General features: G+C 40.5%; 3 protein-coding genes across 5 annotated transcripts in view; all 3 read right to left on the bottom strand.

The window, feature by feature from the left end:
- Positions 1-10,144: 10,144 nt before the first annotated feature.
- On the bottom strand, positions 10,145-24,362 carry slc25a37 (solute carrier family 25 member 37). The gene is made up of 4 exons (XM_028578636.1): positions 23,924-24,362; positions 14,664-14,892; positions 12,949-13,005; positions 10,145-11,473 (listed from the first exon to the last, which is right to left on the bottom strand). Exons 1-4 carry the CDS (start codon positions 24,119-24,121, stop codon positions 10,950-10,952), a joined length of 1,008 nt encoding a protein of 335 aa, XP_028434437.1. The 5' UTR covers positions 24,122-24,362; the 3' UTR covers positions 10,145-10,949.
- A 13,209-nt stretch (positions 24,363-37,571) lies between these two features.
- On the bottom strand, positions 37,572-58,922 carry entpd4 (ectonucleoside triphosphate diphosphohydrolase 4). 2 transcript variants are annotated; one of them, XM_028578677.1, is made up of 13 exons: positions 58,831-58,922; positions 58,308-58,461; positions 55,232-55,429; positions 52,356-52,561; positions 51,152-51,302; positions 50,902-51,005; positions 47,922-47,981; positions 47,681-47,811; positions 44,949-45,115; positions 43,566-43,890; positions 39,789-39,874; positions 39,534-39,695; positions 37,572-38,052 (listed from the first exon to the last, which is right to left on the bottom strand). In XM_028578677.1, exons 2-13 carry the CDS (start codon positions 58,313-58,315, stop codon positions 37,818-37,820), a joined length of 1,833 nt encoding a protein of 610 aa, XP_028434478.1. In that variant the 5' UTR covers positions 58,316-58,461; positions 58,831-58,922; the 3' UTR covers positions 37,572-37,817. The 2 variants fall into 2 exon arrangements, with proteins under 2 accessions (XP_028434478.1, XP_028434477.1); XM_028578676.1 differs by having other exon boundaries at positions 47,657-47,811.
- Positions 58,923-66,361: 7,439 nt separating this feature from the next.
- abhd17b (abhydrolase domain containing 17B, depalmitoylase) overlaps positions 66,362-72,089 on the bottom strand; it is a 34,248-nt gene continuing 28,520 nt past the window's right edge. For both annotated transcript variants that reach the window (XM_028578688.1, XM_028578687.1), the window contains 2 exons: positions 68,538-68,717; positions 66,362-66,581 (listed from right to left, as the gene is read on the bottom strand). In XM_028578688.1, coding sequence (XP_028434489.1) covers positions 66,362-66,581; positions 68,538-68,717 — 400 coding nt within the window. The remainder of the gene's footprint in view (positions 66,582-68,537; positions 68,718-72,089) is intronic.

A 72,089-nucleotide genomic window follows, 5' to 3' on the forward strand; every position in this document is an offset into this window, starting at 1 on the left:
CATGTGGTCACTGTCAGTAGTGATACATTTTGCACATGAGTCACAGGATATCAGAACATTTTACAAAAGAGGATTAGATATAAATGAACACATACAGTGTACAGGCTTTCTCTCTTAACATTTCTTTTTTTAATCCTATACCGACAAAAAAATTGGGCTACCCATGAAACTGTCTCATCCTGGTCCTCCATCATGTTACCACAGATGTGGCAGAGTTCATTGAGGTCATATGACAAAATCAAAGAACCATAACAGCTCACCTTTATGTTATTGTTGTAGGACTTATATAATTGATTTAACTAAAATAAGTTATCCATGCAATACTCCAGCATGTCACCAACATACTGCTGTTTTCCAGTAGATTGGTTGCAATGACTTTTCGTAGTCCCTCAATGTGTTTTGTAGATGTTCCAAAAGAGATGCTCTGCCCTTTTAAAATGCATTCTGCCAACTAAATAAATGGTGTATTTGTGTTTGTATAAAGCATCTATTAAAAAGGTTTAGTAAAATCACACAAGTTTACATAAACAGTGTTTTTTTTTAAATCTCAAGAGACATGAATCAATGACATTAAAGTGTGCAACGATTCTTACACTTGTTCAGATGAACTTTGTAATTTGGTGGTATGCAACCATTTTAATTATAAATCTCTGTACCAAACTTTAATGTGAATACTCCACAATATGTCACATCTTTTTGCAGAGGGTGAGGGAGAGAGGTGCATGACCATGTTGAGATATTGAGGCCCCTTTGTCTCATGAATGCTCTTAATAAAACAGAAATAAAGAACATCAATATATGTAAAGGATAAATTACAGCATGGTTTAACTGTGTGTTTGTGTGTGTGTTATACAAGTTACCTTGTCACACCTTGATAATGTTTTATGTCCTGTTCCTTTTCCCCATTAAGGAAGGATCAAGGAACAACAACCTCTTCTCTGATGGAAGCATAACCTATTGTACAAAGGGGAAAAGTACACCTTGCTATTTTTACATTCATTAATAGGTTTTCACCCTTTTCATCCAGATGTTTGCAAAGTTCGTATACATGCTATGCTATAACATGAAAAGGTAATATTGAAACGCAGAAATAAAAGCACAATTTCTAACTATGACACTTTTTAACTCACCATCAACATCCAGTGGTTGTTTTTATTGACAATTCCAATGATTATTTTGAACATCAGTGGATCAGGCTAAAATTAGCTTGACTTTGCCAGCTGTGAAGGTATCGCTACACCAACAATTACGAAGTTCAGTAGTGAATCTATGACAACTTTTATTTATTTACTTATTGATATAGTGCCACCTGCTGTGTCCATTGTTGGAGCTGTTCTCGCCCTATTTCGCATCATCTGCTTTTTAGTGTCCAGGACACAGATGAAGAGGATGGGCGTTTCTCAATACCAAGAATGCAAACTACGGACATGTGTTCTTGGGGAGAAGGTTCTTGCTGGTTGTTCTTGGAAGAATTAACTCGCAAGTTCACAAGCACAGAAAACGCTGTTTTCTCAAAACAGTTTGAGACGATGCGTTCTTCCTGTTATTGCTCAACACCCCCAGCACAGAGGCTACCTGCAAGGCTCCGAAATACCAGCTAGAAATAAAAACCACAACAATATAACCACTTTGTATTAAAACAATCTCCGGACAAGAAAACCTCATAATGCTACAACTATTGCAGTAATGTTGAAAAATTAAGCTAATTGAGCTTTAATTTTATTGTTTATGGTTTAGCTCAAACACCCCTTACTTTATTCAAAAGAGTGGAACGCGATCCCTACTATTATTAGCATATACGTTTAAGTAAGTTTAAATTAAACAAATAAATAGGCATATGCGCTGGTGTGTCCTATGTGTTCCTATTAGTGTTATGTGGAATTATAATTTCTATATTATTGTAGTGCACTGTATATGCCCAGGGAGATGGAAATTAGAAATTCAAATTATAAAGGTTGGTGTCTCCCCTTTAGTCTACATAACATGTCATTGCAGGTTACCACTTTATGTACAACTGTTCATTTATCATAAAGACACACAACAAAAGAAACTCAACTTCTAATAAATCAGAAAACAAATACACCGAAAAGAAATGCGTGTATCTCATAGACTAATAATATGCAGTCTATCTGGTATAGGTAGCTCTCCTGTGTGTGTGTGTGTGTGTGTGTGTGTGTGTGTGTGTGTGTGTGTGTGTGTGTGTGTGTGTGTGTGTGTGTGTGTGTGTGTGTGTGTGTGCTTGTTGAGTTTAACTCCGAAAAGACAGTTAACCACGTGTTGTGATATTTACACAAACGATCCAAAACGGCGAAATAAATTTACGGAACCGGTCTAAAAGACCTCCGGGGTCCTACTGCGGGGTCTCCGATTAACGCAAGACTGCCTATATTCGAAATATAAACCGTTCAATTCTCGCCTAAAATGTTCTCAGAAGTGAATTTAGTGATTAATAAGATGGCGAAAATTGTTAAAATTGTCCCGTTTTTGTGCTGTCTATGTACTGGAAATCCAACCATCACTGAATGCCGAAATGAATGTTGGGATACAGGTGCTGCGAAGTTCATACAAGTTACCAACCGATGTATCCTCGGTAAATGGGCGTGTCAAGAATACATCCGGGAATTTTAACTGTTCTTGGCGAAATGCGAACTTGTGTATTGGGACAGTACTTTGGCAACACGAGATGACGTTTCACAGGGACACAAGTCAATAGAAGAACACAGATTGGGAAACGCCCGATGTCTCCACAGTATGCGTTGTCGAGAGGAACTTCCCTACAGATCTTGCTGGACCTCCAATATTGTTGCCGTGGCCATCACAGGTTCCCCCACAAATGGATAGGATGCTTGTTCTTAATACTTGTTTACACATTTGTTGTTCTCTTTCTTGTTCACACTTATTGTACGTTTGCTTTGTTGTTCTTATTCATGCTTGTTCCCACTTGTTTTTTGTTCCACACGTTACCTGTTATATTTCTACTTATGTCAGGTATCCTTTATTAATATTGTTGTCCTTCCTTTCAGCCCTGATGCACTTTGCAATCCTTAACCTCAGCCTGATATTTGTGGAGGATTTTTTTTTGTTTATAAATCACTTATACTATTCCTCCCTGTTCCTTCACTTTGTTGTTTTTCAAGTAAGATACACAGCACACCTGTTCACACATTTGTTGTTCTTTTTCCACACATGACTAACATTGTTTTATTTATTGATAACCCCCGGCTCTACTTTGTTGCTCTTATTCATACTTGTTCCCAATTGTTTTTTGTTCCACAAAACTCAGCCTGATATATGTGGAGAGGATTTGTTTTTTCAAAACACTCAGCATCTCAAACACTTCCCCAAAAACTCCTGGCTCCAGCTTTACATGCTGCATCCTCCTTTGCAGTGTGCAGATGTTAGGCAGTAGAATCTGCATTTACTGAAGGATTTTATAACCAGTGGTGCCAGCGGTGAATCTTAATTTGTATTGCCTTTTTTTTAAATTGTCTCCTTTCCCCACCGTATTCTCTTTTCCTGTACTTGTTCTCTCACTCATTGTTCAATAAAAAATACATTTCATTCATTTATCCAAGTGTAATGAGTTGTTATTCTTTAATATATTTGATACTTTGCATATGGCTTAGTCTTAAAATGTATAAAAGTAATTGTGTGCACATCCCACCATCTGGCAGGTGCAGGACAAATAAAAGTACTTAAAACGAAAAATGATGTTGCCTGAAGAAGACTCAGTAGGGTCGAAACGTTGCATCTATATTAAATATTGGGAGTTTAAAGCAGTGTTGCGGACATTACATTTTTTTCGTTTTTAGTCTTAAAATGATCATGTGTGTGGTCAACTCCTGTCTCATCAGAAGAAGGCTGAATGGACCGTTGCTACTCTGCTTTCTCAATCGCTCTCTGACCACGGGTAAGTGAATCGGAATTACAAGCAAAATCAAGGAAAATACAATGATGTGCAAAAAAGACCATATTTAATCATCTTTGATTTAAAAACAGATGTAGTAAGGTTAAGGTTAAGCCGCTAAAGACAGTAGCCTAGTGCTACCCATGCTAACAAAGGACGTGAAGCTTTCCCTCCAAAACTTAAAAACGTATCTATACATAGCTTTCAGTTGTCACTCTACCAAATGTAAAACTGACATTTACAAAATATGCAATAATGCAATAACAATCAAAGAAGGACATGGGTATGGGTTTCTATTTACCATTCAATATTGCAATCGCTGCGGTCAGTCCCACAGGAGAACATGACAGCGCTGCGTGTGTTTGGAGCTATACAGGCTTACATGAACCACTGACCCCCCCGCTAGCGAGATCAACGAGTGTCGCAACTTTATATCTCTCTCGAGTATCGATAATTTAATTTGAATGAATGAATAAACGTGGGTACTGTGTGACCACTATGATTGGACACGTTGCTCCCACACATAGTATGACATCCGCAAACCCAGTGACATCACATTTCAGTCTCAACTCTGCCTGTGGTGTGTGTGTGTGTGTGTGTGTGTGTGTGTGTGTGTGTGTGTACCTACTTTTAACAGTCACTGGTGAAGACGAAGACCAACTTTATGATACTATACCGCCCTCTACTGGAAGATACTCACTGTGTGTGTGTGAGAGAGAGAGAGAGAGAGAGAGAGAGAGAGAGAGAGAGAGAGAGAGAGAGTGTGTGTGTGTGTGTGTGTGTACCCGTTTTACTATATTCGTGGGGTCCAAAAACCGGGGACTACAGTATACTTGTGGGGTCTGCACAGCCTCGTGGGGACCAAAATGCTGGTCCCCACGAGTTTAAAGGGCTGTTTGAGGGTTAAGACTTGGTTTTAGGATTAGGGTTAGAATTAGGTTATGGTTAGGGTGAGGGTAAGGGTTAAGGTTAGGCATTTAGTTGTGATGGTTAAGGTTAGGGTAAGGGTTAAGGTTAGGCATTTAGTTGTGATGGTTAAGGTTAGGTTAAGGGTTAAGGTTAGGGTAAGGGTTAAGGTTAGGCATTTAGTTGTGATGGTTAAGGTTAGGGTAAGGGTTAGGCATTTAGTTGTGATGGTTAAGGTTAGGGTAAGGGTTAAGGTTAGGCATTTAGTTGTGATGGTTAAGGTTAGGGTAAGGGGCTAGGGAATGCATTATGTCAATGATGGGTCCCCACAAAGATAGTAATACAGACATGTGTGTGTGTGTACCTACTTTTCACAGTCACTGGTGAAGATGAAGACTAACTTTATGATACTATACCGCCCTCTACTGGAGGATACTCAGTGTGTGTGTGTGTATAAAGACAACCTTTATGATACCACCCTCTACTGGAGAATACTCACTGTGTGTGTGTTTTGATACTACTACTACTTTAAAGCCTAGTTTTGGCTGATTTGACATCTACTCAGGTTGAAGATGTGCCAGAGCTCAGATGGGAATGTATTAGGTCACAAATCTGTTCTATCAATAAGGATGAGAAAAGGTGTCATTTGTTAATTCTCTACTTATAACTATAATTATACACAGTACCGTAAGCAGATGATGATAGGTTGGATATTTCAGCATTCATGTTTTCAAATGTATTTCATATCTTCTATGTGGGGTTCTACACAAGAAGGTTAGTGTGGGGACAACGTTCGCCCACAGCAATAGATGGGAATGTGAGAACCTATTAGGAGCATCGGCCATAAAAGGTGTAGTTTGGAAGTAAACTGATCCACTGAAATAGATAGCTTGGATTGTGTGAGGACAAAAAGTATAAAAGGAGGAGTTAGAGTTAGTTTGTAGAGACACTATGGGTACATGCTCTTAGGAGTGTGCACACATGGTTATCTCCCTCTCTAGGAGAGAAACCTTGGCATATACATTTGGTTCATGTCAACTGTTCTCCCTTTCATGAAAGTTTGTTTTTTGTGTGAATAAAGCTGCATTAGTCTGAACTCATTGTACTCAGCAGTTGTTCAAGTCTTCATCTCATTTCCAGATATTTCCCCATATACCAGATGATAACTCGAGTAGGTTTATAATGAGTTATAGACATTTTTTGAGGACATAGACCGAATACCGAAATGTTAAATACATTGTACTGGAAAAGGTGGTAATTAAAAAATAAAAAGCCCATTAACTCCTGGTGGTTTTACAGTATGTTCAAACTGGAAGAATAAAAACAAACCAACACCTCAGACAGGACATCGAGCAGAGCTGTCAAACTTAACTTCCCTAAGGGCCAGACTAGAAACAGAGAATCACATTAAGGGCCAGTACAGTTGCATTGTACAGTTTATTGATATGCTTTTATTTAAGAGAAAAGTCAAATATCTTTCACTGTATTGTTGCACGTCTCATATTGTCTTCTCACTTCCGGTTTGGTCGACATAAAGCCCTAAAAAAAGTTCCTTAGCCATCATAGGAAAAAAACTGCCAAAAAGGTCACAAAAGCAATAAAAGTGTAGAAAAAGTGCCCCAAAAAAACGGCAAAAAGTGCCCCAAAAAAGTAAAAAAAAAGAAAGTGGCACAAAGGTTGAACAAGTGACAAAAACTAGGTGGGCCAAAATTCATTGAGAACCTAAATTGATGTGGGCCAGATTAAAGTCTGCGAGGGGCCAAATTTGGCCCTCAGGCCTTGAGTTTGACACATGTGACATAAGAGCATCAAAGCAAATCCTGATTTAGTTCAGTTTATACACACACACACACACACACACACACACACACACACACACACACACACACACACACACACACACACACACACACACACACACACACACACACACACACACACACACACACACACACACACACACACACACACACACACACACACACACACACACACACACACACACACATTTCAGCTCCAGTGTTATAAACTGTAGCAGCATTATTACAATCATTTCATATTTGCATCATCATACTTTCAAGCGTTCCCATTATGGATATGACCACCAACTCCCATATGTCGATCACTTGTGCGTAATCTGCATAACACTTTTATTTACATCATATAAACATCAGCTGTTCTGTCTCCTTTAAAATGTGAGAAAGTATTAGAAACATGACACGTTAAAAGTACTTCGACACAGTTTGGGAATTATGATTCGACACCTCGAAGAGATTATAAGGGGGGCAGTGCTGACTGCAGAAATAACACTAATTAATGTACGCTAATTAATGTACAATAATTAATGTCACTTTTATATTCAAGCTGAGAAAACATCTTATTCATGTGAGATCCATATCACATGGGCAGCTATATTAACCCTTGTGTTGTCTTCCCGTTGTCCATTATTTGAATGTTTTGTCACTTTTTCTGATGTTTTTTGTCAATTTCTTCTGCGTTTTTCTTTTTTTTGGGTTGACTTTGTTGTTTTTTTCAATGTTCTTTTATCATTGTTTTTTACAAGTGCTATACAATTGAATAAAACACTCAAATGTAACGGAAGTAGTGGACTGATCATTTATTTTACTTGTGAAGGGAACCATCCACGTTATTTTTTTCTTGACTATTTGGTTGAAAGAAAGCCAGATTTCTGATATAGAAATGTTTTGAAAATGGATCAAATTTGACCCGAGGACAACAGGAGGGTTAAATACAAGTCGCGTATGCGTATATATATATATATATATATATATATATCAGTCAGTCAATCTAAATTAGGTCACCGTGTTATTTTACCAAACATGGTGAATAAAAACTAGGACTGGATACAAAATTGGGCGCAACTCAGGATGGAAACTATGGGGTGGGAGAGTTGGCAGCAGCCAGAAAAATGGCATCATAATTACAGGTGAAAAGAAAGATGCATAGAATACGACGACGCACGTCTTTGGTATGTTAAAAACGATCATACTGTACAAGCACAATTAATCTGTGGCTCAAAGGTCTGTGACACAACTGGAATCTGACGAACTCTTTGAACTTTTAGCAAAGAGACGAAGAAGATCTAAATAAATAAACTCCATAATTAAAAACAAATAAATGTGGCGGATTGCATCAATATATAAAGGAATGTCTTGACTACTGAATGGAAAACAGCCGAGAGGTTGGAGAGAGCAGTAAGCACACAGGAAATGTGAAACTACAACAGGATGAGTGGAAATAAAAAGAAATAGCGTGGACTGTTTACCAGCTGATTCGCTTCGACTGGTCCCACGCTCACAGAGTGCCCTCAGTTTCAAAATAAAAGTCATGGTGCTACATTTTAGATCACAGAAAGTCTGCACTTTAAGTTTCGCTCAATCATATACTCTGAAAATGTTTTTTATGTACGTATGTATGTATAAAAACATTTTGATTAAGGATCATTATGTAGAGAAGGTTGAGAACTTGGCCTCCGTCCCGAGTAAACAGTCTTATTTGAGCCACCTTTTGGACCTGCATAACGTTGTTTCTCAGAAATGGTGACTCATATATATATATATATATATATATATATATATATATATATATATATATATATATATATATATATATATATATATATATATATATATATATATATATATTCACGTTTTTGAATACATATAAACACAAGCTGCCTTTCTTTCTGTGACAGAAAAAAAACCCGATTATTATTATTATTGTGCGTGATTCAGAAGCATCGTTTGCTTTAACAAGGCCGATAACTGAACCGTTACGGTTTAATCACCTTGATACTGAAAGAAGCTCTCGCAATTTGCATGAAAATAGACTTTCTGCAGGCTGGCATAAAAAAATCATATCAATCAATCATCTAAATGCCTTAATTAAAAAAAATAAGGAAAAATCCGACCTTTTAAAGACACCAATTTTTTTCTGAATTAGAATACCCCCACATCCCCACATTCCCTTCACCATACCTAGAGACTGGCATGGTTTTATTTCAGTTAGCCTAATAGATGGTTTGATTTGCATTGATATAGATCTTATTTCAGTTAGCTATTAGGCTAACTGAAATAAAACCATGCCAATCCTGAGATATGGTGAAGAGTATGTGATGATGTGGGGGTATGGTGAAGGGTATGTGATGATGTGGGGGGTATGGTGAAGAGTATGTGATGATGTGGGGGTATGGTGAAGGGTATGTGATGATGTGGGGGTATGGTGAAGGTTATGTGATGATGTGGGGGGTATGGTGAAGGGTATGTGATGATGGGGGGGGTATGGTGAAGAGTATGTGATGATGTGGGGGTATGGTGAAGGGTATGTGATGATGTGGGGGTATGGTGAAGGTTATGTGATGATGTGGGGGGTATGGTGAAGGGTATGTGATGATGTGGGGGTATGGTGAAGGTTATGTGATGATGTGGGGGTATGGTGAAGGTTATGTGATGATGTGGGGGGTATGGTGAAGGGTATGTGATGATGTGGGGGGTATGGTGAAGGGTATGTGATGATGTGGGGGGTATGGTGAAGGGTATGTGATGATGTTGGGGGTATGGTGAAGGGTATGTGATGATGTGGGGGTATGGTGAAGGGTATGTGATGATGTGGGGGGGGTATGGTGAAGGGTATGTGATGATGTGGGGGGTATGGTGAAGGGTATGTGATGATGTGGGGGGTATGGTGAAGGGTATGTGATGATATGGGGGGTATGGTGAAGGGTATGTGATGATGTGGTGAAGGTTATGTGATGATGTGGGGGGGTATGGTGAAGGGTATGTGATGATGTGGGGGGGGTATGGTGAAGGGTATGTGATGATGTGGGGGGGTATGGTGAAGGGTATGTGATGATGTGGGGGGGTATGGTGAAGGGTATGTGATGATGTGGGGGGGTATGGTGAAGGGTATGTGATGATGTGGGGGGGTATGGTGAAGGGTATGTGATGATGTGGGGGTATGGTGAAGGGTATGTGATGATGATGTGGGGGGTATGGTGAAGGGTATGTGATGATGTGGGGGGTATGGTGAAGGGTATGTGATGATGTTGGGGGGTATGGTGAAGGGTATGTGATGATGTGGGGGTATGGTGAAGGGTATGTGATGATGAGGGGGTATGGTGAAGGGTATGTGATGATGAGGGGGGTATGGTGAAGGGTATGTGATGATGTGGGGGGTATGGTGAAGGGTATGTGATGATGAGGGGGTATGGTGAAGGGTATGTGATGATGTGGGGGGTATGGTGAAGGGTATGTGATGATGAGGGGGTATGGTGAAGGGTATGTGATGATGTGGGGGGGGTATGGTGAAGGGTATGTGATGATGTGGGGGTATGGTGAAGGGTATGTGATGATGTGGGGGGACTATTTTAATCCCAAAGGCCAGGGGAACTTTATCAGACATAAACCTCCAAGTATATGTGCGCCTGCTCTACCCACCGATCAACCCGACCACCATTCGAATTACTCTCGAGGAAGGTCCAGAGGGAGGGAAACGTTAGTTTCTTCAATAAATGGTGATGCTGTGGCAAGAGCAGAGTGCTGGATCGTTCTTATTTACACAAACCAGAGGGCTAAAAAAGAGAGGAGAGAAGAAAAACGAAAGCAGCATTAAATATTTACGAGGCACTTGGAAAGCGCAAGTGTTGCGTTCGCCGCGGAGTGATATAAATACACAATGAAATGAAAACAACCAGCATTGTGTTTCTTCCACGTCCGAAAAATACAAGCTAACAAAATAAATAAAAAAAGTTCCAATATTTAGAACGATAAGCGCCGTTCAACACAACTTCATTATACGCTCTCCTTAAATGTAGAAAAGAGAGGAAGGAGATGACAACCCTTCTGCATTTATCGGTCCTTTTAAAATCATCTCTGTTGCATATTCTGGTTGTGCAACATTACTCACCTCGATTACACACACACACACACACACACACACACACGCACGCACGCACACACTTAAGTGAACAATAAGGAGAGGCGTTCCCTGCCACTCCTTTACAAAGAGACAATAACGTTGGTTATTTCCTCAAACAGAAACACAGCGTCAGGTTCAAGCCTTCCTCCGTCAGTTCCAGTCGAGGCGTGGTTTGATTTCCCCAAACACCCTTTTCCTTTTACACCCGTCTCGCCTCCTGTTCCAGCCGCTGCTTCGTCAGGAAGTACTTGAAGAACTCGTACACCGACCAGGCGATGGCGGTGGAGGGCATCTGGTAAATAACGCGGGCTTGGGCCCCTCTGAAGAAAGCCGGCAAACCGCCGAGCCGGTACACGGTCCTGAAGGCGTTGGCCATTCCCGACAAGCGTCCGCTGACGTTCACCGAGTTGAGCGCCACGTTCTCTTGCGTGTTGAGCAGAGTCTTACAGACGTCGAGCGGCGTGGTTATCGCCGCGGAAATGGCTCCCGCTGCCGCCCCCGACACGATGTGGCTGCCGGGGTAGTAAAGTCTGTGCGGGTTCAGCTGTTCCTGCATCAGCTCGTAGGTGATGAAGTGAACGGCCTGGAAGGGGATGTTCATGGTCAGCTGTGTGCTGTAGCTGCGGTAGAAGGCTCCGATTCCCTCGGTGCGCGTTACCGTTTTGAGGCAGTCCCAAAGCCCTCGATACGGCGAGTTGTACATCTGCATCCTCTGCTTCACCACTGAGCCATGGAAGGACACAAGTAGCCGCGTTAGCATGTTTCACCACATACATGTCATATTCGTTTGATACAATTTTATACTTGGCACTTAAAAAAGGACAAATCCAGCGGTAGGGCTAGGCGATATATCAATATTATATCGATATTGTGATATGAGACTAGATATCGTCTTAAATTTTGGATATCGTAATATCGTGATATGACATGAGTGTCTTTTCCTGGTTTTAAAGGCTGCATTACAGTAGAGTGATGTCATTTTCTGAACTTATCAGACACCCACTTAGTCATTATATCCACATTACTGATGATCATTTATCAAAAATCTAAGTGTGAAGATATTTTGTGTATATGTGTATATATATATATATATATATATAACCTGTTTATTATTTATTCATTTGATTTTGCAACTGTTCACTGAAATAGCCGGTTTCTATGAAACTATTTGTGACATGTCATATTTGGCTTTGACTTTGACTGAACTGCTCTCACTTTGCGGGAGAAAATATCGGGATATATATTGTATATCGATATTCAGCCAAAATATATCGGGATATGACTTTTGGTCCATATCGCCCAGCCCTATCCAGCGGTCAGTGTAACGCTTATCAGTTACATTTTCTAAGAAAATATCAAATTTTTCATTTTTTTTTCCCCCACCTTGACAAATAAAACAATTGGATCTTTAACCTGTTCTGTTTTTTATTCAGAGGATCAGAAATTGAGAAAATTACAAAATTGCATCTGAGCTCCAATTATTCAATACTGCCATGGTATTCTCTGTGCAAACCGTTAATTAGCTTATAAAGCTAGTCGTTGGGGCAGAGGATAAAGTAAAAATAAATCACTACACCACTAACAAGGCTCAAAATAGCACCACACTTCCACGGTAGCATAATGAGGGTCCCTACGTGTAAACCGAGAGTTATTAGCCAATTAGCGGTTTGCGCTAAAACTGGTCACATTCGATTAGCATGAAAACATATCCCAGAGAACAGTCGACTCTGTACACGTGTGTTATTTACCCCTAGGTTCATTTTGCACCGGATATCTCCTTTAAGGTCAGGGTTCAAAATTAGCACCATTTTCCAGCCAAATGCTGGTAAAATATGCAAGTGGCTGGTAGATTTGCTTCACTCACCAGCCAAAAAAAACACAATGGTCATCTATTGTCTGGCTGGTAACATTTACATTTACAAGCCACGTGGCTGGTGGACAAAAAAAAGTTAATTTTGAACCCTGCTTAAGGTCAAAAACGAGAAGTGGCTCATTGATGTTTTGTGGGAGAACAATGGAGCTGTACGGCACAGATGAATAAAGTCTACGAAGCATTGGATACACAGAAAATACTTAGCTAGCAGGATTTATTGTTTGTTGTGTTCCTCTCGAGGAATTTGTTGATAATAGTGAAAACATAGAATATAGTGAACTTTATTCTTTAAAAAAAAGGGCACAATGAAATCTCTTTTTCCTACCTTCAGCCGGGTTCATGACTGCATCGTGGAGAACCGTGGCCACGCTACCTGCTAAACCTGTTAAGACGAACAGATGGTGTCAGGTCTGAACTTGTTAAAACAAACTGCCTTTTCAGGTCTGAATAAAAGACGTAAAGTGTTTTATTAAATCAAATTAATTTGTTTCAGATGAGCTTTTATTTTAGTAGAGGTTAGGGTAAATGTTTGGATTTTTCATATTTGGAATATGGTTTCATCTTTTCCATTGTAAACAGGATATGGCAATAAAATGACTTATCCTAACTACACTCCTCTGGGACTTTTATCTTAGCCTAGGGGTAAAAAACAAACAAACAAAAAAGCCGTTAGTATGACGATAATGTGATTTTTGTTGAGACGTGGAAATCCTAGACCGTTAAAAATAATGGACGGAGCTTCCAGGTCTGAAAAGTGATCCAATGCTGAAGCTCCTTAAAGCTGCATTATATTCCATTTCCATTCCTGGAGTCAGCTGGGAACTTAAGGAAAAGTCTGCCGATTGACCACCAGCTCTGCGTAGGCTACTACACATACAGTACGTACGTGCTGACGAACAGCGCCAGAACCCGGAGGTCCGGGTTTACCGCCAGCAAAACTCCACTGGATGACTCGCTTCAGAAGGGTTGAAAATCTGCAACTTTCCCTCTTTAGCGTTTAGCTTAGCTTAGCACTATTGCAACCATAAACAACACTGGCTTAGACGCGTCATCCTCCCCAGCTCCACCCTCTCATAAGGCTTCAAACAACCAAGATGGCGACGGTCAAATTGCCAAACTCAAGGCTTCAAATCGCAGTCCACAATCCAACGGGTGACGTCACGGCTGCTACGTAGGCCTGGAACAATTCAAAATTTTGCTCAGAAATAATTGCGATTAACAATATAATAATAGTATAATTTTTTTTAATTTATTTATTACTTTTTTAAACGAATTAAAGTTTAAATGAATTCCAGGATACATCTTTTGTTATATAAGAAAAATTTTAAAAATACAACATTTATTCCTGTCAATAAAAAACAGAGCATTTATTAATTTCTATGGCTTTAGACGGCTACAGCCAAGGATGTTTGGAGGTGCTATGGCAACAAGTGACAGCTGCCGCTAGCATAGCTTTAGCTTAACAGTCTGACCTATAATCACTTATATAATTACAATTTGGCACATCTAAACAACAGGAACTACGTTAGCATAATGCTAATGAATGACGCCCATTTCCGCTAAAACGTCGTCATTTACGGTAACGTTACTAATTAAACAAAGCACCAGAGTTGATTAAACACCACAGACGGACTAACTACGTTAACTTGAACACACGTAAAAAGGTGCTTCGGACGATTTTTAACATTCAAAAGCCGACTGGACTTGCAACTACGGGCAGGGCGTCCTCTGGAAGGAATCCATAGCATCATAGGCTAGCTAACGTTGGCTAACGTTACTGTTAGGTGCCGCTACGCCGTTATTGTAAACGCGTTTGATGGAGCCAAACAATAGTGTGACCAATCTCATTAAACCTCCACGCAGAGGTCCAGGGTTAGAGTCCGAACTGTGACGATTTCGGACTCTAATGCTTTAATTGCAGTTTTACAAAATAACGGCGATTATGTAAACAAACTGCGGTTAGACAATAATTTATTAACGGTTACAGGCCTACTGCTACAGTACGTCCATTATTTTTTACAGTGTATGGGATTTACGTACCATTGGCTAAATTGCTGTTGCCTCCACTATGCATGACGTCACCCAGTGAGCGTTTGAGCCGTTCGTAGCAGGCGAAGTAGAGCGCGTGTGCGGGTCCCGCTCCCATCATGGTGATGTTGAGGCCCCTCAGGGGTCTGAGGAGCCCCTCCGTCTGCATGATCCTTTTCAGAGCCTGATACACACCCTTGTACTGTGCATTTGGGTCTGGCTGCAGGCTCTGCATCCTGGTCTGGAAAAAAATGAAGACAGATAGTTAAACCATTGTTTATCATTTGCTATCAAGTACTAAAGCTGGGGCTGTGCATGACTGGCACTCAGAGTCAGGTCTGCAACTACTGGAACGGTTATTTTCATTGTTGATTATTTTCTGGATTAATGGATTAGTTGTTTGGTCTCTTAAATGCCAGAAAATGGTGAAAAATGTGGGTCAGTGTTTCCCCAAAAAGCCCAAGATGACATCCTCAAACGTCTTGTTTTGTCCACAACTCAAAGATATTCAGTTTACTGTCACATAGGAGAGAAGAAACTAGAAGATATTCACATTTAAGATGCTGGAATCAGAGAATTTTGTACTTCTTTTTCATAAAAAAAATAACTTAACCGATTAATTTTATCAAAATAGTTGCCAATTATTTAATAGCTGACAGCTAATCGATTCATCTTTGCAACTCTTGTGCAAATAATGTGTCCAACATTCACATCTCGCTTTCACAGACCAACAAGTAATGTTTTTTTTTTAACATAAACACAATATTTCCCAATATAACTGTAACTTCTTTATAGCCGTTTAAGCTTTACGATAACTTAACTTAATATGTTCTTTCTATAAACTTTGAGTATTAGGCATTTGGTTACTGAAGACAAACCTATTTTAGATTGTAAGTGCATGAGATGTTTTATGATCAGGCATTTAGAAAGTTATCACAAAAAAAAAAGAGCACAGTCCAAAGATGCAGATTGAACTGTCTGCGGGTTGCTTTGTACCCAACTTAATTTATCCTTCACATTATCTCTAGAGACAACAATCTGTCCGTTGACCTGAATATAAAGAAAAAACACACTTTTGTCTCTGCCTTCAACAGAACAATGTGATCTGTAGTGCATTAAATGTGATCACACAACACTTAAACTGTGCTACCAAGTTCTGTGTGCCCAAAGATCCCAAATCTGTATCAAGCGGATATGTAATTGATATTTTATTGTTAAGCCGGAGGAAGGAAACCCATGGGAACACGCTGGGGAAGATAGACTCGGCCTGTCTCCTGAGCCAGCGTCACATCTCTTGGCAAATAAAAACATGCTTTGTGGTGTCCTGATAACTTGGCATGGTTGAGTAAAACAAAGAGCTGCCACACAAGAGACGCACATCGCCGCTGCCAAGTACCTACTTACTGTCAGAACAATGTGACGCCCATAGAAATTAAATAGATAGAAAGCCCATTTCCATACAAATCACACCACTGCTGCTGGGTCTAACGTTAGAGGTTCTCTGACCCACTGCTGCTGGGTCTAACGTTAGAGGTTCTCTGACCCACTGCTGCTGGGTCTAACGTTAGAGGTTCTCTGACCCACTGCTGCTGGGTCTAACGTTAGAGGTTCTCTGACCCACTGCTGCTGGGTCTAACGTTAGAGGTTCTCTGACCCACTGCTGCTGGGTCTAATGTTAGAGGTTCTCGGACCCACTGCTGCTGGGTCTAACGTTAGAGGTCCTCTGACCCACTGCTGCTGGGTCTAATGTTAGAGGTTCTCTGACCCACTGCTGCTGGGTCTAATGTTAGAGGTTCTCTGACCCACTGCTGCTGGGTCTAATGTTAGAGGTCTACTGACCCACTGCTGCTGGGTCTAATGTTAGAGGTTCTCTGACCCACTGCTGCTGGGTCTAACGTTAGAGGTTCTCTGACCCACTGCTGCTGGGTCTAACGTTAGAGGTCCTCTGACCCACTGCTGCTGGGTCTAATGTTAGAGGTCCTCTGACCCACTGCTGCTGGGTCTAACGTTAGAGGTTCTCTGACCCACTGCTGCTGGGTCTAACGTTAGAGGTTCTCTGACCCACTGCTGCTGGGTCTAACGTTAGTGGTTCTCTGACCCACTGCTGCTGGGTCTAACGTTAGAGGTTCTCTGACCCACTGCTGCTGGGTCTAACGTTAGAGGTTCTCTGACCCACTGCTGCTGGGTCTAACGTTAGAGGTTCTCTGACCCACTGCTGCTGGGTCTAATGTTAGAGGTTCTCTGACCCACTGCTGCTGGGTCTAACGTTAGCGGTCTGACCCACTGCTGCTGGGTCTAACGTTAGAGGTTCTCTGACCCACTGCTGCTGGGTCTAATGTTAGAGGTCTACTGACCCACTGCTGCTGGGTCTAATGTTAGAGGTTCTCTGACCCACTGCTGCTGGGTCTAACGTTAGTGGTCTGACCCACTGCTGCTGGGTCTAACGTTAGAGGTTCTCTGACCCACTGCTGCTGGGTCTAACGTTAGAGGTTCTCTGACCCACTGCTGCTGGGTCTAATGTTAGTGGTCTGACCCACTGCTGCTGGGTCTAACGTTAGAGGTTCTCTGACCCACTGCTGCTGGGTCTAACGTTAGAGGTTCTCTGACCCACTGCTGCTGGGTCTAACGTTAGTGGTTCTCTGACCCACTGCTGCTGGGTCTAACGTTAGAGGTTCTCTGACCCACTGCTGCTGGGTCTAACGTTAGAGGTCCTCTGAGCTGCGTTGGGCGGCTCTCCTCCCAGCGAGCTGCGACATAGTTTACGGCCACACTGACGCGTATTGTCACTATGACAACTAACAACAATCTGCATTTTGTTGTGAACCAATCAAATGACCACGGGAAACTGTTCAATGGCCTTTCCATCCATTTTACTTATACGGCGACGCCATAACGGGGAACAAATCCATCAAGAGATCATCGTTTGGCCTCCAACAAGTGCTCACTTTAAAGCTGCTCAGAGTAGAGCTGCAAAGATTAATCAAAATGATGATTGATTGCTGCGTAATATGTATTAGAGCAGCAACTAACTTTTTATATTTATTTACCAATTATTGATTTCTCTGCCGATTTTTTTCTCGATTAATCAATTATTTGTTTGGTCTATAAAATGTCAAAATGGTGAAAAATGTCCAAGGTGACGTCTTTAAATGTCTTATTCTGTCCACAACTCAAAAGATAGTGTTTAAAATGTAAATCTACATATTTGAAAGGCTGAAAAATTACTTTAACAATTAATCGATTAATCTACTAACCTTTGCAGCTATGATATCAGGGTTTCTGCAGGTTTCGAAAAGTGAAATTTAAGACTTTTTTTAGACCATTATGAATGAAATTTAAGACCTTTATCACGACATAAAAGTATGAAATGCAGAGTCACAAAATTACTTGCAAAGTAAATAAATGTATTCAAATTGAATAAAAGCGAAACAGAGTAATAATAGTCGGTACATATACAGCAAATTATATTTGGACGAGCGAAAGAAAGAACTACAAGACCACGGAATAAAACCCATTATAAAGCGCTGTGGAAGCACTAGAGGCAGCCTTACATGTAAGACCTGTTTAAAATAATTTAAGACCTAGAACACAATACTTCAGGCCAAAAATTTTGAAATTTTAGACTTTTTTAGACTCCGCGGAAACCCCCGAACGTCCAATGTCTATTTGAACATGTGTTACGATGTGATGGGATACTGTAGCTAGCGTTTTATCCATAATTTATTTGCAAATAAACATTTCAAACATAATGTGAAACCGGTAATAATAGCACCAAATTAAACACGAGCAAAGTCTGCATGAAGACGTCATCAATGTCACCGTCCAACGATGGTTAAAAAACCATTTTAGCATACTAAAAAAAGAAACCCCTCCACCATCTACAGTGCACATCTTCAGCGGTCCCGCCTCTGTGGCGGTTTACTAATCAACCCTTCGGCAAACACACACCCTTTACTGCGCCGGGCGGACTCTAAATGTGCACAACAGCGATAAGATCCCCTCCTTCCATTATCACAGGCTACTCCCCGAGTCCTGCTGCGTCTCCGTCTTTACTGCCAGGTTGAAACATACCGGTTGATTGTTACGACTACCCAAGGGCGTAACTTTGGGTTCAACATTTGGGGGGAGGAGGGGGTTGAGATCTCCAACTATCTAGGGAGGTCCCGGGATATGTCTGCATGTATAAAAAAAAAAAAAAAAAAAAAAAAAAAAAAGACCAAAGAAAATAGAATAAATAGTCGAAAAAAGAACTTGAAAAAGGAGACAAAACCCCCGAAAAAGGCAGCAAATGCCTCGAAAAAAAAACGGTCAAAACACCTTGAAAAAGGCGACAAAAACCCCTCCACCCCCCCCGTAAATTACGTCTATGCGACTACCCACTAAACCAAGTTAAAAACTAGAGTTGTTTCCAATACCATTAACGCAAATGCCTCCGATACCGGCAAACCACGCGAGTCTATGCACCAACCGATACTACGTAATTTAGCCACGAAAACAATTTCTACTGAAGTAGCAGGTTCAGTAAACTGTTTCCACTATTTTCTGGTCAATATTGGCAAGTAACTATTAGTCTATGCAACCATCCGATACTACATAATTTAACCCCAAAAAAAAATCTACTCTAAAGTAGTTTATTTATGTTCCTTTGTTGTTCTGACTGACTGTCAAACTAGATGTCAACTATTAAATTAATCGGCAACTATTTTGATAATCGATTAATCAGTTTGAGTCATTTTTCTAGATATAAAAAAAAAGTTAAATATATAAAGAGTCAAATTGGAAATAAAATTGAATTGATTGAGAAAATCCGTGGCGATACGCAGCAGCCTGATTCTATACCGTTTATTACAAACGTCAGGAATTAAAAAAGGATCAATAGGAAACTGTGCTTAATTCTTACATCAGTTTAGATTCACTGAAATTTCAAAACAGATTCTTTGTAACCTCGAGACATGCACGGACCAAACTGAACGAGCTGGAAGGTTCTTGTGTAAACTTGGGACACCTCAAGAGGAAATGGCAGCAGTGGATTGTGTAATAAAAGAGGGTTCATTTGGAAAGACTATGACTCTGAAACAAAGAGAATATGATGTCTTTTTTTCCCGTGCAGTTTGTTAATTGAGTCTGCCTGTGCCACGTCAGGATTACTGTGAGGGCAGCGTGCCAAATTATCAAAACAAAAAAGTACATTGTTCAGGAAAAACAATAGCTGAGCAGAAGAGGAGGATTGTAGGGGCAAAGTTCACATTTTAAACCAACAGTTTGTGATTTGCTTTTGCAGACGTCGGCCGATTTTTAACAAAGCTCAAAAATAACCAATCATTTAATTCGGTCACTGAACATGAACTTTAACAACAGGCTTCAACTTCAAGATGGCACTCATTAACAAACTAATTAATTGATTTGATTTTTGAACACCGGTCATATAAAGTAAAAGGGATGTAACAATGCATCCTGAACCGGTTAAAAATTGAATGTGTAAAGATTACAACAGGTTGAGATAGAAAAATAGGTCTTTAAAAAAAGGTGCTCTAAGCGATGTCACGCGTTTTTTAGGCTACAACATGTTTTGTCACATGCAACATCTCCTCACTATCAGCTAGCTGCCTGTCCCCTGAACACACTGTAAAAAAAACAGTCTCTAGACAGCCCAGGATCCACAAACGGCAACAACAACAAACTGCGCCAACCTGCTAGGGCTGCTCGATTATGGAAAGAAAAATCATCACGATTATATTGGTCAATATTGAAATCATGATTATTTAACACGATTACTCATTAACATTTGGATATAATGGATAGTGTCCAGGGTATAATCTGTTAGTGTCCTTTATCTCACAGAGAGAGTCTAAAATCAGTTTTACTACTGTGAGTCGGTTCAGCTTTACAGATATCACACATAACGTTACACAGCTAATGAACAGCTCCACAGACATAACACAATGTGCATCTCACATCACATGTTCACTCACTATGACCACTACTACTGTCATTACAAAACACTGGGCCAAAATATCAACAATAATGTCACCGTCAGTGGGCTTATTTGCTAGCTAACCTTAGGAAAAATCCAGCACATAGACGGTACCTTAGAGTAACGTTATGTGAAACAGGTGATTTAACGTCCCTGCTCATTTACATACAGTTTAACAACTAAACTAAATGCTGACTGGGACATTACCATGTTTTTTCATGTTGGTTTTGAGCAGTATGCCTATGCACCCCCACTAAGCTGGAAAACGTTTTAAACAGTAAGTGAACACAGCGTGTCGGGGGAATGCAACGTCTATAGACAGTATACTACAGCGGGGGGGGACCGCAGGGTTAGCTAACGTTAGCTGTTCCCAGACAACTGAGTTGGTTTTGCCTTTTTTTGGTCACCAAACGCTGCTGCCATCTTTACTCGCGCTGAGTTTTTAAATTCCAGCAGATGATAGGACCACGACTTGCCTCCCTGACTGGCTTCGGGAGGGGCGGATGTGTGCGTGTCATTCAGAACACAAGACAAAATAAGAGTGTTCTTGCAAAACAGAAAATGGCAAAATAATCGTTTTTTCTCGATTATAATAATTTGGTGATCGTTGGGAGCCGAAATTGAAATCGAAACTCTATTAATTGCACAGCCCTACAACCTGCACCAGCAAACATAACAAACAGTGTTCCAGCCAATAACCGACAAGAAAGGGTTGGGGGTGGGGGATGTTTTGGGGGGGGTTTAGTGCGCGGAAGGGAGGGAGAGGGGACGAGATGAGGAAGAGGTGAGCTAGCCTCCGTTTCGTTTGGAAATACTTTGAACGTCAACAAGAAGTGCCGTCACCCAACATCGCTTCCAGCACCTTTAAATAAATAAACTAAAAGAAGACGTAGTGACGTCTGAAGTCAAACGAGTGAAACGTAAAGTGGATTACGCTGTAGGACGTTAGTTCATTTATTTATTTATTTGAAAAAGGCTTTTTCTATTTATTTAGTTATTTTGGATGTGGGATTTGTTTTAGAAGTCTAAAAACATCTGTTGTTTTGCACATTTGTCATTTGTCTGCAGCTCATTGTGTAAAATAAAATAGTGAATATTGTGTACTCAAAATAGTAAATCGAGTGTATCGTTAAAATAACATGATTAAGTTAGGAGGGTGGCTGTCATTTCCTCTCTTTCCAGGAAACGAAACAAAACGCTGACATTTGGGCGAATGTGAAAATGAAGCTGACGGTGGCTCAGACTTGGCCTCGGGTTTGACTCCAGGGAGACTTTAGAGCTGCATCGATGAGTTAGGGCGCTCGGACTCGGTGCGATTCTTTATCTGCTTTTAGTGTTTCTAATATTTTAGAAAAAGGCGAACAATGTGAGCAGCTGACAGACAGCGTATGAAGGAGAGCGAGAAGGATGACGATGTCACACAGACGACCAGCGTTGTGTGCTCAGAACAGCTCAGAATATGCGATATATTGCAATTCATTAACTTATTTCCAACTTCAAATTTTTCCCAATTTCAAATTATATCCCCAAAAGGAAACTTTGTCAACATTGGTTTTATCTAAAAAGATAAATTTCTCTGTTTGTTCATCTCACTTCAATTGTATTGCTGCAAAAATCTGATTGTCAAGCAGACAAACTGACCAACACATACATAATAAAAGATCGATACTTGGAGTCTGTGTATTGTTACAGTATTGCCACAGAAAATATTGTGATACTACGCTGTATCGATTTTTTCCCACACCCCTAGTTTCTTCTCTCCTCTGTGACAGTAAACTGAATATCTTTGAGTTGTGGGCAAAACAAGACATTTGAGGACATCATCTTGGGCTTTTTGTTAGTATTTTCTGTAGGGCTGCCACCTCTTAGACGATTAGTTGACTAATCGGTCATTTTGGTCTTAGTCAACTAAGATTTCTTTAGTCGATTAGTCATTTTTTATGCTTATTCATGCTTAATTACTTATTTCCAAGAAACTTCTGAGCACATTTATGGTAAACACAAGATTTAAAGTGGTGCTTTTGCAGGATTAATTGTGGAGAAACTCAGTTTTACAGATGGTTAATTAACTACATTTATATTGTGCTTTTCTAGTCTTAACCACCTCTCAAAGCGCACAGCTCTGTCAATTAAATCAACTAATCGATTAGTCGACAAAATTGTATAAGTGTTAGTCGACTAAGAATTTCTTTAGTCGAGGACAGCCCTAATTTTCTGACAGTTTATATAGACCAAACGACTAATTGATTAATAGAGAAAATAATCGGCAATGATCGCTTAGTTGCAGCGCTTCCCCGTCAATCCTGATTGACACACCGACATCAACACTGACCCACATTTTTCACAATTTTCTGCCATTTTAGAGACTAAACACCTAATCCATCCATCCAGAAAATAATCGACAGATTAATCAACAATGAAAATAATCATTAGTTAGTTGCAGCCCTAGTTTAATAGGCTCACATAATTTCCAAGAGCCCAAGGTGACAACTAACTGTCCAAAACCCAAAGATATTCAGTTTGCAATTTAAAAAAATAAGTCCTCAAATGTCTTGTTTTTTCCACAACTCAAAGATATTCAGTTTACTGTCACATAGGAGAGAAGAAACTAGAACAATAATAACATTTAACAAGCTGTTTTTAAGCTTTACTGTTTTTATTTGATGCCTTTTTGCTGCTTTCTCTTTCTACTATGTGTTGGTCTCATTTTTAACACTGTCACTCTTATGAAAACACTGTGACTTTGTTCTGTAAAAGGTGCCAAATTAAATTAGATAAACTTATTATTATTTTTCTGGGTAACTCATGTCGTTACACTGTATGAAAAAAAAAAAAAAAAAACCTGAGTTAGCATGGAAACGTGGTTACCCAGCAACGAGTTAACTGATAAAAAAAGAGAGAACTTTGCTGTAACCTTGCTGAAATGTGACTTTGGGTAAATAAAGGTGACACTACTGGTAAACGTCCGTTCAGTAGCTATGTTAGCAAAGTTAGGTTACACCGAGAAAGGAACTACGAGAAATAGTAAAACAGTTGCTCGGTTTAGCTCGGTTTTTATTCCGGTTTAATGCGACGTTACAACGTTGAGCCTGCTCAACTAGTTTGTTCAGTCGAAGCAGCCAGGCTGTCGTGTTTTAATCAGCTATGCTAACTAAGGATGGGCAGTTGGGACATCCTACAGCTAACGGTCGTTAGCCAGCCGTTTGCACAGTTAGCAACGTTCTGTGGCTAATAAGTGAATGAGCCGTTGCGGCAAAACAAGTGTGATGTGCCGCTACGCAGCCTCTGTGCACGTTACCTTGACAGAGTCCACGGGGTACATCACCGTGTGCTCCAGTATGCCAGCCACGGCTCCGGCTGTCATGTGGGTCGCCACTGAGACATGAGGTGGCAAGCTCTCGTAATCGCCGCCGTCGCTACCGAAAGGCTCGTCGTCTTTGCTTTTGGTCTGCGACATCTCCAGCGTTGCCACCGCCGGGTCCGAGCTCAACTCCATGCGTGGAGAGCTCTCTCCCCGTCGGTCTTCTGCACAAGATAACACTCAGAGAGGCGTCTGCAGCGACGGCGGCATGGATAACCACAACATCATCTCTACTTACTGGAGTTCCAGCGCCCCTGTGACGTCCACAGCTGGAGGCGTGGCTCGGATATACATGGACCAATCATTTCCAGGATACTCAACAATGGGGCGGGCTCTTGGTTTGAGGCGGCCAATGAAAAGTTTCCGGTGGTAGATTCCTTTGACACTTCACTGAGCTGCTGCCGTGCATGCCTACTTACTTTTCTCTGTTTTTGAATGAGTTTGACAAAAGTTTAATTGCATAGTCCTGCTCGATTAGATAAGTAGGTTTGCTCTCCTTATCAGGCAGCATCTGTTTTTTAATATTACTATGGAACTCGTATAACTCTCCTTTTTCATAAGGACAGCTCCAACTTTTTTCCTCGAATATGGTTTACCAGTTGTTTGAGGAAATATTAAGACCGACAGGCAAATAGCCTTGGGAGGGAAGTAAAAATATTAAAACTACTCTATTACAAGACAAAGTGCTTCACAGTTTTACAAAAGTAAGAGTAACACAAAAAAATATATTTATTCAAGGACTTTGCATCATATTTTTATCAACTGACCATGTGTAGTTTTTTTTTTAACTTAAATCTGTTGTTTTTTATATATATATTTTTTCATATGTTGTCAAAAAAAGTCAATAAAAACAATCTAAAAAAAAATAGAAAAAAGGGGGTAAGACTAATGATTTCATGGAATCGCTTCAAAAAAGTCATTGGGTGTATATAAGGTCGGTATAACTGTCTAAAAATTACCCAAAAATGAGTAAAGTCAAGAAGTTACAAAATAATAAAATGAGCTTAGGCAACAACCTCTCTCACCTGTGACCCTCTTTAATTTGAACACACTGTTCTGCACACATCATCCTTCACGTAACGTACAAAGTCTTACAGCGTGTAAATATCCTGGAGCGAGTAAAGAAGCTTCTTAGCAAAGCACACACATCCTGAATGAGAAGTAGGGCATTGTTAGCAAACTTGTACATAGGCGTATATTTCGGGGTTGGGGGTTGGGGGTTGGGGTGGTGGGGTACCCTCCCAACCCTCCCACCCAAGATTTAAAAGAAGTAGATTTTATTTTTTTAAAGACTATTTTTTGGGGCTTTTCGCTTTATTTCAGAGTGATAGTGGATAGACAGGAAAGGTGGGAGAGAAATGGGGGATGACACGCAGCAAGGGGCCGCAGGTCAGATTCAAACCTGGGCCGCTGCAAAGGACTCAGCCCAGATGGGGCGCACGCTCTCGCAGATCACTCTGGCATCTTGAGGTAGAGAAAATTTGGAGCCGTTAGCCAAACGACCGGGCCAATCAGCGTTGGTTTTGAGGTGGGTTAGGTGGTGATAGACAGATGGTTTATCCAATCAGCTAACCAGGATTTTCAGACAGCGGTCCGGGAACCTGAAATGGTGTCTTTTATTCCTAAATTCTCGTTACACAAACGGCAAATATCCTTTACCGACATGTTGCTTGCATGCTGAGCTAACGAGCTATGCTTTGCCTGCAGCAGCAGGGGCGGGCTTGTGGTTGTATTTTCATACGCTTCGTGGATCTGATTGGTTGATTTGGCCCGTCTATCACCAACATAGGTGATAGACAGATGGTTCATCCAATCAGCTAACCAGTATTTTCGCCCCTTCCCAAAAGTTCTCCAACGGAAAGTTCCCAGATGGATATGCCGAGCAAATGCGAAGCGATCCATCTGGCGGAGTCAGGTTAGTAGATTTGTGCCCCTCAAAAAATATGAAAGACAACCCACTACCTTGATAAAGGTAAAGAATAACTGTTCAGGTTCAAGATTTTCTGGAATTTGGGCAACTTGGTTGAAAGAAATCCATATTTCTGATATAAAACACTTTGAATTGGGTTCAATTTGACCCGAGGACAAGTTCAGGAGCGATGCTCATTTCCTGAATTTTACCTTTATGAGGCAAACCATAAATTAGCTGTTAAAAAGCCACGCAGGTGGCCGATGAAGTCAACTTTAGGAGCAAACAGTCTTTCTCACAGAGGCGAGTAATTGAGTTACACTTCGTTTTCTCAAGGCCAAGTCAAAACCTTTTGCTCAGGGTTTCCCCCAGAAAAGTTGTTAAGCCCGTTGGCAAGTGTCTTTCATTATTAACGAGGACCCAAAGTCACATGATTGATGGCAGCATTAATGTAGAGCCATATGCATGGTCATTTATGGGCTTTTTTCCGAATTTTTTTGTTACTTTTAATGTCCTTGCTGCATTTTTCAACATTTTTGTTGCTTTTCTCTGAGTTTTTGTTACCTTTTTCAAAGATTTTTGGGACCTTTTTTCAATGTTTTGTCGCCTTTTTGCAGGGTTTTTTGTACGTTTTAGTCGCCTTTTTTTTTTTTTTTTTTTTTTAAGAGTTTTTGTCTCGTTTTTGGAGGGTTTTAAAAAAAAATGTCGATAGTTTGTTTTTTTTTTACCTTTTTTTGTCTTTTTGCATTTTTTTCTACGTTTTTGTCTCATTTTTCTGCAAGTTTTTTAAAAGGTTTCTCAAGGTTGTTTTGGATCTTTTTTCAATGTTTTTTGGAGCCTTTTTTCCGAAGTCTTTGGCATCTTTGTCGCTTTTTCCATCATTTGTATACGGCTCCAACCGAGCTGCGCCAACGTAACTGTAGTTTAAAAAACTTCTTAAAAATACAGTACAATATAATTCCTGGGGGAAAACCTGCAAGTACCATGCTGCCAAAAGCTGAAGGCGACTTTACAGTTTTGTCTCGTTACATTTTGCAACATCTTACTTTTCTAAATACCAAATATAGTAGCGATTCAAGAAGTTACAAAATAATAAAGTGAGCTTACGCAACATCCTCACTCATCCTCCCACCTGTAGCCCTATTACATGTAAACATAATGATCTGCAAACATCATCCGTTCTTCCGTTACGTTAATACATTCATCAGTAAATAGCCTGGAGCGAGTGCAGAAGCCTCTTAACAAAGCACACACATTTATGTTGTTATCTCACTTTCAAACGTGTACGTTAACTGATGCTCCTTCACCGGTTCCAAATGACTTTCTTATGCAATTAAATGAGCCCAGAAACTAACCATGTTCAATGAATGTCTACACACTTTTCATCTGGTATTCTTAATAATTTATACTATGTTTGGGTCTTTCGGTCTCTTGTTGCAGGCCAGTTTCAATTACACCTCGATGTCCAGCTGGATGCCAGTTTGTGTTTAGGCTATTCGACTGATCATAAAGTCAGTCAGTTGGTGCCGAGCTGCAAAGATGAATCGACTAGTTGACAACTGTTAAATTAATCGGTTAATCGGTATGAGCAAATTTATAAGAAAACATTTACTTTTCAAAGAAACAACTCGCACATCCAAACATTCATCTGTGCAGGTGCGATGGAATCATAGACTGTATATTACTGGACAGAGCATGTGTGACGTCACCCATTGGTTTGTGGAGATCTGCTATGAATCGTCGAGTTTGCCGTTACGGATGTGACGATTTGAGATGAGATGGAGGAGCCCTTACAATCTATGTTAACGTTACACACTTTCACTGGCAATCACATCATAGCCACGCCCTAAAACACCCCCTGCTTTATCGCCGATTTTAGAATCAACGAGACCATAATTCAAAAAAATGAACATCATTCTGTGTTGCAGTAGACTTGAAACTAGCGATTGAGACCATAAACCCGTTATGAAAATGTTTACTGAGGTAATAAATCAAGAGAGAAGTGGGTCACTTTCTCATAGACTTCTACACAAACCGAACTCCTTTTGCAACCGCATGAGTCTCCCCCTGCTGGAGTACAGATAGAAAGCAGGTTTAAGGAGTCTCCCCCTGCAGGAATTCAGATATAATGCAGGTTTAAGGAGTCTCCCCCTGCAGGAATACAAATAGAAAGCAGGTTTAAGGCGTCTCCCCCTGCTGGAGTACAGATAGAAAGCAGGTTTAAGGAGTCTCCCCCTGCAGGAATTCAGATATAATGCAGGTTTAAGGAGTCTCCCCCTGCAGGAATACAGATAGAAAGCAGGTTTAAGGCGTCTCCCCCTGCAGGAATTCAGATATAATGCAGGTTTAAGGAGTCTCCCCCTGCAGGAATTCAGATATAATGCAGGTTTAAGGAGTCTCCCCCTGCAGGAATTCAGATATAATGCAGGTTTAAGGAGTCTCCCCCTGCTGGTATTCAGATATAATGCAGGTTTAAGGAGTTGGAAGCAACCCAGTATCACGCCTAAGCGGGTAATACACCTGCTGGTCCATTGGGTTCGGTTGTCAGTGTCACATTACACACATTATGAATATACTGGGTTGGTTGGAAGATAACATCAACTTGGAAAAAGGAACAAATCCTACACTCTGCTCTTGCTACAGCACCACCGTTTATATACAAACACTTACGTTTCGGTGCCGCTGGACATTCATCAAGATTATACTCTTAGACTGCATTCACATTGCTACGTTTTGGTTTAAAAACAAATATCTTTTGCTACATTTACACCTCTCATTCCCCCTGCTCTGGCGTTTCAGAGCCTCTAGTCTCACTTTGCCAGACCTTCATCCACAGCGCTGCAGAGGAGGGTCTGGTTAGTCCACACAGCATTCTGGGATGGGAAAAAAACATGCTCTGGTTTATTGACATTTCTTTAAACCAATCACAGTCGTTTTGAGTGGCACTAAGCGCCGGACGGAGCCACGGTGCCTCTGCAAAACAGCCTCGGGGAGGAACTTGAACGTGTGTACGTTCAAAAGTTGTTTTAGTCGTGCAACAGAAAACTCAGATTGGACAGATAGTCTAGCTAGCTGTCTGGATTTACCCTGCAGAGATCTGAGGAGCAGTTAACCACAGTCCTCACAAATCCACCGGAGGTTAGAACGCCAACACAACGACAGAGGAAGGAAACGGGACCTCCGGCTGAAAATGAGGGACATCTGGCACCGGAGCAATCCTAGAAGTGGAATGTCGTGGATATAGACTACTGACCCCTAAACCGGAGACATTTGGAAACACTTCTGACCCGTTGTGGTTTGGAATCTGCAGGGTTGTGTTGCAGTCTTAACGGCCGCAAACGGAGACCTTACTGTCACACATTAGAGGAATTACCGTACAGTACAGGAGACACTCGCAGGCAGGTTCAACTCACATTAGGTGTTTAAGTTTAATTACTAATGTTAACTATCATGTTAGTGATCAGTAATTAGCCTGTGTCTATGTTATCTCCTTACATACACCTACGCTCTCCGTCTCTGTGAGATTGGGAATGATTGAGATTTCTCTCGGCACAGCTACCAGAAGACTTCACACTTTCAGACACGTTGCTCACGTCACATCTACGTCTTCAAGCTCAGTTGGAGGCTGCTCAGTAACACTCAGCCAGCACCGGGAAAGTGACTAATATCCTTCACTGGTCTCCGTCCAGAGACACAGGAACTGTTGGTCCATTATATATACTGTCTATGGTCTCCACGCTGCCTCCTGTTTATTAGATATTTGGGGTTGGACGTGTTAGTTTAAACTGTGATTAGTTCTTCTACCGGATCTAAAAACACATGTGTGGACGGAGATCGCTTTCAGCTCAAAACTCCGCTTAACAATCGAAACGTCTTTCTTCGAACTTTTAAATTCTCTGTTTTCGCGTAGCGTCCAAGAAGAGTATATACTCTATAGACGCTATAGACTCTTGATGAAGGTCCGGAGGGACAGAAACGTTTTTGTAAATAAAAGGTGATGCTTTAGCAAGAGCAGAGTGCAGGATTTGTTCCTTTGTTTTTAAGAAAATCCTCTTTTAATCAAAATTCTCTGATTCCAGCTTGTTACAGTGCCTTTCGAAAGTATTCGGCCCCCTTGAACTTTTCAACCTTTTGCCACATTTCCGGCTCCTCCTTCCACGTTTGGTGTGTCTCCCAGGTGGCTTGTGGCAAACTTTAAACGACACTTTTTATGGATATCTTTAAGAAATGGCTTTCTTCTTGCCGCTCTTCCATAAAGGCCAGATTTGTGCAGCATACGACTGATTGTTGTCCTATGGACAGAGTCTCCCACCTCAGCTGTAGATCTCTGCTCTTCATCCAGAGTGATCATGGGCCTCTTGGCTGCATCTCTGATCAGTCTCCTTGTATGAGCTGAAAGTTTAGAGGGACGGCCGGGTCTTCGTAGATTTGCAGTGGTCTGATACTCCTTCCATTTCAATATTATCGCTTGCACAGTGCTCCTTGGGATTTTTAAAGCTAGGGAAATCTTTTTGTATCCAAATCCGGCTTTAAACTTCTCCACAACAGTATCTCGGACCTGCCTGGTGTGTTCCTTGTTCTGCATGATGCTCTCTGCGCTTTAAACGGACCTCTGAGACTATCACAGAGCAGGTGCATTTATACGGAGACTTGATTACACACAGGTGGATTCTATTTATCATCATTAGTCATTTAGGTCAACAATGGATCATTCAGAGATCCTCACTGAACTTCTGGGGAGAGTTTGCTGCACTGAAAGTAAAGGGGCTGAATAATTTTGCACGCCCAATTTTTCAGTTTTTTTATTTGTTAAAAAGGTTTGAAATATCCAATAAATTTCGTTCCACTTCATGATTGTGTCCCACTTGTTGTTGATTCTTCACAAAAAATTACAGTTTTATATCTTTATGTTTGAAGCCTGAAATGTGGCAAAAGGTCGAAAAGTTCAAGGGGGCCGAATACTTTCGCAAGGCACTGTAAATGTGAATATTGTTCTAGTGTCTTCTCTCCTCTGTGACAGTAAACTGAATATCTTTGAGTTGGGGACAAAACAAGACATTTGAGGACATCATCTTGGGCTTTTTGTTACTATTTTCTGCAATGATCGCTTTGTTGCAGTGCTTCTCGTAAATCCTTTTTTTCTTTTTACACTACAGAGAGAGAGAGATAGATCTGAACCTTTTTGTTTCTCCCAATTTTGTGGGACTACCTGTTGGTCAAAATGCAAAGAAAGACAGAGTGTTAATGATCTTCACAGACCAACGAGTTGGACTGGATCTATAAACTATCCCGTTGGCTGAAACATAAGCTCTAAACACAACGGAGGGTGTTACATATCAATGACTCAGCGTTTACAGGAGCCAGGCACCTAAAAGAGCCACTTTGTTGGAGCAGCGTTGTTACAGCATGGGTTAGGGTTAGGGTTAAAACCATAGACCGTAAAAGAAATGGACCACCAGACCCCGTGTCTCTGGACAGAGACCAGTGGAGGATATCAGAAGTCTCTTTCCCGGTGATGGCTGAGTGTTACTGATCAGCCTCCAACTGAGCTTGAAGACGTAGATGTGACGTGAGCAACGTGTCTGAAAGTGTGAAGTCTTCTGGTAGCTGTGAGAGAGAAATCTCAATCATTCCCAATCTTACAGAGACGGAGACTGTAGGTATATGTAAGGAGATAACATAGGCATAGGCTAATTATTGATCACTAACATGCTAGTTAACATTAGTAATTAAACCTGAACAGCTAATGGAAGTCCAAAGTGCCTGTGAGCTTCTCCTGTACTGTACGGTAATTCCTCTACTGTGTGACAGTAAGTCTCGTGGTTATGACACAATTGTTAATAGCCTATTTTTATAAAATCGTCTGCTACGGAGCCATAACGTGAGGTACAAGGTAATTTATACATTGTCGTGTTTCTTTAGAAATAAACAATGGACAAATAGAGTCTTTAAACGCTTCAGATGTAAAGTTATTCACTGTCAAAGTGGCGCCAAAATGAATGGGAGTCAATGGAATACTAACGGCAGGTGATAGCTTGTTAGCATCAAAATGGCGCCATAGGAGCTACGGGTTGTGGAGAGAGTCTTACCCCCTTGGTTAAAACGCAACGCCTGGGATGGGCGCTGCGAGGGGCACGAGAGGACCACTGGTGTGAATAAAACACTTAAAACCCTCCTTAAAAAAACGAGTTTGGTTATATAAAAGCTTTAAAAGAACCACTGGACAGGACAGATAGCGGGAGAATACAACTTTAAATAAAAGGTCACCTCCACACCTGCCATGGCCTCTCTCCTGGAAACATTACAAAATATATATATATGGATGATCACAGATATGTCAATGTTTAGTTCAGTCAGGATTACGCTATAATGTTGAATAAAACACCCAAATTTCAATGAAAGTAGAGATATGATCCTTAATTTCACTTGTGAAGAACGTTTAATAAAACCATCCGTGTTATTTTGGGGCAATTTAGTTGAAAGAAACCCAAAATGTCTGCTATAATAACTTAAAAATGGGTCAAATTTGACCTGAAGATAACAAAGGTTTAAGACCATCCTTTTTTGTATTGCAACTTTTCTGAAACGTTATGTTTAAATATGCAAAGGAGGCATTATCTTGTTAAAAATGTGTTTATTTCAGTCCTTCCAGAAAAATGCAGAGTTTTTTTGTGATTGTTGAGGGCAAAAATCCTTGATTATGCAGCACGTTTTCTTAAAAAATGCGATGGAATATGCTATATGACATTTATGCAACTTTATGCGATGAAATTGCGGGAACTTGCAAAAACTAAGGTTTGATGAAAAAGAGAAAAAACAGTGATTCCCACCCCCTCCCCCCAACACCCTTCTTTTCGATGATGTTCGCGTTGCGTAATTACATCACTTCATAACGTTCCCATGGCAACAGGGGAAAATGGCTGCTCTTGTGTGAAGTAAACGCAACATTTTTCAACTTTCTGCTAAGATATATTATGGGACTTTTTTGGAACGAAAATGCGGGGATTATGAAATCATGCAAGCCCCGCATATTTTGCACGGAAATAGTTAATTTATGCGGCTAAGTGTGGCGTATTTGAAAAAATGCAGCCCCCAGGGGACAGGCAGCTAGCAGATAGTGAGATGTTTTTTACAGTGTGTTCAGGTGTGTGTCTGTGTGTGAGAGTGCGTGTGAGAGAGAGTGTGCGTGTGTGTGAGTGTGTGTGTGAGAGTCTTATGTGAGAGTGTGTGTGTGTCTGTGTGTGTGTGCTGCTGAAGTTGAGATTTCTGGCTCAAAATCTGGGAACAAAAGCTTTAGAGATATGGACAGTGTTAAAGACACTAATTAGAGGAATACATTAATATATGAACATGAAACTTCCCAAGCTGATTACTGACATTACGACAATACTTATTTTACTTGTGAAGAGACGTTGTATGGAACCATCCACGTTATCTTCTTATGATTTGATTGAAAGAAACACACATTTCTGATATAGAAACTTTTTATAAATGACTCAAAAATTGACCCGAGGACACTAGGAGGATATGTAATTGTGTGTCTTGAAATCTCGACTCTAAATATATTGAATTATCTCCCAGCCTGACACTGTAGTCTGATCTTCTCCTTATGAAATAAAAACAGCCAGCCACAAGTTTACCGTAAAACTTTATCATTATTGAATCGCAATGTGACGACACTTATTTCACATTCATCTGTGCAAACATTTCACTAAAGACCATTCTCATATAAATAATGGGGCATGTGCTCTCATTTACAATCCCCATGCAGCAGTGATATGACAGCTTCTGAAAATGAAGCCCCGACGTAAATATATGCAACGGGATCCGACCTAAAAGTCGGATGACCAAACACACGAACTTCAGCGGGGCTTTAAAAGAGAGAAGGATTCTCTCGAAACTAAAAGAGAAGATGGTGTGTTTTAGGAGAGTTCCCCCCCCCCGACAGTGACAGGACATGTATTGCACTAGTTTAGCTATCAAAAGGCTATCGTCATGTTGACACACACACGTTTGCTTTACTATCTTTGTGGGGACCCACTTTTTGACATAATGCATTCCCTAGCCCCTTACCCTAACCTTAACCATCACAACTAAATGCCTAACCTTAACCCTTACCCTAACCTTAACCATCACAACTAAATGCCTAACCTTAACCCTTACCCTATTCTATCCCTAATCCTAAATCTTAACCCTCAAACAGCCCTTTAAACTGGGGCGGGGGGGGTCCAGCATTTTGGCCCCACAAAGCTGTGAAGACCCCACAAGTATACTGTATTCTCCAGTTTTTGGACCCCACAAATATAGTAAGACACACACACACACACACACACACACACACACACACACACACACACACACACACACACACACACGATTGTATTGCATTTAAGGTCCGTAATTCATTTGTTATTACAAAATGGAAGAAAAAAAAAAAAAAACGTACATTTGTTATTCGTTTTAAAAACACAAATGCAAAAAAAAAAAAAAAAAAAAAAGACGTTACTGGTGTCAGAATCAAAAAACTAAAAATCAATCAAAAACGGCCCGTATATTTATAGTTTTTGGCAATTCCTTTCATCATCATACTTCCGTTTTGAACGTGCCCCTTATTTTGGAGGAAATATGTACGGTAGTGGGAATACAAATTATTATTTGATCCCGTTTGAGTTGAGCCATGGATTACACGTACGATGTTCGTCACACTAAAAAGTAATTTTGCAAGTCAAGAAAGTCTCAGTTTGTCGTGAAACGGTTGAAGCATAACAGTGCATTCATCTCAATGGGAGCAGCCGTGCAATGCATTCTGGGAGCGTCGCGGGGACTTTGGAGAAGCCGGGCGTCGAGTCGCTCTCTCCTCATTTGCATAAAGTTGAATCCAGCCAACTTTATGCAAATGAGGAGCGGCCGGCTCGGCTCGCCGCCTCCCAAAAGCTGACAGAAATCTTTTAAACTGACCTTTGTCGATCTGAAATAAAGACAGATTCGGCCTATTTCTCTCTTAAAATGTTTTCAGAAACACGTTTCGGTGAACTATTTTCGTAAAATACGACATTGTATTCCGAACGAGTCGCCATTATGGCCAGTTTTTGAAATCCCGGAGCAGACAGACCCACGTGAGGCGTTCGTCCAATCAGCTGCAGCCATTTTCTTTGCTCGTCTGTGGTCAGTGAAGAGAAAATGGTGATTTGCTCGCAGCACACAAGAAGCCCCGTGGTGAGGAGCAGAGAGTAACAACGGTGCTTTTCTGGTGCTAATCATTCCGCCCAACTAGCAGTGCTTCGCCTTTCTGAGAATATAGTTCCCAGTTTATATATGGTTAGAAGACGGCTGTGTGTCATGTGACCTTGTTATTTGTACACGCTGTGACTCTACAAATCACAACATGGAAATAGGAACATGTTGGTGTTATTTTGTCACTTATTGGGAGCAGTAGGCTAGATGGAGCCGGTTACCTCCAGGATCTGTGCTAAGCTAGGCTAGATGGAGCCGGTTACCTCCAGGATCTGTGCTAAGCTAGGCTAGATGGAGCCGGTTACCTCCAGGATCTGTGCTAAGCTAGGCTAGCAGTGGGGGCGTCAGACAGAGTTACAACACGCACAGAGATGAGAAGGGTATGTATGGACTTCTCTAACTCTGGGGGATACGGGGAATAAGCTAAAGTCCCGATAAGTCGGCGTGTTCCTTTAAACTGACGAACATCATGTGTGTAATCCATGGCTCAATTCAAACTGGATCAGATCATTATTTGTCTCTCCCTGTTCACTACCGTATGTGATTTTTTCCAAAATAAAGTGATGAACCCAAGACTAGAAAGTTTCTAGTGAGCACGAGAAATTAAAAAGATCCCCCCCATGTCCCATTAGGGGCTCCGATTCTGAGACCAGAACGGGTTTTCTGCTTTTTTGTTTAAAAACAAACATTTTTTTTTTTTTTTCTCCCATTTTCTAATTACAAAAGGCTTACGGATTAATGACACTTGGACCGTGAGAGGATCCTGTAGAAAGGGCAAGTGCTCGTACCGTTAAACAAAAAGAGAAGATGTGACCGTAGACATAAAAAGGCATTAAAAAAAAAAAAAGGCAAATACAATACGTCAAGCTTTGTGAAATTCAAAAGTATACACTACATAAACCATGTAGGTACTGAAGATTTGCTAGGGTGCAAAGTACCGTTGGGTTTTTCTTTTACAGAAATTAAATAAAGGATTAAAAAAGAAAAAAAAAAGACATGTCATTATTCAACCCGTTCTCACTCCGAACGAGTAAAATACGGACGTTTGGACTAGAGGTGTTGAAATTAATCAAATAATCGATGCATGGAATCGTGGACATGGACGATGCTGCATCGATAATCGGCCGGCTCGTAATCGATTATTTCTGTTTACAATTTAATGTCGGCCTAACAACATTTCTGTTTACATATTCTGGTGTGTGTTTTTGCACATTCAGGCAGTGCCATGTGCTCAGTGCTGTATAGTTTTATGTATCCAACTTATTTAGTATTAGAGCACTGCAGAATGTTTGGTTTTTGAAGCTTGAAAAACTATGAATTAAATATCCTACATGGCTTTAATAGAAAAATGTATTCGACGCATCGAGATATTGAATCGAAGACGTGATAATCGTAATCGAATCGAAAGATCAGTGAAGATTCTACGACTACGGTAGGGAGTGGTATGAAAGGCCGAAAATCCACATAGGGAGGTTGGTTTGGGGGGGGGTGGATGGGTCAAACAACACAGGACTTTCACCCAGGTACCGGGGATCGTGGCACGCGTGTCACGTTTCCTAAACCCAGCCGTCCCGTTATTACCGCGTGTCACGGAAACGTAAGCCCACCCACGACATGCTAACCGGCAACATAGGAATCCATTCACTATGCTAAGCTAACTAGCGGCGGCACTGCCGGTGTTGCAGCAGACTAAAACAATGCATGCACAAAAAATGCGTTGGCCCGCTAACAGTACAGGCCAAAAGTTTGGACACACCTTCTCATTCAATGTGTTGCCTTTATTTTCATGACTATTTACATTGTAGATTCTCACTGAAGGCATCAGAACTATGAATGAACACATATGGAATTATGTACTTAACAAAAAAGTGTGAAATAACTGAAAACATGTCTTATATTTTAGATTCTTCAAAGTAGCCACCCTTTGCTTTTTTTGATAACTCAGCAAACCCTTGGTGTTCTCTCAATGAGCTTCATGAGGTAGTCACCTGAAATGGTTTTACCTTCACAGGTGTGCTTTGTCAGGGTTAATTAGTGGAATTTGTTCCCTTATTAATAAAAAAGCAAAGGGTGGCTACTTTGAAGAATCTAAAATATAAGACATGTATTCAGTTATTTCAAACTTTTTTGTTAAGTACATAATTCCATATGTGTTCATTCATAGTTTTGATGCCTTCAGTGAGAATCTACAATGTTAATAGTCATGAAAATAAAAAGGAAACGCATTGAATGAGAAGGTGTGTCCAAACTTTTGGCCTGTACTGTATCTACAGCTAGGGGGGACCGTGATAAGCCCTATTTCAACAAACGGTGGCGTATCCCTTTAACCTAACCGCGTCAAAAGTGACGGCAATAGTCCCGACCCAGCACGTTTAGATAAAGCGTGTTTATATATGACGCTAAAGGAGACTCTTAGCGTCAATAACAACGCCAAAGACACCTGACCAAGCGTCTGTATTTTAGGCGATGGGAGTGAGAATCCGTTGCATTATTAAAACTAAATAACTTCAAAACACAGAAGACTTTCATGGCTCCGGTTAAGTCTGAAGACTCACTCGATTCTCTCCAGCATCTCTGAAGGGGTTTCGCAGACTTTTTAAAAACGCTCGCTGGACAAGCAGATCCTCTCGGAGAGAAAAACGCGATCGGCTTTGGAGAGTCAGACGTGCTGTCAGGACTTGAGAAAGTTTAGAGGTCGATCGGGATCGTGGGTGAGCCGAGGCCCTCCTCTAACCACGGCACGGAGGAAGGCGTGCAGGACTGCGCCGCGCGCCGGTGGATGCGGCGGAGGCGCAGTAAGTACAGCATGATGGACAACAAGACGATGAAGAAACAAGCCAGGAATAGGTAGTGGTTGTTGACAAAGGAGAAGCTGTGGCGCCAGTGTGAGTGCACCGCTTTCAGACTTTCCTGCTGGATGTCCCTGGAAGAGACAAACGTTACCGTGTCAACAAACAAAACAAAAGTCAGTTCAGGGCCGTGTTCATTAAATGTTAAAGTGCTCATATTATGCTCATTTTCAGGTTCATAATTGTATTTAGAGGTTATATCAGAATAGGTTTACATGGTTTAATTTTCAAAAAACACCATATTTATGTCGTATTGCACATTGCTGCAGCTCCTCTTTTCACCCTGTGTGTTGAGCTCTCTGTTTTAGCTACAGAGTGAGACATCTCACTTCTGTTACATCTTTGTTGGGAGTCGCACATGCTCAGTAGCTAGGTAAGGACTACTAGCCAGTCAGAAGCAGAGTATGAGGGCGAGCCATGCTAGCAGCTAGGCGAGCATTATAACGTGTGTTACAAAGTGACGAGTGTTTGTCATGGAAGTAAAGACGGACTAGGATCTGCTTGTTATCAATCGAGCTGTGATTAGGGATGATTGACACCACAGTCAGCTGATCTCATTCAGTGGTACGGCTTCACATGAGGAGCGCAGCGAGACCCTGCGGAGCCACGCGACTAGGGCTGTGCTCGATTGAAGAAATTCTTAGTCGACTAACACTCATTCAATCGTACCGACTAATCGATTAGTTGATTTGATCGACAGATCTGTAAATCTGAGTTTCTCCGCAAACAGTCATGCAAAAGCACCACTTTAATTCTCGTGTTTACCAGAGATGTGCTCGTACGTTTCTTGGAAATAAGTCATTCAGCATGAAAAAAAGCATCAAACATGACTAATGGACTAAAGAAATCTAAGTCGACTAAGACCAAAACGACCGATTAGTCGACTAATTGACTAATTGAAGAGGGAGCAGCCCTACACGCGACTATGCAGGCGAAGTGTCGCTCCCCGTGTGAAAAGCCCTTAAAGCTTCATCCTTAAAGTGACTAAGAACGAGAGCATACAGTACAGGCCAAAAGTTTGGACACACCTTCTCATTCAATGCGTTTCCTTTTTATTTTCATGACCATTTACATTGTAGATTCTCACTGAAGGCATCAAAACTATGAATGAACACATATGGAATTATGTACTTAACAACAAAGTGTTAAATAACTGAAAACATGTCTTATATTTTAGATTCTTCAAAGTAGTCACCCTTTGCTTTTTTATTAATAAGGGAAATAATTTCACTAATTAACCCTGACAAAGCACACCTGTGAAGGTAAAACCATTTCAGGTGACTACCTCATGAAGCTCATTGAGAGAACACCAAGGGTTTGCAGAGTTATCAAAAAAAGCAAAGGGTGGCTACTTTGAAGAATCTAAAATATAAGACATGTTTTCAGTTATTTCACACTTTTTTGTTAAGTACATAATTCCATATGTGTTCATTCATAGTTTTGATGCCTTCAGTGAGAATCTACAATGTAAATAGTCATGAAAATAAAGAAACACATTGAATGAGAAGGTGTGTCCAAACCTTTGGCCTGTACTGTATGTGACAGGAAATCTTACCTCAGAGGCAGAAACCGTGTTCTGTAGAGAATCGCTCCGAGTGTCCACTGGACCTCCTTATCGTAGACCAACAGGGCCGTCTTCAGGTTTTTATAATTGGCTGGGAACGAGAAGCCTGAGTGCAACACTTCGTACATCCATGCTGATTTAAAACACTGGTACCTGCAGGCCGGAGCACAAAGACATCGATAAACATTCTTCTTCTTCGCGCTGGCAGGCTGCTTTAGGACAGTTCGGTAACCCGGTGAGACTTACTTGAGTCTGTGGAGATCGGCGTGTGAGGCGTACAGGCCGGAGTCGAAGCGCTCCCTCAGAGACTGCCACTGGGTCGAACAGTAACTCTGGGAACATTAAACCACAACATCAGGAACGTTAATACAACGTTAACCCCCGTTGTTTACAGATAATTATGTATTATCTGACATGCTTCATAGAGACACACTAGGGATGCACTGAATCCAGATTTTGGGGGTTCGGCTGAATACCGAATCCACTGGTTAAGATTCTGCCGAATCCGGAACCGAATACCGAATCCTACTCCCAGCGTATTAACACGGTCTGGTTAACACCAGTTTTTAGCCGTGACGGTCTTTTCTTTGCCGTAGCTGTAGTTGCTGCATTCTGGCTGCTGTCTGGAGATTCCTTCGTGCACAACTCGTATTCTTTCTGATGTTTGATACCAAATGTTGTAACAGCAGCCATGTTGTGTATAGTTTAGGGTCCTCGCCACCACCAGACCAATCAGCATTGAACAGATTGAACATGTAGCTGGACTTGAATGGCCTTCTTTTGACTAGGGATGCACCGAAATGAAAATTCTTGGCCGAAACCGAAAACCGAAAAAGAGGAAACCAAGACCGAAAACCGAAACACCGAAAGAAATTATGGCAATTATTAGTACCATTGCATTTATGGCTATGACTGTGTACTAACTTTAATAAAATCAAGGCATTGCAATTGTATAAATTAATATTAAAGTTTAATTAAAAAAATATCTAGCAGAAATATGGCTACAATCTGATAGTCACATACAGTATATAGTAGCCTAAGAACAGAATAGCTTACCTATTGTTATTGTTATTATTATTATTATTTGAGAAATTTTCTTGCAGGATTTCACTGAACATATCCGACAACGAGGGTGCATGCCCCTCATCTGGTGCAGAGAGACGAGTCTTTTTTTTTCTGCGCTCTGATGTCCTCCTGCTCCGTGCGCTCCGTCTCCGTGCGGGTTCTCAGCATCCATCGCGGCCTGGATCATTTCTCGTGCGCGCTGCTTTATTTCCACATCCAAGTAATGGTCTTTATAACGCGGATCAAGTAAAGTCACAATGAAGTGCAGAGGATCCAAATAGATCTCACTGAAACGTGTGCTGACAGACTCTGAGAGCACTTCTCAACCTCGTTAAAGGAGACGCACTGCAGGAGGAACGGATCGGGTACTCACACACGTGCAGGTCGCGGTTTCTGTTTGCGTCATCACAAAACCGAAAATGCCCTTTTGGGCCATTTTCGGCCGAAAATCTTCGGTGGCCGAATGTGCGGTGCATCCCTACTTTTGACTGAAAGTACTGCCAAACAACACGCAAACAAATTTAACATATGGGAATTAAATCCTGAGAGTCTTGCTACAGGGTTCATACGCATTTTAACCAACACTTTTTCATGACTTTTTGGCTAATTTCCATGACTATGTGTTCCTGAAAATGTCAGTTGACATTATACAATAAGAATAAAAATCTGTGTTAAAGTTTACCCTCAGAGGTTTAACTATAAAGTGAATGATAATGTCTGTGGTTCATAGTGGGATTCTTAATATCGATCCCCGAATACAACGCTGAGGTTAAGACAACGTGAAAATACATTTATTAATCACATATTATTATGCTGTGTTAAAAAAAAAATTAGCATTTTTCAAATTCCATAACTCTTGCAGGTTTTTTCAAAATGTATGAACCTTGTTGCGAGAGTCGGGGCGCGCCCGTTGTCTCAATCTTTTGGTGTGAGGTCATAAATCTCGGTCCCAGTCAGTCTCATTCCCGTCCAGATGTTCCAACAAAATCAAACCTGTTGGATATTATCGTAAGTTTTAAGTCTCGGTAGTGAAGTTAAATCACGTGAACATTGTCAACAACCAATGGGTGCTCTCCCTCCAGCACCAAACAGGAAGCAGCAAACGGCTAGCAACAGTGTTGTTGATGGTTGCTATGGCGGCGCGCTAAGCTACACGCTACCCTTCTGAAGTGCATCATCCAGCGGGAGTTTTACCGGCAGATAAACAGCAGGTACTGGAGACATTCATCTGCATGTACGGAACAACAGAACATCTGCAAACTCTCCCTCAAGTTACCGGCTAATGCTAGCTGTAGCTAGCTAGCTAGGTTACATTTTTCAAAACTAATCTAGTTGTAGTCTTGCAATGTGTGACCCTGCAAGATCCCCAGTCTTTACAGTACAGGCCAAAAGTTTGGACACACCTTCTCATTCAATGTGTTTCTTTATTTTCATAACTATTTACATTGTAGATTCTCACTGAAGGCATCAAAACTATGAATGAACACATATGGAATTATGTACTTAACAAAAAAGTGTGAAATAACTGAAAACATGTCTTATATTTTAGATTCTTCAAAGTAGCCACCCTTTGCTTTTTTTGATAACTCTGCAAACCCTTGGTGTTCTCTCAATGAGCTTCATGAGGTAGTCACCTGAAATGGTTTTACCTTCACAGGTGTGCTTTGTCAGGGTTAATTAGTGGAATCTTTTCCCTTATTAATAAAAAAGCAAAGGGTGGCTACTTTGAAGAATCTAAAATATAAGACATGTTTTTACTTATTTCACACTTTTTTGTTAAGTACATAATTCCATATGTGTTCATTCATAGTTTTGATGCCTTCAGTGAGAATCTACAATGTAAATAGTCATGAAAATAAAAAGGAAACGCATTGAATGAGAAAGTGTGTCCAACTTTTGGCCTGTACTGTACATGTTATAAAAGTCTTGATCGTTAGATGTGAGAAGATTGTCTTTAGATGTGAGATTGGGTCAGACTTTTAGGCCCGGTTTACAAGAAGGAAAGACGCAGCTATTTTCCTGCGGTTTGGCCTCTCATTTACATGAAAACCCTGTTTTTATCACAGAAAACAATTATTTCTAAAAACTCCGGCCAAAGTGGAGATTTTGGAAATCTTCGTTTGCACGTTTGCATGTAAACTGAGACAAACGGAGGCTTAGGCAACCGAGAGAGAGAAAGAGAGGAAGTGATTGGTTGCTGTAGTTGCTATTGTCGGGATTCTGATTGGCTAATGTGGGTTTGAGCTTCTCGTTACACTGCCACCTACAGGTCTGGCGTGCTCTTGACAGCATTGATGGCATATATACTGTATATACACGGGTACATGTAAACGAACACTTTTCTGAAAAAAAGCAAGATAGGCCCCTAGTGTCTTTTAGGCATTAGGAGGTCATAAAACTCGGGCCGAGCTGTCTTAAGTCAGTCTTTTTCCGTCTTGACGTTCCAACAAAATCAACAGGTTTGATATTATCGTAAGTTTGAAGCCTCCGTAGTAAAATCTTCTAGATGTGAGATGGTGTCAGACTAGGGCTGTGCAATTAATCAAAATGTAATCGTGTTTATGATTTCGGCTCCCAATGATCACAAAAACAGAACAATTGAGAAAAACAATTATTAAGCTCATTAGGTTTTGCAAGTAAACTCTTATTTTTTCTTGTGTTCTGAATGAAAAAATAAAGTTTCAATAGGAAAAGTATTACGGCAAATTACACATTTATGTGTCGTTGTTTTTTTACTGTCAATTTAGTTAACTTTTCCACTGTTTTTTTAAGTTCAATAATTGCAACATCTTGCCAGAAGTCAACGAGTAATCGTGTTAAATTATCGTGATTTCAGTATTGACCGAAATAATCGTGATTGTATTTTTTTCCCATAATCGAGCAGCCCTATGTCAGACTTTAGTCTTTTCAGAGTTGTCTAGTGTACTGTATGCCTCTACGAGAGTAGAGTTTGTTTACCTTGGCAGCTTGGGCATATTTGGAAGCGTTATAATCGCCGCCCATGCGCAGCACATCCTCCGTGCAGTAGTAGAACTCAGAGAAGCCGTAGAACTGACTGTTGTCGTAGTCGATGGCCGGCTGGTAGACGCCGTTGAGCGAGGTCAGGGTCTCGTTGGTGCGGTTGAGGAACGGCTGGAGAATCTGTCTACACTGGTCAAAGTCTCCGGTGCCTCGCAGATAGAGCTTCTGGGTAGACGGACCGATTTCATCCTGCAGGTCTGCGGGCAGACAAGGGTCCAGTAGCGGAGAGTCTGCCGTCTCGCCGTTACGCTGCCCTAAGAGTCTGGAGAAATCACAAACACGGTGTAAAAACTTTACTGACCGGGACAGAAAACATTCGGGACAGTCCCGAAATCCAAGCAGATGTCCCGAATCCTGCCCTAACTGTCCCGAAAATTAGAGCAAAGTCTCAAGAGCAGACTCTAAAACTACTCCAGACTGGAGTAGTTATAGTCTGATTGAACATTAGAAACTGTTCATGGTGATTTTTTAATTGTATATATAGTTTTTTTTCTTTACCCCACAAGATGCTCAATTTAATTTTTTTTAGACAGCTTTTGTTCTATATTGTTTACATTAAACACATACATTAAAGGGTAATTTTGTGTTGTTTTTTTTTTATTGCAACCTGGACCCCATTGTCTTCCATTCATTGGTGACAACATTATGGAAAGTATCCCTACATCCCTGTTTTTTTTTTTTTTTTTTTTTTTTTATTTTATTACAGAGACAGTGCATATTAATAATCATTTCTTTCAATATGCCAGAGTTAGCAAGAAGGCTATTTTTCATCGGCAGTCTCTAGACAGATGGTAAAATAGTCACCCTAAAAGAATGTAAAATTACACAATTACATAACAATATAACATTTGAAATACATTTGGTAAAAGGTACTATTAAGCCAAAAAAGTACAATAGGAGCACAACAGACCACAATCAGACAAACATTAGACAAAGACATGAACACAAACACACACAGGGAAAGAAGCCAGCAGGGGGCAGCGTGAGCAGGTCAAGAAGTTAATGGTAATGATTTTAATGATTTTTTATTTGTATTTTCGGGTTTATAAGACAAGACAGTTGAGTTTCTGAATAAAAATAATAAATAATCTTGGTGCTGAGTTTTGAAATTCATGTTAAGTGCAGGCAGCCACCAGAAGGAGTGATTGGATTGGATGTTGCTGATGTTAAAGCGCAGACAAGACAGTCGGTCGGAGTTTTGAAATTCATGTTACACCTCCGCCCCCCCACCCCCAGTCTCGTCCCAAATTTTACCCATTCTCATCTGGTCACCCTAGAAAACATTTAGCAAAGAAAGAGTGATCTGGCTGTGGATCTCACTTGTTTCGAGTGGCGGTGTTTCTGATGACACTCTCCTCGTATCTTTGGCGGGCCGCATTTCCTCCGAACCCAAGGAAGGTGGACACGTAAACACGATAAACGTGCTCGGTGCGATGTGCGTCACAGCCCAAGTTGAACTCGGCCAGTAAGTTCTTGGCTACTTCCTCCTAGGAAACAAGAAAACCCATTTAGTATATTGTTAAACTCTCGTTTTGTTTCAACCTGGACCCTATTTTCCCAGGTTTTTGTTTTTAAGTGACTGATGGGAACAACAATCTTTAAAATTGGTCCAGTAGCAAGCGAGAAACAAGCTGCAAAGTAACGTTAATGGGCAATTGTGCACCGTCAATTTTTGTCCACTAAAAGTGCTGTTTTAAAATTAATATCCTAAGTGTCTGACAACATTATGGAAAGGATCCCTACAGATATAGACCTTCTTGTTAAAGAGTAAGATCCTTTTAGTTTAACGATCACCAAACCCACCAGACTCCATGTAAATAATCAGGACTTTTATCGACATAAAACACACTTCATTCAAAGTCGACAGAAACTAAATAAAACTACCAAAAGTCGTCTTGGTTCATCTTTCCAATGTTCAACAATCACCACTGTGGTGAAATAAACCCTTAATTCACCCATTTACATGTGGAAATATGCTGGCTCTATAATGCTAAAAGTCCTGATTATTTACATGGAGTCTGGTGGAAATATGCTGGCTCTATACACGCTAAAAGTCCTGATTATTTACATGGAGTCTGGTGGAGATATGCTGGCTCTATACACGCTAAAAGTCCTGATTATTTACATGGAGTCTGGTGGAGATATGCTGGCTCTATACACGCTAAAAGTCCTGATTATTTACATGGAGTCTGGTGGAAATATGCTGGCTCTATAATGCTAAAAGTCCTGATTATTTACATGGAATCTGGTGGAAATATGCTGGCTCTATACACGCTAAAAGTCCTGATTATTTACATGGAGTCTGGTGGAGATATGCTGGCTCTATACACGCTAAAAGTCCTGATTATTTACATGGAGTCTGGTGGAGATATGCTGGCTCTATACACGCTAAAAGTCCTGATTATTTACATGGAGTCTGGTGGAAATATGCTGGCTCTATACATGCTAAAAGTCCTGATTATTTACATGGAGTCTGGTGGAGATATGCTGACTCTATACACCCTAAAAGTCCTGATTATTTACATGGAGTCTGGTGGAAATATGCTGGCTCTATACACCCTAAAAGTCCTGATTATTTACATGGAGTCTGGTGGAGATATGCTGGCTCTATACATGCTAAAAGTCCTGATTATTTACATGGAGTCTGGTGGGTTTCACATTAAACAAAAAGGATCTTACTCTTTAACAAGAAGGTCTATCTCTGTAGGGATCCTTTCCATAATGTTGTCACCAATGAATGGAAGACAATGGGGTCCAGGTTGCAATAAAAAAAAAATACACAAAATTACCCTTTAATGTATCTTAAAACAATATAGAACAAAAGCTGTCTAACTAGATGACGATGAGGAAAATTAAATTGAGCATCTTGTGGTGTAAAGGAAAAACTACGAGAGCCAAAAGGAAAAGCTGTGTGTGCCAAACCTGCTAATGTACATCAATCACTACAACACAAACAAAACAACTGGACATGAACAACTTCCACTGCATTTAACTGTCTCTTAAAGGTCCCATGGCATGAAAAATTCACTTTTGAGGTTTTTTAACATTAATATGAGTTCCCCCAGCCTGCCTATGGCCCCCCAGTGGCTAGAAATGGTGATAGGTGTAAACCGAGCCCTGGGTATCCTGCTCTGCCTTTGAAAAATGAAAGCTCAGATGGACCAATCAGGAATCTTCTCCTGGCACATCCTAAGGAAAGCTCATTGTGGGTCTGGCTCTAGTGGCTGTAATTCTGCACCAAGGCTGAATTCCGGGAAAGAGACTTCAGATACAGTATTAGGGGACCACTAAGGTCTATATAAAAGAGACTTCAGATATTGTATTAGGGGACCACTAAGGTCTATATAAAAGAGACTTCAGATACAGTATTAGGGACCACTAAGGCCTATATAAAAGAGACTTCAGATACAGTATTAGGGGACCACTAAGGCCTATATAAAAGAGACTTCAGATACAGTATTAGGGGACCACTAAGGTCTATATAAAAGAGACTTCAGATACAGTATTAGAGGACCACTAAGGTCTATATAAAAGAGACTTCAGATACAGTATTAGGGGACCACTAAGGTCTATATAAAAGAGACTTCAGATACAGTATTAGGGGACCACTAAGGTCTATATAAAAGAGACTTCAGATACAGTATTAGGGGACCACTAAGGTCTATATAAAAGAGACTTCAGATACAGTATTAGGGGACCACTAAGGTCTTAATAAAAGAGACTTCAGATACAGTATTAGGAGACCACTAAGGCCTATATAAAAGCATCCAAAGAGCACCACGTCATGGGACCTTTAAGTATATGATTTAATGATCTCGGTCCAAAAATCCTGCTATGGAGTCATGCAGCAGGCTCACAGTGTGACTTCAACAGTGATGGATGGAGAGCAGATCCTCTCCGCGGGACAAAAATGGTGCATACATGGTTTAAACCAGGGAATGACAGAGGTTGGAAGGAGGGAGAAGAAACAAAGGTTGAGTGACAAAAACCAAAACAGCACAATAACAGAATTGGTTGTGGATAATAACCTGTTGTGGAGAAGCAAAGCTTACAGTTTTGGGCACTTCGTATGCGATCTGTGTGGAGACCCCGCCCATGTCCAGGACACCGGCAGTCCTTTTCCTCACCTGCGCCTCCTGCTGGTCACTGCCGGGGACATTCACCTCCACCACAGCTTCCCCATCTTCAAAGATTGACACAAAAAAACAGGTGACAGAGTCAGGCAGGGTGAGTTTACCATGTGTAAAAATGAACTGTTTGTACTGTTGAAATACTACTTGCTTCGGTCCTTACCATTGTGCACATGGTTAAACCTCCCGAGGACAAAGTTTATTCCAATCCATGCATAGACACCTGAAGCAAATCATGACAAAATGTTTAGTTTGGTTTATTATAGGGATCCCCATTAGCTGACGCCTAGACGACCAGCTAGTCTTCCTTCCTGGGGTCCAAAACAACTTGAAATCAGACAGCATTAATACGGACAACACCAAAACATTTCACTGCACATGAAAAGGAAAAGCAAAAGAAACATAAACTCTAACAAGTATAAAACTAAAACACAAGGAAAGAAACTTTATTAATCCCATAAGGAGCCATTCGTTAAGAGCAGCTACAGACAACACACATACATACAGCAGACAAGCCTACATACTAGAGCAGTGGTTCTCAAGCTTTTTTCAATAATGTTCCCCCTTTCAACAGTTTCTTTAAGCCATGTACGAACAGCACGAATCATTTTTGGTATAAAGAAAAAGTCTCTATAAAGAGGAAGAATACAGCGATGTCAGCGATAGATTTACTAAACAACAGCCTTGGATCTGGAAAACATTTAAATGATCATGGAAAAAGGAGACAAAAACTTGAAAAAAAGATGGTAGAAGGAAGGAAGGAAGGCAAGAATAGGTTGAAAATAGCAACAGAAACTTAAAAAAAAAAACAGTAGAAAGAAGGAAGGCAACACTAGGGCGAGAAAAGTAACAAAAAATTGAAAAAAGTGACAAACTTCGAAAAAGATGACAAAAAACGTTGAAGAAAAAACGGAAGGCAGGCAAGAATAGGGCAAAACAAGCGACAAAACCTTCAAAAAAAAGGTGACAAACTTCAAAAACAGAGACAAAAACTTTGGAATAAGCGACAAACTTGGAGAAAAAAAAAAAGACAGTAAAGGTAACTACAGCCTTGGAACTGAAAATCATTTTGCAAAAAATGTCATGTACCCCCATTTGAGAAACACTGTCTCTGACAGTATTTATCCATTTAAAAGTCAAATTGCAGAAGGCATAAAAGAATTAAAGTGGCGATCAGTTTTCAAAGCAGGTCAAATATAACGAGGTCTTGATGGAAGAACATGATCTGAAGAAGACAAAACGCTTCTTGCTTTGCACAAGATTTGTTGATTCCAAAGAGAATTTAAATCTTTGATTCACACAAATACTTTTAGAGCAGGTTTTGACTGTAATATATATATATATATATATATATATATATATATATATATACTGTTATACTGTTCAGGCTGTTTCTGTCTTTCACTGCGAGGCTGTGGAACCAGCAGATAAGAGATAAAGTCATAACACTATATGACACAACGCAATTTAAGACCCAGATTTTTACGCTTCATAATAAAAGCATTTAAATAACAAAAAAACCCGGGGACTTTTATTGTGAAAAGTCTAAGAAATGAAAGACGTTTTACAGCCGCTGCTTTGTCTTTCCGAGAGCCGTCCACTTGTGATCGGATTGCTCAGATCCGATTTTAAAAACCACGTCAGAACGGAGCCTTTGGGCTACGTTCACACCGCAAGTCTTAATGCTTAATTCAGTTTTTTTTTTGCTCAGATCAGATTTTTTTGTTTGGCTGTTCACGTGACCTTTTAAAATGTGGCCAATATATCAGATCCCAGTGTGAACTGTTTGCGGTTTCATGCACAAAAGAACAATGACATCAGACGCAGCACGCTGTCGCACTAAAGGTAGGGAGCTTATGGATTATTTTTTTTTTTATTTAAAAATGTTTGTGTAATGGCAGCCGTAACATTAATGAGCAGGTGCTGAGGAGGAGAAGAATGAAGAGAAAGAGAGACAAATTGGCTTTTTTGGCCTTTTGCGGGGGTTAGGGCTGCAAATTAATTAGGTCTAACACCTCCCTCTCCCTCCATTGACTTGCTCCATCACTCTTCTCCATGTTGTAGGCCTAGTCTGGTTTTTAATGTGACTGTCTGTGTCTCGGGCTAACTCCCGCCGGAGAATAATTGTGACAAATGTCGATGTAGATTGACATACAGTACAGGCCAAAAGTTTGGACACACCTTCTCATTCAGTGCGTTTCCTTTTTATTTTCATGACTATTTACATTGTAGATTCTCACTTAAGGCATCAAAACTATGAATGAACACATATGGAATTATGTACTTAACAAAAAAGTGTGAAATAACTGAAAACATGTCTTATATTTTAGATTCTTCAAAGTAGCCACCCTTTGCTTTTTTTGATAACTCTGCAAACCCTTGGTGTTCTCTCAATGAGCTTCAGGAGGTAGTCACCTGAAATGGTTTTACCTTCACAGGTGTGCTTTGTCAGGGTTAATTAGTGGAATTTTTTCCCTTATTAATAAAAAAAAGCAAAGGGTGGCTACTTTGAAGAATCTAAAATATAAGACATGTTTTCAGTTATTTCACACTTTTTTGTTAAGTACATAATTCCATATGTGTTCATTCATAGTTTTGATGCCTTCAGTGAGAATCTACAATGTTAATAGTCATGAAAATAAAAAGGAAACGCATTGAATGAGAAGGTGTGTCCAAACTTTTGGCCTGTACTGTAAAAGTCGCATCAAATCCGCCTCGGTTGTTCACACTGCAGCTACACTGAAGAAAAAATAAATCTGACCTGGGTCTGATTCAGGACCCCATATGGAAGTGGTCTAAATCTGATTTGAAAAAAAATGAGATCTGTCCAAGATTTGGGGGTTCAAGCTACTTCTGAAGAAGTCTGACCTGGTCACTTGACCCAAAAAAAAAAAAAAAAATCAGATTTGGTCCACTTTTGCCTTCAGTCTGAACGCAGCCTTTGTGTACCATGTGACTTTGTGTCAGGAAATCTTTCAACGCCAATAAAGTGGTGAATCAAAACTATGGCACTGTATCATTAAATGTTATTACATAATCACAATGTTTTATAAAAGCATGACTCTAAATAAAGCTGTAACTGCGATACCTTTTAGTTGAGCATACTGTTTTTTTTAAATTTCCCATCTATTCCTTTTGTTTACCTTCCTGTTTCCCAGAAATCACTTCCACGTGCGAGTCAGAGAAGAGGAAGTTGAAGTGGACTGGGATGTCTGTTCGCAGATCCTCAAGAAGAGCTTCTTGTTGACTGAAATCAAACAAATCAACTTCAGTGTAAAATGTACAGCATATAAAACTTTTTCCTTTTCAGTGGGAAATGTACTGTACATGTGGGGCTTGTGGAAGTAGAGCAGGTTTACATTGTAAGAGGAAGCTCATTGAGGCCAACTGTACCTTTCAGGGAGGACTCTCATTCCTGCTGTACACAGGATGTACAAGGGAGTTTCTTGGTGTTTATTTTTGGGAATGTGTTGGGCTGCAAAGCTCAGCAGTGGATAGATATAATCGCTGGCTTTCTCAGGTGTTTTAGCCAATTCAGAGATACCTACAAAAGGAAACAACATAAAGAACCAAACATATATATTTTATAGAGAGTAAATAACAAACTAGCGTGTAACGGTTCAGGCTGTTGTCGTGAACCATTCGTACATATAGCTAAAGCAATGTAATCAGTCCCTCCAGTAAAACGTGATTATGTGATCGCATAATTCAACGCATAATCGGCCAAAGTCCGCATATTTATGCATATATATTACGCATTTTTGTCAAATACGCTGCACTTTCTCCGCATAAATTGCCGATTTCATAATCCCCGCATTTTCGTTGCAAAAAAGTCACATATATCTTAGCAGAAAGTTGAAAAATGTTGCGTTTACTTCACACAAGAGCAGCCATTTCCCCCTGTTGCCATGGGAACGTTATAGGGCTGTCCTCCACTAAAGAAATTCTTAGTCGACTAACACATTTAATTGACAGAGCTGTGCGCTTTGAGAGGTGGTTAAGACTAGAAAAGCACAATATAAATGTAGTTAATTAACCATCTGTAAAACTGAGTTTCTCCACAATTAATCCTGCAAAAGCACCACTTTAAATCTTGTGTTTACCAGAAATGTGCTCATATAACCTCTAAATACAATTGTGAACCTGAAGATGAGCATAACATGGGCACTTTAACGTTCATGCGATTGTTCGTCACGTGAGGGGCCGGCAGCAGCTGTTCTTTCGTAGGATATCATTCGAATAGTTTTACGACATCACACGAACCCGTTGATGAGAACATGTTGTACAATGACTCGAGCCTGGAGGAAGCGAAGGCCGTTTTACGCTGCATGGCACGGCTCGACCGGCTCCTTTGTCGTTTTCCCTTTTAGCAGAAGTTTTGGATAGTACCTTGAACTTGTTTTGGTACCGCCCTCTGTTCCAAGCAAGCTGAGCAGAGACTAGAAGGTGGAGTTAAAAGTAAAGCATACGTTGTCGTACGATATCACACGAACCCGTTCATGAGAATAAACTTCGATTGGTTTTTCTTACATTATATTTCCTCAGTTTAGAGTCTTCAAACAAACGGTGCTATTACATGCAAGCCTGCAGATCTTACCGGGTTTGATCTTCATGACCACTGGCTTGCGGTGTTGATCTCTCATTTGCCGGATGTCCAGCAGTTCGTGCGGATTGCCGTTATGCCGAGGCCAACAGTACACAAACACCCTGGAGCCGCTGCTGCCACAGTCCACCACCAGGCCGTAGTTCAGGTTGGGGTTGCTCGTATCGGTTGCATCCACATCGGTCACGCGGGCCAAGTGCCTTTTGGACAACAAAGAATTGTTAAAGACTATGTTGCCTGTGCTCATCATCAGACCTTCCTCCACAGCACTGCAAAGGAAGGTCTGACTAGTCCACACAGCATTCTGGGATGGGAGAAAAATGTTCTCTGGGTTTATTGGCATTTCTTTAAACCAATCACAATCGTCTTGGGCTAAGCTCCGGACGGAGCCCCGGTGCCTCTGCAAAATAGACCCAGGAAGGAACTTGTTTTGGTGGAACGTGTGTACGTTCAAAAGTTGTTTAAGTCGTGCAACAGAAAACTCAGATTGTACAGATAGTCTAGCTAGCTGTCTGGATTTACCCTGCAGAGATCTGAGGAGTAGTTAACCGTAGTACTCAGAAGCTCACCGTACCTGGGGCGACTTTCATCACTGCAGCCCCCTCCCTGTGGAACACCCTACCCCTCCGTGACTGTACTGACCTGGACACGTTCAAAACACTCATCAAAAAACACCTCTTCAGGTTAGCTTTCCACATACATTAGTCTTACATTTCTCACCTGATAGTTACTGGGTTTATTGTTTTTAATTGCTTTTAATATGCTTGTTTTATGTGTTAATTTTATTGCTTATCTGTTTTTAATGTGCTGTATGTGCTGGTTTTACTGTAGAGTCTCTTTGAGTGCCATGTACAGCGCTATATCAATGAAATGTACAGTACAGGCCAAAAGTTTGGACACACCTTCTCATTCAATGCGTTTCAATGTAAATAGTCATGAAAATAAAGGAAACACATTGAATGAGAAGGTGTGTCCAAACTTTTGGCCTGTACTGTATTATTATTATTATTATTATTATTATTATTAATCTACCGGAGTTTAGAATTACAACACAAAGAAAGAGAAAGGCGACGCACATCCCGCCAAAACGAGGGACATCCGGTGGAATTTCTGGCAGCAACAGATCAACGTCGTGGCATCATTCACGTAACCTCCATCGCTGTATCAGGACAGGTCCTTAAGGAAAGCTAAATCCATCTTGGCTGAGATGAGCATCTACTGGGGTGCTGCTCCCATCAGGCTGCAGAGACAGTCTGCCGCGATGCAGAACTAACAGGTTCAAGAGGTCATTTATTCAGTCTGCTGTGTGTGTGCTGGGAATTACTTTTTGTAATAACGTTTTTGTGCTTGTTGTGTATTGGTTGTGTTTGTTATTTATATATTACTGTTGGCTGTAACCCAAATTGCCCTCTGGGGATAATAAATCTTTAAGTCCATGTTCTGACAACGTTCGCAGCTATCGGCCATATCCAGACACATCCTGTCTGGCGCAGTGACCGGTCTTTTCACCTGGCTTTTCCTGGCGATCGCCTCGGAAGTGCAAATAAAAGTAATTTAGCGAAGTGTTAGCTTCTCTCGTAAAGACAAAGCTAAAGTAAATGGTTAAAATGTTATTTTGTTAGAAAGGTAAGAAGGTACACTTTAGTGTGACACCATGAAATGAACTGAAAACATTACAAGATCATTTATATTAAGAACAACTAAAAAACAAGAAGTAAAACCACTACATAAAGACTTTAAATGACACAAAAGATGTAAAACGGACTACAAAGAGACGTTAAATGTTTACAAAGAGATGCATAACGAGTACAGAGATAGTTGTCTCGTGGTCTGTCCATGGCTGCAGGATATTTGGAGTTACAAATATCAGACATTTAAACATATTCCGATGGTCAGCCGAAGCGTGTGCCCGAGCATGGACACAGTATATAAACACTAGAGGTGGACCGATTAATCGGTATTGCCGATTAATCAGCACAGATAGTTGATTGGTGTAACTATCGTTAGAGCTGAGAAGGGTCTGCTGGCCTCTAGAGGGTCTTTCTAGCCTTTACAGGTGATCTTCTATCCAGACTGGAACTTGTGCCTTTTTTCGGGGTTGTTGAGCATTAAATCCAAACTGTTACATCCAAGGCTTATCCACTTGATGTCCATAATTCATCACGTTTTCAGTCATTTCTGCCGCTAACTCCGTGCTACCCATAGACAGTAGGTGCTACCGACAAGGGAATCTCCCATGATGCTTTTGTTTATGTTTACAACGTGAGAAAACTTTTTTGCACACCTCTTTGGTTGGGCAGGTGCGTAGGATATGATCAAAGGTAACAGATAAAAAATTGTTGAGAGAAAATCCCGCACACTGACCATTACGGAAGCAATAATTTATTTAGAAAAATACAACGTTTCGGTCCCAGACCTTCATCAGACCTTCATTTACCTGATGAAGGTCTGGGACCGAAACGTTGTATTTTTCTAGATAAATTATTGCTTGCGTAATGGTCAGTTTTGCGGGATTTTCTCTCAACAGTTTATGTTTTCAACCAATGGGAAGGCAGGTCCGTCACACATTACGCCTTATATGGGCATCCAAGCGAGAACAAAGAGTATATAGTGAGAAAGATAGATCCCTCCAGGTCAGAGATCGTCTGTTACCGCTCTAAAACGACAGTTTAACTGTTTTTATTTGTCATTTATGGTTTCATGGTTCAATACAGTTTTTTTTAAATTTAAGTTTAGCACTGTTTTACTTGGAGTGTTTGTTTTTATCCAGTATCAATTCTAAATACTATCGGTCGATTAATCGGTTATCGGCAAATATGGCCCAACCTAGCTATCGGTCGACCTCTAATAAACACGGAGCAGCGCTGTACCTGTGGAAGTGGTTTTCCTCCCTGATCCAGCCGCCGTGTCCCTTGCCAGAGACGAGCAGCAGGTAGAGCAGCCCGATGACGCCGAGCAGCAGGACGACGAAGAGCAGCTGTCGGAGGGAAGGTGTGAGGAGCCGGGGAAGGACCTGGGACGACACGCTGAAATGCCACGGGGCCGGGAACAGGCACGAAAAGCTGATCCTGTCGACACACACACGTAAGACAGGAGAGCCTGAGAAAAGAATACCTAAACATACCACAGATATATAGATAGGGCTGTGCTCGATTGAAGAAATTCTTAGTTGACTAACACTCATTCAATCGTATCGACTAATCGATTAGTTGATTTAATCGACAGATCTGTAAATCTGAGTTTCTCCACAAAGAGTCACGCAAAAGCACCACTTTAATTCTCGTGTTTACCAGAGATGTGCTCGTATGTTTCTTGGAAATAAGTCATTCAGCATGAAAAAAAGCATAAAACAAGACTAATGGACTAAAGAAATCTAAGTTGACTAAGACCAAAACGACTAATCAACTAAGAGGGAGCAGCCCTATATATAGAATAGGTCTTTATTGTCATTGGCACAGGTACAACGCAATTTAAAGTGCTCGCCAGTCAGTGCATCATTCATTGAGTCTATAAAAATATAGTGTAAATGCTAGTGTTACTTAAAAAAAGAATAAAATAGAAACATATAGCAGCATACATAAACACACACGGTCATACACACCCAGTCACTGCATAACAAAACAGTATGAACAGACATCTACAGACATGCATACTTTATGTCATTGCATTGATCGGTTTCACATCAGCTTCCAGATCAGTGTTTCCTTCAGGATTCTTTTTAGCAGTGGGGGCAGGTCCGAACCCCCCCCCACCTCTATTCACACACTACAGGTGTTGAAATTAATCAAATAATCAATGCATCAAATCGATGATGCTGCATCGATAATCAGCCGGGCAATAATCGATTATTTCTGTTTATAATGTAATGTAGGCGTAACAACATTTCTGTTTATATATTCTGGTATGTTTTGCACATTCAGGCAGTGCCATGTGCTCAGTGCTGTATAGTTTTATGTATCCAATTTATATATTTAATAGAAAAATATATTTGACGCATCGTGATGCATCGACATATCGAATTGCTTACACGATAATTGTAATTGAATCGAATAGGGAGATCGGTGAAGATTCACACCTCTATCACACACACAATGAGGCATATCTTCCTCATTTTTTGAGTTACTATACAGGCCAACTTTGATCTTGACATATAGGCTAAGCATTCTGTAGCAAATAACAATAAACCCCACTATTAATTACATTATCTTAATGCAGCGTCACTACTTCAGCATGGAAATAATGCACCTACAATACAAACGTTCTCCGACATGCACTCTAACAATGCAGCCCCTATTTCTGATACCGCGGGGGTCGCCACGGTCATGGATATTACACATTATTTTTTGCAGCACTGAGGGTGCACCAATCCGATATTAAGAACGGATATCGGTCCCAATATTGACAAAATAGCTGGATCGGGGATCGGAAAAATGAACAGATCGACGTGCCGATCCAGCTGTGTTAGTTTTTTCCCCAAGAGTTGAGTAAACAAATAAATAAGAACATAACATCTCTGTTATTTTGTCTTAGTTTGGAAAGTAATGTTTAGTTAGGAAAGTCTGGGGCCTTCAGTCTCTCCCACATGGTGGAAGGAAGGTCTAAGGTGGAAGGTACAAAGTTTATTATTAATTTGACAACGCTATCGGATCAGTACCGGGTATCGTCAGATACACAAAGCCCAGGCACCGGTACCGGGTATCGTAAGATACACAAAGCCCAGGCACCGGTACCGGGTATCGTAAGATACACAAAGCCCAGGCACCGGGACCGGGTATCGTAAGATACACAAAGCCCAGGCACCGGTACCAGGTATCGTAAGATACACAAAGCCCAGGCACCGGTACCAGGTATCGTAAGATACACAAAGCCCAGGCACCGGTACCGGGTATCGTAAGATACACAAAGCCCAGGCACCGGTACTAAAAATGTGAAAGATGTATGTGGAGGAGTGGGAATGAATGGTATATGTGGAGGAGTGTAAGCATGGAGAGTGTGTGGTTGGGGTGGTGTGTATGTAAAAGTATGAATACGAGCATGCACGAGTGTGGTTTAAGATCCTGTGGAGTAGAGGAATACTGCTACTAGTAGGATGAATTGTACTCTGTACTAGGGCTGGGAAAAAAATTCGATTTGATTTAAAAATCGAGTTGGTAGGTCAAGTCGATTCATATTTTCAAAAAATCTATTTTTTAGATTTTTTTTTCAGTCCAAATACAGTATAAATAATTTGGATGTTTAACAATCTTTGTTGCACACTGCACAGTGACTTTTCACTTAGAGAAAGGGTTGTTGTTGCACTTTAATTAAATACAATAAATATATATATTTAAAATATATTTACAATTCACAGTTATTTTGTTTTAAATTTAAAAATCGCAGATTTTTTTAGGGGAAAAAACATTGCCCAGCTCTACTCTGTACTCTGATTGGAGTATGAAATTACACAGTATGCTGGTATATGTATTACTTCTTGATGGAAATAATACAAATAATTAGGGCTGGGCGATATGGACAAAATCAGATCTCACGATATTCCTGACCAAATACCTCGATATCGATATTGTGGCAATATTCTAGATAATTGGTGCTTTAACAAAATATCGTCACACTTAGATTTTAGATAAATAATCATCAGTAATGTGGACATGATGTCTAAGTGGGAAAAAAAAGGGCAAATAATAGAAGAGCTACAACAGTCTGGTAAGTTCAGAAAAGTACATCACGTTACTGTAATGCAGCCTTTAAAACCAGGAAAAGACTAAATCTAAAATCTAAGACGATCTCTAGTCTCATATCACAATATCGATATCGATATATTGCCCAGCTCTACTTCTTGATGGAAATAATACAAATACCGGTAATTATAAAAACAGAAAAAGAAATTGTCTGTAGGAAAGTTCACAAATCAATTTACATTCCCAAAAAATGACAACAAACCAAACTAACCTTCCCATGATGCAGATAGTCTTCTTCTCCTTGTTGTTGTTGTTGTTGTTGTTGTTGTAGTAGTAACGTAAATGAGGACTCAGTCTGCGGAGGACGGGAGCTTCGGCTCGATGCTCCGCGGCTCCATCCCGTTTCCCTCACCGGTCATCGTGACCTTTTTTAAAAAGGAAGGAAAATGGAGAAACATTTGCAACTTCTGAGAGATACCGTAAGAGAAAAGGCCTTTAGAATAACGTCAGAAGAAGTGGTGCTACTACATGACATCCGTTGTGATACATCGCTGCTGTAATGGGCGGTTTCAACGGACTCACAATGTTAAAAACACTATTGTTAAAAAACACAGCTAAAAACAGCTAACGTTAGTTACGCGTTATCAGACGTCTGTCCATGGAGAGCGACTATCGTAACGTGTTTAGCTACAGCAGCGAGATAAAAACACCTGAATTTGTCATATTATTACTAAACGTCAGTGTCGACGCAGAGCAGTCTTATGTTCGCGGCATTTAAATGATTCAATACTCACTAATAAAAAAGTGAAAGTCCATCATTTTCGGTAAATATTGACATTTTCTGGGCAGCCAGATGCTAACCGCTGGCTAACGAATATGTGGCAGGTCTACGGCGAGTGACGTAGATGGTGACGTGGTTGTCCCCCATACCAAGGTGCGTTTGATTTTAGTGTCCGCTCTGCCCAGATGAGAACAACGTTCCGGCTTTGAACGGTCAGGTAATATGCTCCAAGGTTTGGCTATTTCTCTGCTCGAGCCGAGACAAAGTCTCTGTTTTTTTTAAGTGAATTTGTTTATGTGCCCTGTGTGTTTGTTTGTTTGTTTGTCTGTTTATCTATATTCTCAATAAAGTGTAGAAATTCTTCCTTTTCTTGGCAGATTACTACTTTTGTATTATACCACCACCAACTGTACAGGAGTGTGTAATACCATGAACATTCAGAGAGTCTAGGCTTGTATTAATTCAAAACAAACAAGCAACCAAAACAAATAAATAAATAAACCTTATATTCTTTTCATACCAGTATTAGTATTATAAAACACTCCTTCTTTTCCTGTTGGGGGTTTTAACGGCAGCTTGCCTTCTTAATGTTGCAGTGCTGCCACCTCCTGGAGTTATTAGTTAACTCCGAGAGTGTCCAGTGTGTCAGATTGTTGATTGTTTGTAGTACTTGTTTGTTAGTTTAAGTATGTTTGTATTTTGTTGTATTTTTTATTTTGTATTTTGGTAAATTGAGTTTTTGGTTTGTAGCCTACATTTTTTGTTGTTGTTTATTGTTATTGGGCCCCCTCCCAAAAGCTTTTAGTAGCTTATTTGGGGTTCCCCATTTCACGTGCTTTGTATATGATCATTGTACTTTATGAAATTGTGTTAAATGTTACATTGATGACGTGTGAAATAAACGTAAACGTAAGATCTACAGTCATGTTCTCATCATATCAAATACAGATGGACGCAGGGCCGGCCCGAGGCTTTTGGGGGCCCTAAGCGGGATTTGGTTTGGGGGGACTCTCCACATTGTGATGTGCTGCCGCTGCACTTGGCACTAAACCAACTTGTGTATTGTATATATTAGTTTAAGCACTCACATGTGCAAATAAGCATTTAAAGACTAATGTGAGACATGTTATAAGCTCAATTGTGAGACATTTCAAGCGCTCTTGGGGGCCCTCTGGTAGCCACGGGGCCCTAATCAGACGCTTAGTTCGTGTATCGCTTATGCGTCGGGCATGCTTATGCGTCGGGAAAAAAGGCAGAAAAATAATTTTTATACGTAAAACCTTGGAAAAAGTTGGTAGAAAGAAGGAAGTAAAAGGCTAGAAAAGGTGGAAAATAGTAACAAAAACTTAGTAAATATCAACAAAAACTTTGTAAAAAGCGACAGACATGTAAAAAAAGAGTAGAAAGAAGGAAGACAAACGTCGAAAAAAGTGACAAAAACCTTGAAAAAGGCGGAATTGTTTTTTGAAAAAAGCGACAAAAACGTCGACAAACTTGGAGAAAAAAAAGAAGAAAGTAGAAAAAAGGAAGGAATGAGCGAAGGAAGAAGTCGAAAATAGTGACAAAAAGCGACAAAAACCTTTAAAAAACGCACCCCCATTTGAGAAACACTGCGCTAATAGATAAATGGTTGGAAACATTCAGCTTTGCTCCAAGTAACTCAGAGTAATTAGCTAGCCTAGAAATCTAGATGCCCCCTAGCGGCAGCAAATGTAACTTGCAGCCAGGGTCAGTCTAGCAACTCTCTGTTGGCTTGCGAGCTGGAAAAAATAAACTCTAGTCGGGCCAATCACATCGTGTATTGAGTCGGTGGGCAGGGCTTAACATAATGACGGCAGAGTTGCAACGATTCCGCGTGAATTCCTCACTACTTGAAAATAAAGAAGATCGCCGCTGCTGCTGACTTACAGCGGTCTTTATATAAGACACGCTTAATTCACCCATTTACATGTGGAGATATGCTGGCTCTATACACGCTAAAAGTCCTGATTATTTACATGGAGTCTGGTGGAGATATGCTGGCTCTATACACGCTAAAAGTCCTGATTATTTACATGGAGTCTGGTGGAGATATTGGCTGGCTCTATACACGCTAAAAGTCCTGATTAGTCCTGATAGACCTTTTTAGTTAAAGAGTAAGATCCTTTTAGTTTAACATGAAACAGCCCTGAAAATCACCATCATCAAACTCCACCAGACTCCATGTAAATAATCAGGACTTTTATCAGCATAAAACACACTTCATTTAAAGTGGACAGAAACTAAATAAAACTACCAAAAGACGTCTTGGTTCATCTTTCCACTGTTCCAACAATCACCACTCAGGTTTGGTTGAAATAAACCCTTAATTCACCCATTTACATGTGGAGATATGCTGGCTCTATACACGCTAAAAGTCCTGATTATTTACATGGAGTCTGGTGGGTTTGGTGATGGTGATTTCAGGGCTGTCTCATGTTAAACAAAAAGGATCAAGGTCTATCTCTGTAGGGATACTTTCTATAATGTTGTCAGACACTTGCACACACCCTGTTTAACAAACCGCTCCAAAATCGCAATCCCCAAACCCACCAGGATCCATGTAAATAATCAGGACTTTTAGTGTGTATAGTGCCAGCATATCTCCACATGTAAATTGGTGAATTAAGGGTTTATTTCAACCAAACCAGAGTGGTGATTGTTGGAAAAGTGGAAAGACAAACCAAGACGGCTTTTGATAGTTTTATTTTGTTTCTGTTGACTTTGAATGAAGTGTGTTTTAGGATGATAAGAAGTCCTGATTATTTACATGGAGTCTGGTGGGTTTGGCGATTGTGGAGCAGTTTCTAATTAAACAAAAATGATCTTACTCTTTAACTAAAAGGTCACTGTAGGGATTAAGAAACAAACATTTTCCCCCAAAATCAACAGTTCAGTCACACATGGATTGCGTCTCAAATACAATTTTATTTTCTCTACCCATGTTAGAATTACTTTATTAATAACGTTATTACATACAAGTTCCTTCTGTCTTCAAATATGCTAAACAAAATGAACCAAAATCAGAGATGACGTTTGTTATCATAGCAACATTTAGCGAAGTAACAGTTGAGGTGATGACAAAAGATCTTGTCAAAAAAATAAAAAAAACAAAAAAAGTACAAATATTTACAAAATGAAAAAGAAAGCATTACTGTTTTAAGACAAATTAATTGTCAAAAGGGAAAAATAAGTTTTTATACTAACAGACCCCAACCTGACAACAGTTACCATCTTAGTAGAGCTGCAAAGATTAATCGATTAGTTAGATTAATCGATTAGTTGTCAAGTATTAAATAAATCGCCACTATTTAGATAATCGAATAATCAGTTTGAGTCATTTTATATGAAAAAAAAAAAAAAAAAAAAAAAAAAAGGAGTAAAAGTTCAGATTCCAGCTTGTTAAATGTGAATATTGTTCTAGTTTCTTCTCTCCTCTGTGACACTAAACTGAATATCTTTGAGTTGGGGACAAAACAAGACTTTTGAGGACGTTGTTTTGGGCTTTTTGGGGAAACCCTGATCCACATTTTATAGACCAAACCACAAATAATTACTCAAAACAATCAAACCGATTAATCAACAATGAAAATAATGGTTAAGTTACGCTCTCGCTCTCTTTTTTTTCTTCCTCTCAACCTGCAAGTAATCAGACCTGAAGGTTTACAGTAGCACCCGTTGGCTTATTGGTTAGCTGTCACAGTATTTTACCCCTTTTATGAAAACAGGCTCAAGTGTAATATTTAAAAAATTAAGAAAACGATTTGTTGAGATTTCTTTTCTTATGTAAATCTGAGTTTGTTAAACGGACATAAAACATCATAAAATAAACTCGCCAGTCTCGGCATGCGGTAGCACTCTGACAGTAATCTTGCAGTAATGGCGTCATCATAAGAGTCTGTAACAGGGGTGTCAAACATAAGGCCCCCCGGGCCAGAACCGGGCCGCAACAAGAGTCCAATCAGGACAACTGGATTGACTTTGCAAAAGTGGGGAAATTTACGACTTTAATCCTCCAGTTTGTCCTCGGGTCAAATCTGACCCATTTTCAAGAAGTTTCTACATCAGAAATGTGAGTTTCTTTTAACCAATGTTTTTAAAAAAAAGTAACATGGGTGGTTCTCTACAACGCTCTTCACAAGTCAAATAAATGATTAGTTCACTACTTTCATTGAATTTGGGCGTTTTTGTCAATTTTAAAGCATTTGGAAAAAAAAAAAATCCTAAAAGAACGTTGAAAAAGTGTCAAAAATGTCTGAAAAAGATTCAATAAACGTGGGAAGAAAAAAAACAAACACAAAAAGGCGCAGAAAAAGAAATGGACAAAGACACATCGGGAGAAGTCATGAAAAAGTTGAAAAAAGCTTGACAAAAACTTGTGGTTAATGAGAAAAGGGTTGACAAAGACGACGGAAACACAAAAAGTCGACGGGACGACAACACAAGGGTCCATCTTAGAAAGTTTTTTCTCCGAATGTTTATCCATGGCCGTAGAACGCTGTCGTAGCAGAAGAAGCAACTAGCGTTGGTCAACATCAAGCTGCGGAGAAACTCTGGAAGATTAAGTTTCTGACCTTCCTGCAGCGGGACACATGCAATTCGGTTCCTCATTTCGTTTCCACTCTGTGTTGACTGAAATATCTTCCCTCTGTCGCTGCGAAACGGACGTAAAGATATCCCCCTTTCTCTGTAGTCTACCGTTAGCTAGCCACCGTAAATGTAGGCTACTTTTAAAATGCCATATTTCCCCTTCTGGGCTCACCAAAACGGACGTAAAACCATTACCCATCCACTGCACGTGATCGCTAGTAAACCTATTACACTTGCTCTAGTCTATCGTTAGCTAGCTAGCTTTTAGTGCATTTAAAGTGCCTACAGGGAAGGTCTGGCTGCATGTCACAGCCAAGGATTCAGACATCGCAAAATGCAACAAATGTTTCTCAACGACGATGTGCAAAGGAGTCGTTTTTTTAAGAACCGGATCGGCATTGAAATCGTAAAAAAACAAAAAACAAAAAACAAACACATACATAAACTGAATGAGTTTGACACCCCTGGTTCAGTGCTTTAATGAGTCATCAGCTGGCTTTGTTTGGTCTCACTCGGCAAAAAAAAAAAAAAAAAAAAAAGCCGAACGAGAAACACCACGCAGACAAAAGATAAAAAGTTAAGACAAATCAAAAACATTTTGTCCATGATGCAGAGCTACTTCACACCGATTTAAACCATTGTCCATTCATTATTTTAAGCTCAAAACGTACGGATCTAAATGCTTCTCAATAACTTAAAAAAACTCTACACAACTTCCTGAACTGAAAAGGAATCGACACCAGCGGTGTTAATACCGTTCAGTCCAGATTGGCATTAGTGGTATAATTCTCAATCAAAGCACGCAGAGCGCTAGCTGCTGTCGCAGTAGCTAACGTAGTCGTCGTATAAAAAGACACTTCTAGAAAGATCTGATTCAGGTACATCAGCGAGGCCTGTAAATAATAACTACAGTAATTATTTAACTTGATATCTTCACACCCAAAGACAGATAAAACACTGTCAACGCTGGGTTATATATATATATATATATATATATATATATATATATATATATATATATATATATATATATATATATATATATATATATATATATATATATATATATATATATATAGTACGCCACAATCAGCTGTTTCTACGCAAAGGGGGGGAGAGAGAGAGAAAAAAAACGAGAAAGAACAAGACCGGGAAGGGGAAAGGAGAAAGAGAGGCAAGGAAGGAACGAGAGAGGGAACGAGAGGGGAAACATGCTGTAACCGCGGTTACTGTAACCGCGGTTACTGTAACCGCGGTCACCTCTTGGTTTGGTAGCCGTGGCGTTTGGTGCGGCTTCACGTTCACCCGGCAGTCCTTTCACCAAACGTACCCACGCTCTGCCGGCAGCGCGGCAGAACCACGAGGTCTTCATTTCGTTCCAACTCGGCTCGGTTTGGGAACCAACGTCTGACCCAACGATGCGTCAGAGTTCACCGGGAAGTAAGAACGGTGAAAACGTTTTCCAAAAAAAAAAAAAAGACCGAGAGCGAGGAAAGTAACCTCCGCTTTTCACCTGGCTGCAGAGCTTTGGAGAGGTTTCTAGATGCATTTTATACAAAGTTCTGTGTGTGTCCAACTCTCTGCTATATATGTATATTTATATATAAACTAAACATTTGGCAACACTGGCACAGCTAGATAATGTCAGTTTGTCTCGTCTTCAGTGGCAGCTGATACGTGCAAATATCATGAAGAATATAAAACCAAATATAAACAGTAATCCAAAAAAAACAAAACAACAACAAGACAAAAAGAAATCATGGTGACTGCAGAGTGTAGGACCGAAGTTTAACTCCGACCGAGTTCGGCTGGATTTAAAAGAGAGTCCGTTCCACTTCTGGTCCGGTCCAGTTTGCAGCAAGGCGGTTTCCTCCGAACCTGAAAAAGCCTCCAGAGACCCTCCACGAAGAACAGTGGGCCGTGTCCTTCTCAAAACAAAGGCAGCAAACATGTGACACACACACACACACACACACACACACACACACACACACACACGGTATGCAGTCTGCGCACGCGTCTACGTCCGCTTTCATTCACCCGTTTTCACGATGTGCAATTTAACGTAATGAAAAGAAAAACTCTAAAAAGCAAAAGACTAAAGTGATGGTTAAGTTCCCAGCTGCAGCGTGTGGATCGGACGGTACCGACTCTGAAACTGGAGCTCCGGGGGAGGAGAGAGAGAATCCACCGAAACGTCAGCACCACACACACACACACACACACACACACACACACACACACACACACACACACACACACACAGAAAGGAAGAGTTTCACCCCTTCGGTCCGACTGACACTCATCAGTTCAGTTTTCTATAAGCACAAACGGACAGTTGGAAAAACAGAAAAATGGGTTCAAATATCCAATTTTTCATTTTTTTTTCTTTTCACCCAATTAAAAAAAATTTGATCTTTTAAAACTCTTTTTCCAATTTTCAGTTTTTTTTATTCAGAGGATCAGAAATTGAGAAAATTACAAAAATTGCATCTGAGCTCCACTGCCATGGTATTCTCTTCCTCTACTTTGCAGAATATGCAGCTCATTATATGGACCAAAATTAAAAACTGATGATAGACTTTGGAGTCAGAGGTGCAACTGATGGTTTTGAGTGTGTGTGTGTGTGTGTGTGTGTGTGTGTGTGTGTGTGTGTGTGTGTGTAGCTAGGCAGAACGAGGGAGAGAATACCATGGCAGTATTATGAATAATTGGAGCTCAGACACAATTTTGTAATTTTCTAAATTTTTGATCTTCTGAATAAAAAACAGAAAATTGGAAAAACAGTTTAAAAAGATCAAATTTTTGAATTCATCAAGGCAAAAAAAAATAAAATCCGTGCCTAGAAAATTGAACTAATAAGCGTTACACTGACCCCCTTCATCTTCCAAACTCTCCTAGAGAGTTGTTTTCTCCTCTTCATCGCCCCCGGTCCTCTACAGGTTGACCAGCTCGTGTGCCACGAACTGTTTGAGTCTCTCCAGGTATTGTCCGTAGAGCTCCACGTCGTTGTGTCCCGCGCCCTCCACCCAGAGCGGCTCCACGGGCCGCTGGCAGCGCTCGTACAGCGCCAGGCCGTGGGAGAAGTCGATGACCTCGTCCTCGGTGCCGTGGATCACCAGCACCGGCGACGTCACCTTGGAGATCTTGTCAATGCTTCGGAGCGAGAAGATAACAAGAGTTAGCTAGGGATGTAATAATATTTAAAAATTACAGGACATGGAGAGAGTCAGAAAAAGTTCAAAAGTTCACCAAAAAAATAAATAAAAATAAAATAAAAAGGGGAAATGAAGAAGAGGTAGTTTGCCAACTGACCACCAGAGGGAGCTATTGAGAATATTTTTTAAGTGCTGGGACTCATTAAGAACACTTCCTGTATCGATTTGAAAACATCTTAATTTATAAGTTCATGTTTGCAAGCTGTGTGCGCCTGATGTAAATGCATTCACACAATATTATGAATTATTTTTTATTAAAAAGGGAATATCTGTATTTTTCAACCTGGACAGACTCAGATTATTATTCTAAGTGTCTGACAACATTATGGGATGGATCCCTACAGAGATTGAGCTTTTAGTTAAAGAGTAAGATCCTTTTAGTTTAACATAAAACAGCCTCGAAATCACCATCACCAAACTACACCAGACTCCATGTAAATAATCAGGACTTTTAGCGTGTAAAGAGCCAGCATATCTCCACCAGACTCCATGTAAATAATCAGGACTTTTAGCGTGTAAAGTAATTCTAACATGGGTAGAGAAGATAAAATTGTATTTGAGACGCAATCCATGTGTGACTGAACTGTTGATTTTTGGGGAAAATGTTTGTTTCTTAATCCCTACAGAGACCTTTTAGTTAAAGAGTAAGATCATTTTTGTTTAATTAGAAACTGCTCCAAAATCGCCAAACCCACCAGACTCCATGTAAATAATCAGGACTTCTTATCATCCTAAAACACACTTCATTCAAAGTCAACAGAAACAAAATAAAACTATCAAAAGCCGTCTTTGTTCGTCTTTCCACTTTTCCAACAATCACCACTCTGGTTTGGTTGAAATAAACCCTTAATTCACCAATTTACATGTGGAGATAAGCTGGCTCTATACACGCTAAAAGTCCTGATTATTTACATTGAGTCTGGTGGGTTTGGTGATTGCGATTTTGGAGCCGTTTGTTAAACAGGGTGTGTGCAAGTGTCTGACAACATTATAGAAAGTATCCCTACAGAGATAGACCTTGATCCTTTTTGTTTAACCTGAGACAGCCCTGAAATCACCATCACCAAACCCACCAGACTCCATGTAAATAATCAGGACTTTTAGTGTGTATAGAGCCAGCATATCTCCACCAGACTCCATGTAAATAATCAGGACTTTTAGCATGTATAGAGCCAGCATCTCCCCACCAGACTCCATGTAAATAATCAGGACTTTTAGCATGTATAGAGCCAGCATATCTCCACCAGACTCCATGTAAATAATCCGGACTTTTAGCGTGTATAGAGCCAGCATATCTCCACCAGACTCCATGTAAATAATCAGGACTTTTAGCGTGTATAGAGCCAGCATATCTCCACATGTAAATAGGTGAATTAAGGGTTTATTTCAACCAAACCTGAGTGGTGATTGTTGGAACAGTGGAAAGATGAACCAAGACGTCTTTTGGTAGTTTTATTTAGTTTCTGTCCACTTTAAATGAAGTGTGTTTTATGCTGATAAAAGTCCTGATTATTTACATGGAGTCTGGTGGAGTTTGATGATGGTGATTTTCAGGGCTGTTTCATGTTAAACTAAAAGGATCTTACTCTTTAACTAAAAAGGTCTATCTCTGTAGGGATCCTTTCCATAATGTTGTCAGACACAGAATAATAATCTGATCCTGTCAGTGGCAACAACAGAACTTTTAGTGGATGCAATTGAAGTTGTGCAGTTGCCCGTTAACGTTGCAGTGCAGTTTGTTTCGCTGCTTAACACTGGACCAAATTTCAAAGATTGTTGTTCCCTTCAGTCACTTGGACACAAAAACATGGGAGAGTCCAAGTGGAAATAAACCCCCCAGAAGTTTGTCATTTGAATATCTGAGCAGTTTGAGTGTCCCAAACAGTGAACTCACTTAGGGAAGGCGTCGAAGCAGTAGGTCTTCTTGGTTTCGGGGAAGGCCACCCTCATGCCGGAGGTGAGCGGGGAGTGGAGGATGACCGCGGCGCTCTCGTAGCGCGACGCCAGGTCCACCGACGGCACGGTGCCGATGCTCTGGCCGTACACGATCACGTTCTCTGGCCGGATGCCGTACCTGCGAGAAAGGAGCCAGAACATCAGGATATCACGCTTTCGCTGATCAACGGGATCCTTACATTAGCAGCCAGGGCTGCTCTCAGTTTACTATTAGTTTACTCAACTAATCGGCTGTTTACTCAACTAAATCAGCTGTTTACTCAACTAATCGGCTGTTTACTCAACTAATCGGCTGTTTACTCATTGTATGTTTATGCTTTTTTTCATGCTGAATGATTTATTTCCAAGAAACATAAGAGCACATCTCTGGTAAACACAAGACCTAAAGTGGTGCTTTTACACGATTCTTTGTGGAGAAACTCAGTTTTACAAATCTGTCGATTACATCGACTAATTGATAAGTCGGCAAAAAACGTCTGAGTGTAGCCAGACAAAACAACTGCCTTTCTGCCTTACAAAAACAACAAGCAAGAAGAACGGAAACAGTCAGAGCTGACATTAGGAATACGGTCATTAATCATTCAGTGTGGATTATTTTCTTGATGAATCGATAAGTTGTCTGGTCTCTAAAATGTCACAAAATGTGGATCATTGCTCCCAAAAACCCAAGAGGACTTCCTCAAATGTCTCGTTTTGTCCACAACTCAAAGATATTCAGTTTACTGTCACAGAGGAGAGAATATTCACATTTCACAATCTTTTCTTTCATAAAAATTAACTCAAACAGATTAATCGATTATCCAAATAGTCAACACGGCATCGTGACTTATGTGTAAACATACACGCCACTTTCCTAAAGCCAAATGGCGAGTTATCTGTACGCATTTCGAGCTATCCGCGGTGTATCTCTACGCTGTATACAGCGGACGGCAGTCTGCAACGTCACCGAGTAAACACACACGCCACTTTCTACAGACACGTGGAGGAAAAGAATAAACATGGAACGGAAACGCGGGACACAATCCCCGGTCTCCTGGGTCAAAGTCCTTTCATTAGTGATGATACCACTTAATTTCTATTCGATCCGATACCAAGTAATACCCAGGCTGGTATTGTCGATACCAATACTGTTTACGTATTTTATTTTTAATGTGATGTGACAACTAGTTTAAAGTAAAAATGTAGGCTGTAGGCTTACCAATTCCAAGACAATAAACTACTCTCATATTATTTAATTATAAAGAAAATCTCAGAGACTAAAACAGGTTGAAAATAACACAAATAAAATAATTTGACTCTTAACGTTGTCACAAAATATTCCATATCCCCGTTTTGCTGTTCTTTACAACACATGTAAATCAGGCACCCTTGAAAACCGTTAACTCAAATTGTTTTCACAAAAACATTCATGTTTACAAAAAAATAAAATAAAAATATGCTCCCCTGGCCAGCTCCGTCACAGAGCCGCAGTGCTCACACAACTGACGGGCGGAAGGAGAAGTAGTTCCTTCCCCTAACCGGATATAATTAGACTTTTCTTGTGACAACAAGTTACTTATGATTACATAAAAACTCACTCCAAATTAGTGAGTTTAAATATCGATCTTTTTATATGAGAATCGATACTAGAGCAGGAGACGTTGGGATCGTAAATATCGATACTTTAGCATCGATCCGCACATCAGGCCCTTTCATACTTCTCGCTACGGGTAAATTCACACACAATCGCAAGGTAATGTAAGTCAACGGAGGCCAAAACTGCATTGATAAACACGCTACAAAGAAAGTATGAGCCTGATAACTCGCCAATAATGGCATATGTATTGGCGTGTCGTACATACACCACTTCATGAGATCAGTCTGAAATAGTTGCAGATTAATGTAATAGTTCACAACTGAAGTGATTAATCTCTGCAGCTCTAGAAAGAGTCTTAGGGCTTATTGGGACAGCTGCAAAGAGAGGACCGGCCGCTGTAGTCTCGTGATTCAGAGGGAAGGAGGGGGAATAAGAGCCAAGCAAGCAGAAAAGACACAGATACTGGAGTCAAAATGAGGGAGAAACTGGGAGAGGGAGAGGGGGGGAAATGGAAGAAGACATCCCACAGCTGATTACGGAGAACGTGACCCACTCTGGCAGAGCAAGCAGTCAGCTGACAACCTGAAACAGTCCGAGAACACTGCATCACTGTACCCACACTGCATCACTGTACCCACACTGCATCACTGTACCCACACTGCATCACTGTACCCACACTGCATCACTGTACCCACACTGCATCACTGTACCCACACTGCATCACTGTACCCACACTGCATCACTGTACACACACTGCATCACTGCGTACATACACACACTAAATTAATCAGCAACTATTTTGATAAATCGATTAGTTTGTCATTTTTTATAAAATAAAAAAAAAATTCTGATTCCAGCTTGTTAAAGGAACACGCCGACTTATTGGGAATTTAGCTTATTCACTGTAACCCCCAGAGTTAGACAAGTCCATACATACCCTTCTCCTCTCCGTGTGTGCTGTAAGGCTGTCTGACGCTTCCAGCATTAGCTTAGCCTAGCACAGATCCTGCAGGTAACTGGTTCCAACTAGCCTACTGCTCCAAATTATGACAAAATAACGCCAACATGTTCCTATTTACACATTTACATGTTGTGATTTATAGAGTCACAGCGTGTACAAAAAAAATAACGTAACATGAGAAACAGCCGTCTAACTGTAAACAAACCGGGAACTATATTCTCAGGCGGAAGAATATAGTACTTGGGCGGAGTGATATGCTCGCAGCAAGCCTGTCTGAGAATATAGTTCCCGGTTTGTTTACAGTTAGAAGATGGCTGTGTCTCATGTTACGTTGTTTTTTGTACACGCTGTGACTCTACAAATCACAACATGTAAATAGGAACATGTTGGTGTTATTTTGTCACTTATTGGGAGCAGTAGGATTACTGGAACCATTCACCTGCAGGTTCTGTGATGGCCTGATGCCGCTGGAGCCGTCAGACAGCATTACAGCACGCACAGAGATGAGAAGGGTATGTATGGACTAACTAACTCTGGGGGTTATGGTAAATAAGCAAAATTCCCAATAAGTCGGCGTGTTCCTTTAAAAGGTATAGTGGAGGATTTTCTTTTTCCGGGTGGATCATCAAGACTATTGGTCCTCCTAGTTGTCAATCATTCTGGTGATATGTTTACGGGAGCAGGCAGAGTGTTGCGCATGTGCATTTTTTCAAAAAGTATAGAGGGCGGTTCTTTTCTAAAATTCGGTAAAATCCTCCACTATACCTTTAAGGTCCAGTGTGTAACAGGTTTAGTTCATTAGCAATATCTGTGTTGCCCGTTCACCAACTTGTCCTTTTTCATGAATATTTACCTCCAACATCAACTCCAAGTATTCCTATTGGCTTGAAATATCACATTTGCATTAACTGGGGTAGACGCTCCATATTCATGCACCATCTTGAAATACGGTA

Source organism: Perca flavescens, chromosome 5 (assembly GCF_004354835.1).
Source record: "Perca flavescens isolate YP-PL-M2 chromosome 5, PFLA_1.0, whole genome shotgun sequence".
NCBI classification, from domain to species: domain Eukaryota; kingdom Metazoa; phylum Chordata; class Actinopteri; order Perciformes; family Percidae; genus Perca; species Perca flavescens.

Bases quoted from the DNA above. Each gene is read 5' to 3' on its own strand.
- entpd4 (XM_028578676.1), bottom strand. The intron at 47,982-50,901 runs GTAAACAAAAGG...GATTTGCTTCAG, and splicing joins GATTTCTGGGAAACAGGAAG to GTGTCTATGCATGGATTGGA. The intron at 47,812-47,921 runs GTAAGGACCGAA...CAATCTTTGAAG, and splicing joins GTTTAACCATGTGCACAATG to ATGGGGAAGCTGTGGTGGAG.
- slc25a37 (XM_028578636.1), bottom strand. From the start codon at position 24,121: ATGGAGTTGAGCTCGGACCCGGCGGTGGCAACGCTGGAGATGTCGCAG. The intron at 14,893-23,923 runs GTAACGTGCACA...ATTTTTTTCCAG, and splicing joins ACCCCGTGGACTCTGTCAAG to ACCAGGATGCAGAGCCTGCA. The intron at 11,474-12,948 runs GTAGGAAAAAGA...TCCATGGCTCAG, and splicing joins AGTCATGAACCCGGCTGAAG to TGGTGAAGCAGAGGATGCAG.